The following is a 72,089-nucleotide window of genomic DNA, read 5'->3' as shown; positions in this document are numbered from 1 at the left end:
GCCAAATCTCTTCAGTGAAACGTTTCCCCTTCATCAGCCGGGTCCTGAACGTTTTACCTCCCATTGACCTCTCTGGTCTATACTGCAAGGAAAAATTCCATCTCCCCGACATTCTCTGCCTCTCCCCTTACCTGTGCTCTGACTTCTTGCAAACCAGTTATGTACGTTTGACAAAAAAAATCACCAACTCATGCAGTCATCCTTCTGCAGTGTGAGCAGTTTTTTTAAAAAACAGCTGAATAAGCGCTGTAATACTGAATCCAGATCCTTCAGCCATTCCAGCAGCTGGCACACAATTGTATATGCAGACAACTGCTGATTTCAGTGACTAAACTTGCCCGTTCAATTGCAGCCTGGTAAACGTGACAGCCTAAACTGCGATGGAGATGGGAAACTGTGCCTTCCAAATCTAAGGCAGTCTCGAAAAAGTATGTTTGATACGATATGTGACCATGATTTTGCTTCATTCAGAGTACAAGAAAGTGAAAATAAGTTGCTGGTGGGCAGGCAGTTATGGTAAGATAACGTACAGACCCGTCATGAAAACACCACACAGTAGTGCAGAGATTACCACTCCCGACCATAGCAATCACATACTGCCTCTCCATTATCCACATTGTTCTTTGGGTCGGAGAGTTCTTTTCAAAACAAACAGTTTTAGGAGAGGATATCAAGGAAGCTTGAATTCAAAATTGCTTGCAAATTTGGGTTACTTATTCCTGATCAGTTTAGTCTCTTAAAATGAATATATTCAAGAAATATGTGTCCCATCACACACTCACCCTCATCACCAGCTATAGTGTCTATGAAAGGGGTTGAAGAATAAAATCAGTATTGATTGCAGTATCCGTCTGGATTGTAAGAAGTTTAACAAGAGCAGCTGAACTCAAGCTGCACGATTGAATCCAGAGTCTTCAGCCATTCAAGCAGCTAGATTAGATTAGATTACTTACCCTTCGGTCCAACAAGTCCACATCGACCTGCCGAAGCGCAACCCACCCACACCCCTAACCTAACACTACGGGCAATTTAGCATGGCCAATTCACCTGACCTGCACATCTTTGGACTGTGGGAGGGAACGGGAGCACCCGGAGGAAACCCACGCAGACACGGGGAGAACGTGCAAACTCCACACAGTCAGTGGCCTGAGGCGGGGATTGAACCTGGGTCTCTGGCGCTGTGAGGCAGCAGTGCTCACCACTGTGCCACGTTCCGCACATCGATAATACTCAATAGCTGGCACTCAATAGTAGCTGGAGGCAAATGCTAACATAAGGATTTAATTTATCTTGCCTGACCAGTTACAGGCATGGCAAGTTTGACAATCCAAACTGCTTGGGATATGGAAAATATAGTTCTCCAGGATTGTTTGCAATAACTACAAAATATGTTTGATCTTTTATGTAATTCGTGCTTCATTTGATATTACATTCTCCAAGGCAATTCCTGGAGAACAAGCAGTTCCTGTGAAGTTATGGAGATATTTCCTTCTGCATCCAGGAACCATGTAGCAGGCCCGAGTTACCACACTCAGCTTAACCCGCAAAATATGTATTACATCCAGAAGTTGGAAAATAGTGTTCTTTCTTACACAAGACCTTTGCAGTCATAATTTTATGAATTCTGGTGGAGCCTGCTGGTTGAACTGAGAGCTGGATTATAACGCGATGGTTGGCAGTGCCAAGGGTGGCATGGTACTGACAGTAGCTAATACAGAAGTTGCTGTCTGGTCACAAACCATTATTGAAATTGCATGATCCCAGGAGCTAACAGCAATACCAGAGTGAAGGCAAGGCAACGACGTTTCCTTTGCTGCCATTAGTGATGGGTATTGCTGAGCCTGTACTAAAGAGATTTCCAGGCAAAAGCTCACTGTGGGAGTTGAGGAGCTCTATTGTTCACAACATAGACAGACATGAGTGGCTCCCAAATGGTGCCTTCATTTGCCCACCACTGACAAGATAATATAATGGTGCAGAAGGGATTGGGCTTTGCTCCTGAACTCCCCTCCACTTGGCCTGACTCATCAGAATCTTGGCAAGAGCAAGTTGACGTGGAAAATTCAGCCCTGTATGTCGAGACAGTACCAAAGGTCCTCATTGGAGACATTGGAAAATTGGTTGCCTCGTCTCCATTTGGGCCTGGAGCTCTTTAGTTGAGATATTTTGAGACGTTTCAACAAGTATAAAGTATTGAAGAAATGAATTGGTTGCATCGTATCTCCCTTTCTTTGCTCCCACACTCCAGCCTCATTACCTTGTCTTGCAAACAGCCAATGAGGGTTTTGTGGTAATTAATCACCATCTACTGTAATTGTGCCTTGAACTAGTTTTACAAAACTAGCTGTCCATGGCTTGAAATACTTACTCAATGTTTCAGATTAATAATGATGATTTTATTGTGGATGTAGATGTACGCTTAAAATGACTGAATAGCAGTTTTCTGACTATTAGCAGACCACCTGACAGTCCATAGTACAAGGTCGATGGAAAACTGTACACTCCAAAATCTATCATGAAAAAAGTAAGTTTGAAAACAATATGTGATTAATGTTTTGTTTCATTCAGAGTACAGAAAATAGAAAGCAAATTACTTTCTAGGTGCTTTTCAGGAAACATCACACAGCAGCGCAGGGAACACCATTCCAGGCAAGAGCATTTGCATTACTGTCTCTCTGTTATCTGCATTAGAATTAGGGCTTCAGAATTTTGGTTCAAAAATATTGTATTAGGAGAGGACATCAAAGACACTTTATTGTAAGTTTGCTTGCATTTTGTTATTGAAGTTTCTAAACTCTGAATATGAGTACATTCAAGAACTTGATATCCCCTTTCTGTCGCTAATCGTTATCACCAGCAACAAAGGTTTTGAAGAACAAATTCACCATCTATTGCAGTCACCCATCTGGAGTGTGACCAGTTTCACTCAAACGGCTGAATGCAGGCTGCAGTCCTGAATCCAGAATCTTCAGTCTTTCAAACAGCTGGCACACAATTGTGGGATGGAGCCAAATGCTCATTTAAATAACTTCATTTATCTTTTATGACCAATTGCAGGCATGGTAAGTGCGACAATCCAAACTGCGATGGAAATGAAACCTATAGTCCGTCAGGAACAACTGAAGAAATTAAAGAGTCAGTTTGATCCAAAGCGCAATTTAATTCCTGATTAATATTGTATTTGGAGTAAAGGTTATTGCTGGAGAACCAGCAATTCCCGTGAAGTTATGTAGATATTTCCTTCTGCATACATGCGAGAACAATGTCAGATACGCTATTCCAGGCCATAGTTAGCACATGACGGAAACTGCTGGGCTCTGCCTCCCAAGTGTGTATTTTTTCTAGAAGTTAGATTGTGGTGGTTTTTCTTAAAAACAAGCCATTTGCAGTAATAATGTTGTGAATTGTGGTGGAGCCCTGCTGCTTGGACTGAGAGCTGGACCCAGCGCTGCTGTGAATGATGGTACCACTAATGTTGACATGCTGCTGATGTGGACTGATCAAGAAGCTGTTGCGGGGTCACTATCCCAAGAAGGAACCGGCCAAATCTCAAGAGCTGATGGATCAATTGGAGCAATAGCAGAGTGGCAAACCTTTCTGTGCCACTATTAATGTTTGCAATTGCTGAGCCAATACCCATTGATGAGGAAAAGTCAATCCTGTATGTAGAACCAGAATCCAAAGCTCTTCAATGGAGAAATTGGACAGTTAGTTGCCCTTCTCTAATTGCCCTATTCTCCTTATTTGAGACTTTTCTAGACTGTGCAACACGTGTAAAGTATTGAAGAAATGGGTTTGTCACATCCTTGCTTACATTTCCATGTTCCAGCCTCACTGTCAGTGGCTTGAAATCGTGACACTCCTATTCAAGTTTCTAAAAATGTTTTTATTCTGAACGTAAATGTTTGCTTCAATTGACTTAATGGCACTTGAAGACCATTTGCAGCTCTGAAAACATCAACTGCTGAAAGTGCAAGGGAGCTGGTCTTTCTGCTTCTCCAGAAACTAAGAAGGTCATTGAAAAGTAAGCTGAACACAATGTGTGACTGTCTACTAACAGCTAGCAGATCTGGCTGCATTTGTGGAGTGAAAGCAGAGTTAATGTTTTTCGTTGAATGACTCATGTTCACAACTTCAAATCTCTCTGAAGAAGGGTCACTTGTCTCAAGGTAAACTCTGCTTTCTCTCCACAGATGCTGCAAAATATGTTGAGTTTCTCCAGCAACTTCTGTATTTCTTTCAGATTGCCAACTTCCACAGTTTGTTATTTTACATTAAAGAAATTATTGACTGGCATATAATCTTTGCTCTATCGTTAGTCTTGTAAAAAAACATTTTAGGTGAAGCTTGCAGTGAATGCTGCAGACCTGATGCTGGGACTGAAACCTGGAGGTTTTGGCCTATGCAAAGGATGGTATATTGCCAGCAGTGACCAATGAAGAGATTCTTCATTGATGAAGGGCTTTTGCCCGAAACAGCGATTTTCCTGCTCCTCAGATGCTGCCTGACCTGCTGTACTTTTCCAGCTCCATTCTAATCTAAAATGAAGAGATTCTTGCCAGGGTTACTCATCAGTTGACGGTGCAGCTTAGTTTCAAGAGATGCTACTCCAGTAAGAGGGAGGACAGATCAACACATTTCTGAGCCCTACTGTTCATACTGATCATTGCTGAGGCTGCAAAGGTGGGCACAATCAGGGAAATGATGGAGGCAGGCCTGAGAGATCATGGAGAGTCAAGATGTCAAAGAGAACTGGTCTATGTCAGCATGGCTTAGCAATGAGAAGGTGCCAGACTCCCTCCAAGCCATTTTCCAAATCCTACCCCCTCCCAGTTAAAAGCCAGTGAATAATTGAGCATGCATTAACACAAAGTCTTTCAATAATAATTTCCAGCCCTTCAATGTTCAGGCCTTCAGTTGTTCACTTCAAAGCACTGGACTGTGCAATGAGGCTAAACATATTGAAAACACATTGACTACCAAACTCTCTGCTTCCCAATACTATGACATCGGCCACCTCCCCTCATCCCTATCGATTCAAAAAGAACAAACCATGGTGTCCTGCAAACCTCTGTGAAAGTTGAAAAAAAATCAACATATATTGCAGTCATAGCTTTTGAAAGTGGCCTTTTTTAAGAGAATGTAATGTGAAAAGGAAATTCTACAGAGCAGGAGTTTCTGTAAGATTTATGGAGGAACTTCCTCTTGACAACATCTCTCGGTGTTATAGCAAACACCACCATTCCAGACCACAGCCCATCCCAATATTTCCATTACTCCTGGTGATTAGAGTGATTCCTCTTTTTTTAAAAAAAGTGCTCTATCAGCTCAATAGAGCCTTTTGATCTTCAGGGTTTATTTTCAAATGTTTGCAAGTCATTTATAGGTGTAAGCCTTTTGTTTAATTTGTGTTTCACAATGACTTGTGGCTGGGGACATTTTGACAGACCAGATTGTCAGGAGGATGGAAATCAAAGTTTGCCAGACATGAGGAAGCAAGTTTGAATATGATCTGATTTTGATGTGGTTTAATTATGCTTCATTTGGAATGCAACAATGTGAAAAGGGAATGTTGAAGAACCATTGATTCCTTTGAAATGTTTTGTGCAACGCGACGAATGCCAGTTCAGATAACAACAGCTACATTAAAGAGGCTGCTAGACTGCCTCCCATGGAATTTAATATTAATGACAGAGTTGTCTTAAACAGTAGTACCACCACCCTAAATGCTGAGACGGGAAATTGCTTGCTGATCGATAATGAGGTTCTGTTTCTGGACATTGGAGCTATTGTGAAAATAGTGAGGAATTGGGTTCCTCTCCTTCACCCCACCTCATCGCTTCTCTTTGTTTCTCTTTCCTGCTCATCCTCACTCCCCCACCCCCCATTCCACACTACCTCCAAAATCATTGCATGGTCTCCAAAGTGTGGTGACATTTGATGAAATATAGCTACATATTTGAAGAAACATGGCTATGGATTGGGACCGGCTCCTGGCCTCCTCACCTTGGTCTATCTCCCATACAATGTCGCCATTGAATGCTTCGCACTTTTTATAATTTAAGTTGGACAGAGGCCATGTGTATCCACAGAGTCAGGCGCTTTCCCTAGTAATAGTTATTTGTTTGAATCAAGCTTATAAAATGCTTTCATGGTGAATTCAATACAGGCAGCATCACATCCACACCGTTTCACTGATGTCATCAATGAATAAAATCCTAAATACTGAGGTCATTACACTGCTCTGGGTCAGAGACTTGTAATTACTCCCGGGGTTATTCTGGTCAGATCTTTCAGTAAACTCCGAACGGATGAAGGAGCAGGAAAGGAAAAGGAATAAAATTATTTTTTCAACAAAACAGCCAATACTGACTAATATTACATGAACCTTCAGTGAATTTGAATAATGAGAAATTACTATATTCGGATTCTGAATCAAACATTGATTTGCAAATTGTGCTTGCAAGGGTTACATTAGCAATAGTGTATGAAGACCTTAAGTTTTTTTTTCAGAGATAAGGCAGTTAAACTTGAATCTTTGCATTTTGGATGTTTTCCCTCTGCTCCAGTGCAGACAAGTCTTTATTTGACCTCTTTACTCCCCACCCACCAGCTCCTGCCCTCACAGCCAAAACTCTCGATGTTGGTAAGAAGTGCCAAATATTAACTTGGTGATCATGCACATATTTAAAATGATTTAACTGGTACTTTATGACCAGTTGCAGCTGCGAAAATGTTGAAACCTCAAACTGTGAATTAGGCAGAAACCTAAGTTTGTCAGAAACTAAAGGGAACAAATTGGCAAGTAAGTTTGATCTAATGTCAGATTTAAATCTGCTATGCTAGAGATCCAATAATGTGAGAGGGGAGTGCTGGCTGCTGTTGTAAGATTATATCAGGGTTGCCTCACGAAGAGATCCCATGGCAGTGTGGTGAACACCAACAGAGATGAGAACAATCACAGATAACAACTACTTGACTGGTTCAGAAATGCTTGGCTTATTTTGAGAGACCAATCTTGAATCAGCATAAAACATCCAAAGTTTTTCGATGGTCGGTTGAATTTTGCTTGTCTTTCAGTATTCAGGAATGGCAAGAAACAATGGTGACATACTAAAGAAATTGTGTTCTCTTCTTTTCAACCTGTACTGTCTCTTCCACACCCCAACCCCAGCATTCCCTCATTGTGGTGTACTGTAGACATCCTGTGGAAGTCAAAAGAACCCCATACCATCACGCCCAAGATGGTTAATGATGCATCTTGAAAACAAAGTCCCAGCAACATTTGGCAGATCATAGGACAGCATTGTCAATACACTCCAGGGGGATGGGTGGTGAAGGCATCAATAACGAATAACATTAGCAAGATTACAAGACTGGGATTCAAGATAAACTGCTTGGTCATTACCCCCTCATTAATTTCACCATTACAAGGGTAAAATCGGGAGCATTGGAATCTTCACTGCTCACCTGGTGATTGGTTTAATGCAAAAATAGTCAAGAAGCTCAATATGATCAAAGAGAGAACAGTTTGATTGACTGGCAAAAGAACTAACGGACCTAATTGCCACTTCCTTCACCATCACTGAGCTACGATGTTGGGCTACCTAGCACTTACACTCCACGGAATGGACTACAGAATCTCATTACACTTACACTGAAAGGACCTTTCCTGTCTATAATCTCTTTTTCTGATGAGAACAACGATCAGTGAAAGGTCTGTTACACCTGATTCTCACTTTGCATGGATACCTCTGTTCTTTTATTATCACTATGGCTAATAATGCGATTTATTAAAATTGTAGTTATTGACTAACTTAAGAAAACTAGTCGACCAGGCTTGGAATATTGAATCTCAAGTCTGCGATTTTTTTTTTGTTAAATTGCTTTGGACTTAATTCTGGATAAGTTTACTGATGTTAAATGACTTAATATGTGTTCTTTGATGAATTGCAGTTCTGGAAACATTGTCAGTGCAAACAGTGAGGGAAATGGGAATGCAGGTTCTTCTGGATCAAGTGAAGTAATTGCAAAGTAAGTTTAGTTGCAGGCATGACTAAGTTAGTCATTATATCAGAAGATGACAAACCATTAGGAAATACTGGTGAGCTGGTAGTTTGTGCAATGTTATACAATGATCAATGGTAACAACTCGGAGGCAATGATTTGATCAGCTCTCAAAGAGAAACCTGCCTATGTTCACTCCCAAGTCATTTTACTATGTGAGACTGCAAAACCTCTCCTGGTGAAAATTGTAGATTCCTTTTGAAGACCTCAGTTGAAGCTGCCTCCACCACTACACTATTAGGCAGAACATCACAGTTTCCGAACTATGCTATTTTTAAAAAAAAAATCCTCGTAACCATTGTTTTATTTTGCTGATCATCTTAAGTCAGTGTCCTTTTCTTCTGAAGCCTTTTTTAAAATAGAATCGGTACAGTATGGAAACAGGCCACTTGGCCCAATAAGTCCACACCAACCCTCCACAGAGTAACAAATCCAGATGCATTCTCCTACCCTTTTACTCTACTCTATCCAAATCCTTCATGATTTTGAACACGTGTAAAATGTCTTCTTCATCTTCTGTCCTCCATAAAGAGCAGCCCGAGCTTCTTCAAACTATCCACATAGTTGTCCAGTTGCTCATCTCTGGTACCATTCTTGTGTACCTTTTGTGCACCTTCTCAAATCCCTTCCTGAAGCGTGCTGCATAAATACTAGACATGAGGGAAAAGCAGGACTGTTTATAACCATTTGTCATAATTTCCTTATTTTGCATGTGACGATCCTATTTATAATGTTCAGAATCCTAATGATATCTTCAATCTGCACTTCCAACTTCATAATTTGTGTGCATACACACAATATGTATAAAATGCATTAAATATTAGCCTGGGATCATTTAAGAAAGCATCGGTCATTGTATAAAAATAGTTTAGCTTGTGTATAAAATGAACAAGGAACAATCCAGAATAATTCTGAGTTGGAGGAGGGCTGAATTCAATGGGCCAAGAGGGCATTTGAGCACAAATCTGGGCAATGTTCAGCTTCAGCTGTACAGTACAGCTTAACATTTCCACAAGCAGGAAATGGTGGCAAAAACAATACTCTAATTCCCTGCATGATGTTGCAAAGGATATGGATTATTGTTCACCCCAGTGAGAACCGTGCTAAATATAGACTGTTCAGAGGGGAAATAAAGATTAAGGGAGACTGGCAGCTAAAATTAAAAGGGAATCCAAAAGTCATCATTAGTCACAAACAGGGAAAGGGTAGCAAAAGAATGAGTGGGGCCAATGATCATAAATCACCTGTTTAAACTTCAGCGGGGCAGGGGTATTATGAAGAGGAATTTGATGTCCAGTTCATGGTGAAACAAAATGTAATTGGGACTTGGATGAGATGAAGTTTGACAGAATTTTAGAAAGGCTAAAACAAAACAAAATTGCAGATGTTGTAAATCTGAAACAAAAATGAAACTGCTGGAGAATCTCAGCAGATGTCTGGCAACATCTGTGGCGGGAAAGCAGAGTTAATGTTTTTGAGTCCTGTAACCTCTTGAGATTCTCCAGCAATTTATGCTTCAATTAGAAAGGCAGATTGTCATTGAGTGTTGGTAACTGATAACAGCTGAATTGGAGACACCTGAGGGTACAGAGAAAAGTAACATTGAAGCTGCAGTGGTAATATCCACAACACCCTAATCCTGTTCAAATACAGACATGGAATCAGAGACTGGCGAATCACAACATTTAAAATATTTTTATTCAATCCAGCAAACAGATTCATCTTAGTGGTGGGAAAGCTTCTAATGAACAGTAATCTCAGCCTCAAGCAACAATACTGGGAAATCATATGGACTAACTTTATACGCTGACTAGAAAATCTAATGTGTAACATGTTTACCTAAATCATCTGATGAAGGCATATAATTCTGAATGTTCAGTTTTATTGGATATTTAAGCCGGTTTAGAAACATAGAAAATAGGAGCAGGAGGAAACTGCCTCTTTAATTGTAGTTGTAAGTGTTTGTTTGAAATGTCTTAATTTGTCCTTGCGTTCAATTGAAGCTGTGAAACAAACATGGAGTCCAAACTCTGTCCAAATTCTGAGGAAGTTAACAATTTGAGTTCACGAGAAAAGAAAGTGACAGTCAAAAAGTAAATTTGATCCAATGTACGACCATGTTATGCTTCAGCATGTGTTCAGTCTCTTTCTGAACCTGTGCCAACCTTCAAAGGTTAGGCTATAGGATGTTGCTTGATTGGAACAACATTTTCTCAATCAATATTATGTGTAGTGAGATTAGTAATTCCCAGGTTATTCCCACATATCTCCCCATGGGATTATACCAACTCTTTCAGGTCATTTCGATTTTCATCTGGAAGGTAACTCAACAGTTTATCCCAGTTTTCCAGAAATTCCACATTGTTCAATTTAATTTGAAGAATGTCTAATTCACAATCATCTTGATGAGCTTTTGAACAAAATCCATCTCTTCAAGCCACAGAATGGTCACAGAAATAGGTGGAGCAGTAAGCCATTCAGCCCCTTAAGCATGCGCTGCTGTTCAAAATGATGATGGCTGATTATCCAACTCAGTATTATGTTCTATCATTCTTTGATCCCTTTAGTCCGAAAAAAAACTATTATGTTTTGGACTTAATCAATTTCTATGACACTGAATTCTGTCAGGGTGAAGAAAAGTTTCTTCATTTTAGTCCAAAAAGCCCGAGACAGTCTCCTTAGTCCGTGAGCCCTGGTTCGGGACTCTCCATCTGTGGAGATCATCCTTCATGGTTATCTAATTCTGGGCATAAATACTGGCTTGTGCTGCATCTTGTGATCTTCGCCTGGGTCATGTATGGGGAGGGTTGTTCTCTGTATTGCCACACTTTGACAGTGCAAGTTAACCTCTTGCTGATAGCAGGCTGGAAGCAAGTTGGCCATTTGTTGCTAAAAAAGAGTTAGGACTGAGTGCTCACTGCCCATATTCAAAAGGGAAGAATGACCTACTGAGGAGAGATATTACAGAACTTTTTGTAGCTTTAACGCTGGACACTGAGAGAAATTACTGACTCCCGTAGAACACACAGGGAATCAGCAAAGGTGACCCAAAGTGCTGATTCCTAATTACACATATTGCACTTTCCAAATGACAATAGCCCATTGGTTGAGAGGTTTTCCTTTTTTTAAAATTAAAATGTTCAGCGATGTATGACACACCTCTGGAGGAGGTGGGACAGGAATCCAAGTCTACTAAATCTAATTTAGGAAAATAAGCCTACTGACCAAGGGTGGGGAGACTATCATTCTATCATCAGAGGTCTGTTTTGCATCTCATACAGAATTGGTGCAATTGCCGTTAATTGCTTCATTGATCCCTGGGGATGTAAATAATAAGCCACTTGTCAGAGCATTGTGTGTTGCTCAGGTCCAATGAGTATAATGCTGATCGTTGAGTCGGAGGGTTCAAGATCTACCCTCGGGGTTAGAATACACTAATTGATACTGCCACGGCAGTGCAATCCTGAAATAATCCTGCACATCAGACGTGTATGAGGCATTAAACCAAAGCCACACTGCCCTCTAAAGGGACTCTTATTACTTTGAATTAAAGTGAGATTATATCTGGTGTCCCGGCCAATACTTATCGCTCAATCCCGATGAGCAGATGATCTGGTCATCATCTCCTTCCTGCTTTTCTCACGGTACACAAATTAGATATCACATTTCTAACATGTGACTACATGATCAAAAGTACTTCGGTTGTTGTATAGAGCATCTCTGATTGAAAATTGGCTTTGTCAGAACCTGCATGTATTATTACTCAGCTTGGCCGTTTATTTTTCACTCTCTTGACCCTCTGTTGTAAGAAAGCGCTCCTTTCCAACTTCCACCAAAGGAGAATGAGACAAAGCTCAGTGCTGTAACATTTCACTTTATACTAACATCTGGATCAAACTGAAATACCATTCAATGCAAATATAAAACGGACTGAACCAGTTTTAAAGGATTAAAACAAATGATATTATTCACCAAAGTAGTGTATTGAAATATTTCAATAGTTTCTCATTGCGTCAAGTACAAGCAAACAGTGGAGTCTGTTACAATCTATTTTATCTTGTCTAAAGAACAGGCTGAGGAAAAGCATTGCAAGCTCTTTAAATTCGAGATGAGGAAAGGAATACAGTGTGGAACAGTGACTAACAGCAGGAAAATTATTCTTCAGATTAGAATAGATGTGGAGTGGAATATACTAAAATGATAGAATGAGAGAAGCTAAAGTGGGATATTGTCAGCGGAATGTTTTATAAGCTTGTTAATATCGGGTCAGTCAGGATCTTATTGAATGGTGGAACAGGCTTGAAGCGCCAAGTGACATATTCTCATTTACTGTTCATACCTCGAAAAAATTTTGTTAGTTACTCGAGCGGAGGTATTAAACACATTTTAAACTGTTACATGGGCACATGCTGATATTTCCGTCTATGATTCCCTGGGATTGATAGTATGTAGTTGACAGTGGCCCCAGGGGTTCTGCACTTGTGTCAGAGATCTGGAAAGAGATGTTTAGGATACTCTGAGGTGGTATTAAGATGTTATATAAATGCGCAGCTTTTCTACTCTGCTAGGTTAGAGAGGATTTTGCTCTCTATCAAACCTGTGCATCATTTGACTTCAATCTGCTTGTCTTTGTTGCATTATTGTATGGAGTTTATTCTCTTAAGTCAATAGCCTGGGCTTTGCCCAAAGTTTGAGAGGTTTTTTCTCACAGTGGTGAGTTTCTGTATCCCATGAGGTAGATTCATTGCAATCAGGAATGGGACATATAGCAGATCAAATATAATGTTGTTAATTTTTATTACATCTTTTAACATGGATAACTATGTGCTGTTCTATGAACCACGAGATTTAAAAGCCTTTTTCAGTGGAGCCACTGCTGATTTACCCAATGCGCTATACTGGTGAACTCACTGATACTGAAACCTCGATAATCTGGGACAATGATGAAATAGAAACTGACTGGAACTGTAACTTATCAAGAAAACTAGGGATCAGCGAGAGGTTGAGGCCGAAACTCAGAATACAGAGTCACTGCAAACCCAAACACCCACTGACACAGCTTCTGGAGATGAGTTTTGATGTGGTTCTGCATTATTCAGTTCTGATCTCTGTGGTTTGTGGAAAAAAAATGATATCTGCTAGAAGACAACTGCAAAGCTCTCTTGCGATAATGTGACACAGAATCAAGGGAAATTTGGAGTTCTCTTTCATCCTTTCAAGTGGCAGCTGAATTTGGTGATCAGGTATCAGTTACTATCAAATTGCATGAAAGGTTGATAGTGATTACTTTATTTGCATTTCCCTATTTCTGAGGTTTGCCCCATTTCTTTATTAAAGGGCCAATGGGTGTGAGATCTCTTTAGTGCTGTCCATAGGAGAGCCGTGTTCCTGCCACTGTGCAACTTCATATTGACATCTGCCTTTAAAAACAATCTCAATCTATGGTCACATACTGGTGTCGGAACTAACCAGGGTTCATAATAGAATAGCTAATTCTTCAACTGCTGCAAACCAATATGGGCTAGATTTTCAAACTGTCATTATCACAAAGGTGCTTTTGGTGCCACATTCAGTATTCAGAATGACAATTAGGTTTTCTGTTAGTGCAGAATTTCTCTCTATTACTTTAAATAATAGTGTGCTGTGTGTCTGTGCATGTGGTTTGTTTCTATTTATTTCTGTTTCTCAATGGCTTTGAAATTGTTGTTGTATAGGATCAAAGGCAAAGTAATGTCTCCACAAGGACATTGTTGCTGGTTTTCCTCTGAGACCAGTGCCGAACTTTACCAGTTCATTGTAGGCCTGATACATTATAGTTAAGTTTCACCTCTGCCAGCTGGTACAACATGGGCATTTGAGTATTGATGAAAATAAAGTTTTTTTTAATTTAAGTCTTTAATATTGTAAAAGCAGGACACTCTCAAGAATTCCAATGGAAAGGGAGAAAGCATTTAATCTGTCTGGGTAATGAGTGCTGATTGGTAAAGGCATGGAGAGTGGACCAGGTGATGGTTGACAGTTAACTGCCAATGCTTGTTGTGATTCGACTAAATTGGTGATGGCCATTCTCTGCCTCATTTGGCATGACAATACCTTGACCACTGAGGCAACCTGCCAATTGAAAACATAACAAAGTTCAGTTGTCAACTGTCCATCACCATCTGACCAGGCCATTTATCCATTGGGAACATCTCGATCAATCATTGTGCACTTTCCAAAGCATCAGAACTCTTTTCTTGTTCAGTATAAAATGTTGTTTCCCTTTATGTCAAAATATTTCTGTATTTGCAAACAATCGTTTGAATTTGGGAACCTTTTGTTAACGGAGTATCCAACATCCAGCTGATATGATTAAAATGGAATCTAGTTTTCGAATTTGAAATGATTTAACCCCCTGACAAGCTCACTTTGTTCATGAAGATCCTCTTTAAATATTGTATCAGTCTGGCTGTTGAAAGACAGCTTTGGAAAGTTGTTCACTTTGGTCAATTTCTATTTAATGAATTGCTGAAACGGTGCAAAATGCATTCCATTGCATTTACAAAACTAAGATATCTTGTGAAATCAGGAGATGTGCACAGTGCAAATAAAAATCCCATTTACTGCTGGCCTGGACAAGACTGGTAAACTTAAACTTGTGCTTATAGAGAAAGGACTGAGATCTTAACTGGCTCATTATCATCTAATGTATTGAGTTTAAACTTATGTCTATCTCTAAATTCTTCAAAGCCTTGATCCACGCTGTCTCTTGTACCCCTTATATGCACACTCTGTTCTTTGGTTCTCTGATTGCTTTATATCTTTTTGTCCATAAGTAAAGCCAAGCCCCCTTAATTAGCTGTACTTTACTGATAAACTTCCTCAGATGCCCTCTGGTACTCATTATCTCTTTGAAAGCTTGCTTAAAAGCCGATTTCATGTTTTTGGTATTGGTCCTAACTCTTCTGATACATGCCAATAAACTTCTCCTGTTTGGCATTTGGTGCATCCTTTTCTAGTTTGGAAGGTCAGACTCGAATAAATATAGGGTTAAAGACAGGATTCTTGGCAGTGTGGAGGAACAGAAGGATCTGGGTGTGCAGTACATAGATCCCTCAAAATTGCCACACAAATGAATAGGTTGTTAAGAAAGCATTTGGTGTTTTGGCTTTCATTAACAGGGAGATCGAGTTTGAGAGCCGCGAGGTTTTGCGACAGCTCTACAAGCCCCTGGTGAGACCACACTTGGAATATTGTGTCCAGTTCTGGTCGCCCTACTGTAAGAAAGATGTAGAGGCTTTGGAGAGCATTCAAAGAAGGTTTACCAGAATGCTGTCTGGACTGGAGGGCTTGCCTTATGAAGAAAGGTGGAATAAGCTCAGACGTTTTTCTCTGGAGAGAAGGAGGAAAAGAGGAGACCTGATTGAGGTATACAAGATAATGAGAGGAATAGATAAAGTCAATAGCGGGACACTTTTCCCCAGGGCAGGATTGACTGGTACAAGGGGTCATATTTTAAAGATATCAGTAGAAAAGTATAGAGGAGACGTTAGAGGTAGGTTCTTTACGTAGAGAGTTGTGAATGCATGGAATGCATTGCCAGTGGTGGTGGTGGTGGAAGCAGAGTCATTCGGGACTTATAAGCGACTGCTGGACATGCCACATGTTTAGCAGTGAGTTGAGTGGTGTGTAGGTTGTTATTATATTTTACATTAGGATTAAACCTCGGCACACCATCGTGGGCCAATGCGCCTGTTCTGTGCTGTACTTTTCTATGTTCTATGTTAAAGCATCTCATAAATGTGAGTATTTAATGTCCACTTTGGCAGATTTAATTGATTCTAATTGGAATGTATCTGCCAAAGCTTTAGCAAAACTGAATCAGCAAACAGCTTCAAACTGTGCACACATCCATCATATAACATTGCTGCTCCACATTAACGTTTCAAATGCACTGCTCCATTCCAAATAGCGGACCACCCGTTCCCAGTCATAGAAATTTCTTTCTGATGGATGGAAGTGGTTGTTTCGATACTTCTGCCATTTTTATTTAACTCATCTCAAGTTACACTTTAGAATTCAACACTCAGGACAAGACTGTTTGTGTTAAGCTTTATCAATTTTGACCAGTCTGCCAGCTCTTCATGTTCTTGAATATTGGAATGGGACTGGGTTCTATCAGCCCTCTAGGGACAGGCTGCAGGTCATTAGGTGGATAATAATAAGGGAAGGAAGGAGTTTCAGTGGCTCTCATATTTCCACCTCCGTAGTATTTTATTGATCCCAAATTAGGGAAAGGATGGCCACTCAGGTGGTCAATGTAGAGTCTGTTCCCGCCAATGCTGGCAGTTTGTTAGCAGTAGGTGGGTCCTCCATTGTGTGGGAGACCTCCTGCTGCATCCTAGAGACACTCCTGCAGGATGTCCCTCCTAATGAAGTACCTTATGGCTCATAACAGGGTATCCCATCTGCATACCGGAACAGTCTCCTGTCCATGGTGGCGATCATTACGAGAACTGGAAATCAGAGTAAGTGTGTGAAAGAAGCCGTGAGGGCTAGAGTGTTCACAACATTCCCAGGACCAGGTTGGCAGGTCCTATTGAGACCATTAATAAGTAATTAAGATCCCCCAATTGGTGCATGGACACTGGGTTACTCCTACTCCTAGTAAGAGTACTGTGATTACTGCTGTTATAGTGCTATCAAGCAAATAGTGAAGTGTGGCCATGTGATAAAATCATTTACATTCAGTGCTGAATACTTGAGACTTTTTTGTGAGAAACTTTATAATTCTTCTCGATGTTCTTAATACACTTTTTGTTTCATACAATGGTGATTTTCTACATAGGATTACAGAGGAAAAACAGACCATTTGGCACAATCAGTTCATGCCAGCGCTTATGTTCCGCTCAAGATGTTTCACATCTTTCCTCATCTAAATCGCCCATTGTAATTCTCTATTCCCATCCCTTCCAAGTGCTCGCCTTGAAATACATCTAAACAATTGATTTCTACTATTCCGACTGGTCACATATTCCCCGTTCTCATCATTCTTTCAGTGAAGAGGTTTCTTCTGAATTCCCTTTTGGATTTCTTGAGGTACTGTCTTATATTGACAGTCTCTAGTTACGTTCTACCCCGTAGTGAAATGTTTTCTCTGTACCTTCTCTTTTCAAAACCTTTCATAATTTTAGAAGTGTCAGCCTTCTTTTCAAGAGAGAAGTGAACAGTGCAACAATTCTTCCTTGATATACACAGCCAGAAACTTGTGTAGCATTCTTATAAATCTTCTTTTCACTCTCTCTCATACATTCTATAATATGTCAACTCGAACTGCAGGCAATACTCTTAATTATAGTCAACCAAATTTCTATAGTGACCCTACTTTCAAATCTATCCCTTTAGAGATAAAGCTTAGAGCCTTGTTTGCATTTTTATGGCCTTTGGAACCAGTGGTGAAATTGTTAGTGACTGATGTAATTGTCTGAAATCCCTTTGTTTGTCTCCCTCACTTAGACGTGCATCTTTGAACAAATGACCTGCACATTATTCCGACCAAGATGTAACACCTTACGTTTATCTGTGTGGATCTTCATTTGCTAATTATTTGAACATACCGTAAAGTAATTAATGATCTCTAGCAACTTCTTGTAGTCCTCCGAATTGGCTACATTTCAACATTCCTTTCCAATTTGGTGCCATTGAATTGCTAATTATTTTTCTCGTAATTAGATACAATATTAATTTGCAGTTTTACTTTATTTTGTTTTGAATTTTTAGAGAGGTGCAGTAATCCACACGGTAACTATAACAACTAAATGTAGAATGACAGATAGATGAAAATTATTACACACACAGGACTAATTAATAGACTCTATTAACTTCAAGGTCAAAACAGGGAATTATTTTTTACACCAATGATATGGTGAGATTATCCGTAGTGCAATCACTTTTGTCCATTTCTTTTTTTGTTGCAGTTTATTTCCCTAGGTCTTTCTGTGCTACTGGTATGAAATTGAAAAGGCACCCATCCTCCATGTTAAACTAAATGATAATAAAAAAACAGCGTTTATATAAAATGTAACATGATTTATGAAACCATCCCTCTAGGCTTATACATATTCACAGCCATGTAGAGTTGTATAGGGAGAGGCTGAAAGAGCTGGGGCTGATTTCCCTGGAGCGTTGGAGGCTGAGGGGTGACTTTATAAAGGTTTATAAAATCATCAGAGGCATGGATACAGTGAATAGACAAGGTATTTTTCCCTGGGGTGGGTGGAGTCTCATCTAAACCTCGTGAGTATAGGTTTAGAGTGAGAGGGGAAAAAGTTGAAAGTACCTAAGGAGTAACTTTTTCATGCAGGGGATGGTGTGTATGGAATGAACTGCCACAAGAAGCAGTGGAGGCTGGTGCAATTTCAACATTTAAAAGGCATCTGAGTGTGTAGACGAATAGGAGGGTTTAGAGGGATATGGGCCAAGTACTGGAAAATGGGATTAGATTAGTTTAGGATATCTGGTCAGCATGGGCAAGTGAGACTGAAAGATCTGTTTCCAAGTTGTACATCTCTATGACTCTATGATCTACCCCTTTGCTCTTAATGTCCTAGTCGAATCTCTTTGGATTATCTTTAACATTATCTCCCAAGGTTATCTCATTTTCCCTCCTCATTTCCCTCTTTACAATGTCCCTGCACCTCTTGTACTCTTCGGGATTCACTTGATCTCATTTCTCTATATCTAATATACGTATTATTCTTAATCTGAACCAGAGCCTCAATATCTTTATTCCTCCAGTGTTCCCTCCTCTTTCCAGCCTTATCTTCACACCAACAGGAACATCACGCCTCTGAACTCTCGTTATCTCACTTCTGAAAGCCTCACTCCTGCCGGCCGTCCCTTGAGCTGCAAACAGTCTACTCCAATCAACCCTTGAAAGTTTTTGTCTCATACTATCAAAATTTGCCCTCGTCCAATTAAGAACTTTAACTTATATATAATGCCAATCCTTTCCATAAATATTTTACAACTAAGCGAATTATGACCCCGGCCCCAAAAAGCTTCCCGAGTAACCATTCAGTCCCTTGCCCTGCCTTATATCACAAGAGTAGGTCAGGTTTGCTCCTTCTGTGATAGTTACATCTGCATATTAATGAAGAAAATTGACTTTAGCACTTACCAAATTCCTCACCATACAAGCTCTTAAGACCATGGCTGTCCCACTTTATGTTTGGAAGGTTAAAATTTGCTATTATTCCAATCCGATTATTCTCACGTATAAATAAGATCTTTCGACATATTTGCTACTCAATTTCACTCTGACTACTGGGGGGACTATTACAATCGCATCAAAGTAATCATGCTTTTCTTATTTCTGAGTTCCATCCACATAGCTTCACTAGACCATCCCTCAGAAATCCCTTGCGTTAGAACAGTAGTAATGTTTCACCACAAGAAAAATTGACTCCAATCTCCTTCGAGCTCTTCCTACTTCTGCCGTACCTTTGATGATGGGAGGGGCTTTGAACATAAATTATTCAACTTACTGGTGATGATTAGTAGCTGAAAATAAAGATACTATGGGTGACTTGGGTGATGGGAAATAAAAGGTTACATTGTGTGGAAGGAAAATTTTGGATATAAACAAGCATTTTAAAAAAAACCAACTCCATTCCGTGTTTGGAGTCCTTGTTGGTTCAACCTGTGCTTTGATCTACAATGCAAAATTACAGAAAAATATTAATAGCAATTTAAAATAAAATGTTAGGATATTGGAAGAACAGCGAAGAGCTTCAAAACTTGACAGACGGCTTGTGGGAAAGGATATGGAAAGCAGCAGGGTTTCCAGAACTTCTCATCTCTGCCTTCCCTGATCGAAATCAATCTGTGATTTATAATTGTTGAGGATTGTTATTCATTAATATCGGTGTGTCAGATATATCTCAGTCTCAGAGAGGTGTGACCTGCTTCTTTGTTTTGTGATGAACTCAGGGGAACATACAATAGTAAGGGGGTAAACCCAAAGGGGTGCAGGAGCAGAGGATCCCCCGTGTGTCTGTGCACAAATCAGGGAATGTACCATGACACATGGACAGAAGAGCAAATAAACCCTACTTCATCACCCTACGCTGTAGAGAACAAACACACAGCAATTATGTTAAACTGAAATAAAACAGTCTCTTGTCTCACCTGGAATGTTGCATCTAGTTTCAGGTGCCACGTTTTTGAAAAAAATGCAAAGTTGAGATTGGGTGCTTGACTGATTCACAACACTATTCCCGGGATGATACACCTCACCAACTCTGAGAAATTGAGAATGGTCTCCTCTGCTGATAGATTCCAGACTCTGTGACCAGTTGCTGTGATTGGTTCTCAATTCCGTCTTGCGTCATATAGATCTCAATGGCTGAATATTTCAAGTACTCATGAGCTGTGCCTTGCCTGATCACAGCGCCCTCTGATTTATTATTTTTGAGGGTTGCTGTTCAGTAATATCCCTGTATCAGACAGATCTCAGTCTCATTCCCTGGGATTTGACAGGTGCGGTGTGTCAAGTAGATCCCAGGAATTGTGCTCCATGAGATTAATGTGTGAGAAAAACTCCAGTTCTGAGAATCCGCCCTTGGATTGTGCACGTGTTGTGTCTGAATACCTGACTGAACGTTGACATTTTTGGCTGATGAATGTTTCGTTGGGCGCTTTAGGTGGCGATTTCTGCATTACTAACCCAGGCTGCCCTGACATTGGGAGTACTTTTAGTTTAGACAGTGTAGAGTAAACTTTCAAACTCCGTTGTCTGCCTTTTTTCGGCTTCTGGTGGAGCCTATAACATTATCATGAGGTGACCCGAGGCCGTGACCCTTGGTGCATAAGCGGAAATGTTCTCTAATCATTCTGCCTCTGGAGTGTTCCATCAGGCATATCGTGTGAAAGATGTATTTACATTAGTGGGCTGCATGGTAGCGCAGCATTAAACTAAATGGCTGGATAAAATACAATCAAACAGAACAAGTGAAAGTATTTGGCTGGGAAAGGAGTAGGATGTGGGAAAGTGTATTATTACTGACTGGCCTTGAAGAAAGAATTAAGCAAACTCAAGGTTAGTGCATATTCATTCGAGATTTACTAAACATTTCAGAAAGCATTTTTATCCAAAAGATTGATGTAAAAGCTAACAGAAGTGAATATAATGGCTGGATGCCACATTGAGACGAGAACACATGCGCTGTGAGCTGGGAATTTTCTGTACATCAGTAACAGTCACAAGAAAGGGAATACAAAGGCTCATCAGAAAGGGTAGGCAACCATTCTGAGTAAGGAACAAATAAAAACAAAACAAACGGGCTTCAAACAACTGGGAAGCTACAAATTCTTCCAACCACAACCATCTCAAAGATATCAAAGTAAAAAGGAAAATCCATCAATAATTGTCTCAGTTACACGCTGATAAACTGAAGTAATCTCACTGTTAGAGTCAGCAACAGGACAGATTGGAGATTGGGAATTCATAGACCTTGATAAGCAGATCAGGAAAATCAAAGGGGTCCACAAGTCATTCACTTAACCTGGAAAAGAGAGAGAAAGCAATGACGCAGATATTTTTGATCAGGGACTTTCAGATACAATGTTTTTTTCAATGGCACACTTAGAGATTTCACAAAACATATTGGGCTGCTTGGCGTGAGAAAGATGTGATTATTCTCACCTTCACCAGAGTGACGGCAGCGCTGTAGAAAATACTCAGGAAGACCAAGGTGATGAACGTGGAAGCAGTTGTCCAGATGTTGCTGTTATCATCCTCATAGTCTTCAATCCAAGTGCGATCTATTGAATCTATGAATATAAAGCCGAGAGAACGCATTTAGATTGTTTATTGATCCAGGTCGATCTATCTGCATCCAAGTCATGTAATTGGAGACCATTACATCTTCATAAAGCGGTCAGGGATTTCTCAAGTGTGACTCTTATCTGTATCTATTAGTGCATTATTGACTCAGCAAGAAATTACAAATACTAACTGCACATGTTCTTTCTTCATTGTCCATGTCAGAACGTTTTAAATTATTTTTCTTTTCATCTATTATTTAAGGATATTATTATTTGAGGAATGCTTATTACGAATGATGATTTTAATTATATCATTATATTTTAAATATAGGCTGTGACAGCACTTTAGTTGAAAATTGTGGCCATCACTGAATAAATGTTCAATTGTGATTCGCATCTTTTTGTATTGGTGACCAATTGCTTGGCAAATCATGAATATAATTTTCTTCTTGTATGATTTGGGGCGACACGGTGGCGCAGTGGTTAGCACTGCTACCTTACAGCGCCAGACACCCGGGTTCAATTCCCGCCTCACTGTGTGGAGTTTGCACGTTCTCCCCGTGTCTGCGTGGGTTTCCTCCGGTGCTCCGGTTTCCTCCCACAGTCCCAAGATGTGCAGGTCAGGTGAATTGGCCATACTAAATTGCCCATAGTGTTAGGTAAAGGGTAAATGTAGGGGTATGGGTGGGTTGCGCTTCGGCGGGTCGGTGTGGACTTGTTGGGCCGAAGGGCCTGTTTCCACACTGTAATGTAATCTAATCTAATTTAATAAGTGACATCACAGTCAGGACATTGCTTCATATTTTAGTTTGTAGGATCTGTACATTTAGGAATAAGTTTTTGTACGTGTGCCCCTTAATTTATTTGATCTACTGCTTGGTGTGTTTGGTTTCCCTTTAATGTTTGTGTATGTGGTTATGAGAGTCTCTTACTTCACTCTTGCCCATGTTGGAGTCTGTGTATGAATAAACATATTCCTGTTCCTTTACTGCTGTTGTGCTCATATGTTTGTGCACCTAAAGTTTGGTCTTTTCACATTATGTAAGCATCATCATGCTAATATGCCACTTCGTTGCTGCCTATGCTTCTCTTGTAATGTCTTTGTGAGTGTTCACTTTTCATTAGTGCTATCTAAAATGTGTGATTATGTGTCTGTTTCAGATCCTACCTACACTGGGTTATTTTCATGTTTATGCTTAATAAATGTTAGCTTGCAATGTTATGTTTTGATGGATGTTTATATTTATATGATGATAATTGCTTGTGTGGCAATCTTTCCCAAACCATCTCCTGATCAGCTTGTTTGTGCTATTGTTTGTGGATACTTGCTGATCCTTGTGCCCATTATACTTATTTAATAAACGCCCCTCTATTTGTTCATCTGTGCACTTGTGTGTCTGCATGTGAGACTCTGAATTTGTGTGTGCGTGTGATATTGTATACATGCTGATCAATGTGGTTTAAAAATAACTAATTAAGCTGCCTCTGTCATCGTTTGTGATTCTGAAAATGGGAAAATAATGATATTAATGTTTATCTCTGTGCACTTGCGTGCCTGTGCGAGTTGACATGTGGGAGGACATTTTTCGGAATTTGTATCTGTGTGTTCATGTGTGTATGTCTGTCCGCATTGTGCTGTATGAATGTATATGTATTCATGCCCATTTGTGTGTTACCGTGTGTCGATGTTTCTCATGGTTATGTGTGAGTACTTCTGTTCATTTGTGCAAATGATTTTCTTTCGGTGTATGTGAGTTTTTGTATGAGCTTAGGTGAGTGTTCAAGTACCACTTGCATGTGTGGCTCTGTGCGAGGATGCGTGTGTGACATCTTATCTATATGCACATTTGAGTGTGCACATAAATATGTGTCTTTAAGTGAGAGCCCGTATATGTGTCATTATGTGTGTATTTGCGATCATCTCTCTGTATCTGTTCTTATACCAGACTGCAATTTTTATTATTCTAATTTATTGTTTTAATTTTAATGCATTGCCCATAATTAGATTTGACCTTGGTGTTGCAGGAAACATTTCCCATCGTTGTGCAGAGATAAGCATTTTATGAGCAACTCCTCTGTTGCAGTGATAGAACTTCTGTCTCTGAGAGAAAAGGCGTGAGTTCAAATCCCCACTGCCCCAGAGATAACATTTCTGAATATGTTTATTAGAAAATGTCTACTTGTGTTCTGTATGTGAAACAAAATGATATCAGGTATTCGAATACCAGAATTGATCCTATCTGCTCCAGAAAACTGAGACCAAACTATGGAATTCAAACTGGGACGATGCAAACACCAGTTTTGGATTATGGGAATCAATGTTATCATTTGTTAACAGAGCCAAGCGTGTCTAACATGCTTTAAAGATATTGTTTGCATGGAAATGTAAAATCTTTGGACATTAAGCAAGAAGCTGACTGTTGCTGTTCGCAACTGGGTTACATTACAGAGGACATCCACCATGAAAACACTGGACAGGGAGCAAGAGGACAGACCATTCATCGTTCCCCTCCCCTCTGCTCCACAACAACTTTGGTGTGAAAGTGAAGATACATTCTGTCAACTCATGCGCTGGCGCAAGATCCCTGGCAGTTCCCCAGAAACAAAGGTTACATTCAAACTGTTCGGCACTATTTATGATTGGTATGTTCCAATCAAATTTAATTTTAAAGTGTCTTAAATTTACATTTCCAATTGGTGCAATTTGACACTTTAAAACTGACATGAATTTTGTAAGAATGTCCAATTGGGGGAATCAAAAACACCAAGTTCAAAACTCGTGCCCTACCCTTGACATAAAATGGACATTGTCAGATTTTGTCACAGAGGGATTTAGGATGGATAACGTTCTTGGCGGAATCCTGCAATGAGTGAGCTTTACTCTATCTCTGACCCAGGGTGTATCTGAGCAGAGAACATTAACTGCACAAGACACTCATTCTAGACCTGTTAATAATCCACTTTAACTACACAGATGCAATGTAAGTCAGAGTGAGAAACAACTAATTCAGTATTTAACTCACTACTGGAGGGAAAAAAAAAACACTTCATTACTTCTGTTGAATTATTAAATGCAACTTTGAGATTTTTATTGACATGAATTAACAGTGTCCATCAGTGCAAGTGAAATGTTTACAAAACTCGGTTTACCGCTGGATTTATCGACTGTTCTGTTGATGATCTTCAATGGAATCGCTTCATGTCCCACCACACAGGAGTAAGAAGCACCGCTGGCCCACTCCTCCGCTGTAATGGATAACAGGCTGTAGATGAAGAAGGAGGTGTTGTCGCTCTCCGCCATCACCTCGGTGTCCTTGTAGTTACTGGGATTCACCGGCTTGTCATTGTTTGTTCACTTGATGAAGATCTCTCGGGGGGAGAAACCTCTCACTAAACAGGTGAGGGAGAGAAACCTCTGAGCGGAGATTTCTTCTGTTGGTGGCAGGAGGACCGACACTGATGGCTCCAGCGGATTAATCACTGCAGAATATTTGAGACAAATATAAATCAACCAAAAAAATCCTGAACCAATATCACAATTTCACTAAATATTAAAATACGCCTGTTTAATTGGGATTTATTCACTTTCGATTTCTAAAGGAGCAGAATAGTACGCATACAGTTCAGTAAAAAAAGGAAAGTTTAATGTGAAAGTTGTCTCCAAGTTTCCAGCCCACAACAAGGGCATTGTGTCCATTTGTCATTGCTGATGGTGACGTCACAACCCAGGCTTCTTCCCACCTTATCTGACTTAATCAGAATACAATATCATTTGGTCCATCATTTTCTGAATCACCTACTTAGCTATCCTGCCTTCAGCTGCATCATTAATGCCCCCAATGGTGTTGGTTCATTACCAATCAAAGCCTGTCATTGATGTTACTGGATCTGGATTACACATGGGATCCTTTGTGCTTTAATCTCACCGCTCACCTTTCTCCTTGTGGATGGAGTCTCTCAGCGGAGTCGGTAGATTCTGATGGTACACCACACATTCAAAAGTAACGCCACTCAGCCAGGCTTCAGTAGAAATGTCTAATTTGCTGATCACGCTGTCGGGATTCTGTCCAGGCTGCTCAGCAATCTCTGATTTCAGAGGCTTCTTTTCTTGTTTCCAGGTCACATTGACTCCAGAAGGAAGATTGGACACAACGCAGGTTAATGTCACCGTCGCCTCCAGTAAGACTTGTTCTACTGGTGGTGGGAGGATTTTAACGGTGTTAGGGTGGCACTCGGTATCTTCTATGAAACAAAAATCAAAGTCAATGAAAAATGCCCATTTCTGATACAAACAGCCAATCTTCAGATTACTCCTTCACAGGGTGAAGACACCACCTTCAAAATGGCAACTCCAACTATGCTGAAACGATGCTTACTATTGTTGATGTATTTTGATCTGTGAAACATTTGTGATTACCTATAACATACCCTGTGTAATTATTCCGAAAGAACACTGGCTTTGTAACAAGTGAAACCTGTGAAAAAAGTAAAATCATCAAAGATACCATCATGTAACCCATGGAATGACCTTTCTTTCAGAGTTTGTCTCTCACTTAAGACCATCCATTGATACTTGTGACAAGAGTAATCTGAATATAAAGAGTTCATTTCCATGTTCATAACCTTTAGGTGCAAGTGCTGCTGGTCACACTGACTGCCAAATCAAATCCCAAATTTTGGACAGATTATAATAAATAATAATTATTCTCTTTGCAGAGTTCTAAAGTGTTACAGAAGCAGTGAACAGCCATGGAAATTCTGTTCATTATATTTAACATGATTAAAAATACTTTGCGTTATTGGTGGGATGTCATTCTCTAATTTATGTCATTGTTCCTCGTGGGCTGTGTTTGGAATAGATCTGAAAACAAGACATTGAGTACAGCATTGGATATCAAGAAGGACACCCATCTCCTTAAGTCTTTCCCTCCATTCAGTTAGTTCATAACTGGTCTGTACTTTCACTTTATTTACCAAGCTGCATTTTTAAATTTCTTCATAGAGCAGGAGAGAAAATAAACAAACAAAAGCGTCTTAAATTAATCTACAAACGCGATGGAAATGTCACTAATTTTATAGACATCCACTACTCACTGTGTAAACATCGCCACCCCAAACCAGGCTAAATCAGCCTGTCTCGAGTTCCTCGTTCATTCATCCCTATTGTAGCATTCCCACCAGAATTTATTCTCCTGCCTCATCCACTAATTACAGAGAGCATCTTAAAGAAGCTCAGTGAGATCACGTTTATCCCAGTTCATCAAATGTGATAGCCACTTGGTCTGTGGTCTGATCCCATAAATGAAGTTAAAGAGCTCAGTACCAGATAAAAATCGATGTCGTACAATGTCCAATAAACAGGTCATTCCTGAGCAGGGAATGAAGCATTGAACGCATTTTGATTTATTTTCAAGTAAGGGTCACTGCATATTTTAACCACGTCAATTTAATAGAGGATCAGAATAAGGCTGTTCGGCCAATCCAGAGTTTAGATCAGAATGATGCTGGAAAAGCACAGCAGGTCAGGCAGCATCCAACGAGCAGGAAAATCGACATTTCGGGCTAAAGCCATTCTCCTGCCTTCTCCCCGTACTAAACAAGAGCCGATCTATCTCTGGCTTGAATACACACAATGGCCTGGCCTCCACAGCCCTCTGCAGCAACATGTTCCACAGACTCATCACCCTCTGGTTGAAGAAATTCCTCACCATCTCAGTTCTAAACGGTGCCCCTTTTACCCTGAGACTGTGCTCTTGGGTCCTAGTCTCGCCTACCAGTCAAACACCTATTCCACATTCACTCGACCTCAGTCTCTCAGTATTTTCTATGTTTCAATCAGATATCTCTCCAATATCCCCCTCCACCCCAAACTTATCCTTGAAGCAGCTACCAGGCAAGGATTCAGCACTCTGAATGCCTCTCCCAGCATGGTCAGGCAACAAACTATTTAACAAAGGTCACTGTCTATATATTTATCTTCAACAGAGAGGAAACATGCTTTTCTGACTTGGCAAAAGGTTGAATTATGAGCAATGCTAATGTAACACTCAAACTGAAATGAGATACGTGGCATGTTGGGAAATGAGAAGCTGTACCGTGCTGTTTACTCCGCCTGGTAAATTAGTGTGTTTGATTCACATCAGAGTTCAGAGTGATTTGTAGCTCTCTCAGTGTGTGTCTCTTACCCTGGAGTGCGGTGATGTTTTTACTTTGAGTGTTCTCTCCATGAGTGACCTGGCAGGTATAGACCGCACTGTTGTACCATTCACCATAAGGGACCATCAGCCGACTCGTCACCGAGAAGTTCCCGTTCGCCTCACACACGGGAGACGTGAAGAAGCCAGAACCCAAGGGTCGGCCATTTTTCAACCAACTCACGGAGATTGACTTCGGATGGAACTCGATGATTGAACAGACGACGGTTGCAAACTTGCTGCTTGCGATTTCTTCACTGGAGCTCACAGTTAGGAGAAGAGTTGGTGGGAGAATGTCTGGACCGTTAGGAAACACATCGCATACATTATCCGATGAATTTCATAACAAATACAATCAGTTCTCATATATCAAGGTTTCTTGTGGTTAATGGATACAAGAATCATAATTGTGCAGAGTGCTGGAGAAGCTGGGATCCACACAGAAAGACCAGCAGGACAATGTGAAAGGCTAAACTTAGAGGACACAGAAAGGGAGTCAAGGAGGCACAGAAACTATAGGCCGGTAACATCAGAAGGGAGATAGCAACGTTGGATGGTATTCGTTTTAATGACAGAGTCTGATGAACAAGGCAGACGAATTACTGGCATAAATGAAGAAATGATGCCGTTGCTATCACGGAGACATATTGAGAGCCGGGCAGGAGTGGCTATTCAATATTCCAGCATTTCGTGCCTTCAGGCGAGACAGGGAGAGATGGAAAATGATGGGGGCGGGGGTGTGCGGTACTGAATAAAGCTTCTGTCGCAATTCTGACAAGAGTATTTTAGGCTGTAAAGAGAAATGAAATCATGGATACCTCCTCAAACAAAGGCAAATGGACAGTACTCCAAAACCAAAATACAACAAACATAACTACTGGGAGAGCACGATAGACCTTACTATTGGTCCAAAATACCAAGTGCAAATACATGGGCAAATTTCAGAGACATGTAAATTAAATAGGGGAATGAGAAAAGAGGTTTTTAACTTCCTCAGCATAGGCTTGGATATTCATTTTGTCAAAAGTTTAGAGGGAGCACAATTCTAAAAATGCCCCCAGGAGAATGTTTGAACAAAGTATGTGTTTAATACAGAGAATTTTAATCCAGATCTTGCAAGAGAGGGGTGAACCGGAACTTAACTTTTAGGAATAAAGTCGACCCAGTGGGTAAAACACCAATGGTGGAGCACTTTGCAGACAGTGATCGTAAATCAGTTGGATTTCAGATTGTACTGCAAAGGAATAGAAATTGGCCCAAAGTTCTGAAAAGGGGAAGGACTGTTTTAGTAAGATCAGGTTATGACTTGACCAGAGTGGACTGGAAGCTGACACTTATTGGTAAATCTGAGTCAGAGCAGTGTGACACATTTAAGAAAGAGATAGGAAAATCACAGGGAGGGCATTTCCCAGGAAGCCACTGCGTGGTACCAAGAATGCAGCGGGCTCTGGACACCAAAGGGCATGGAGGGGGAGATAAAGAGAAACAAGGGAGGCTTCCGGTCTATACTGAAATCTCAAAACAATAGAAACTAATATGGAGTACAGAACGTGCAAGGGGGAGTTTGAAAGACAAAGGAATTAGAAGAGCAAAAGGGACCATGAGAAAATAATAGCAATCAAAATAAAGGAAAATATTTTTTAAAGTTACAGACTCATTCATAATAAAAGAATTATTCGGGAAACAGTAATGCCCATTAAGTGTTATTATTGGAGTGGAGCCGGAGGATTTGGTTGTGGTCAAAACGAATGTGTTGTGTCAGTGTTCACAAGTAAGAGGGACAGTGTGGGGACAGAAATCATGGAGGGGTGTTGTGATGTACTTTCAGAAATTAGGACACATGACGTGATGTTCTGTGTTGTCTTGCTGAATGAAAAGTGGTTATATTTCCAGGGCAGATGAAAAGTATACCAAGCGGTTGAGCGATGCAAAGGATGAAATAGTTGGGTCGCTGACAATAATTTAGAATTCCTGTCTGGCCACAGCAGTTGTGCGAAGTGAGTGTAGATCAGCCAACGTTGCACTGTTATGCAGGACGAAGGAAGGGATAAATAATGAAAACACAGATCTGTCAAGCTAGTCTCAGTGGTAAGGAAACTGTTGAGAAGTGAAATTAGTCTTCATTTGCAAGATAAATCAACAAGTTTCAGCACGGTTTTATTGAGAGGAAGTCACGTGTAACAACTTGATAGTAGTTTTCACAGAGATGGAGGACAGCAAATGTGGTTCCCTTGTTCAAAAAGGGGAGTAGGGATAACCCTAGTAACTATAGGCCGGTGAGTCTCACTTCTGTTGTGGGCAAAGTCTTAGAGAGAATTGTAAGGGATAGGATTTATGCACATCTGGATAGGAATAATGTGATCAAGGATAGTCAGCATGGTTTTGTGAAGGGCAGGTCGTGCCTCACAAACCGTCACTAGCGGTGTTCCGCAAGGATTTGTTTTGGGACCAATGCTGTTTGTCATTTTTATAAATGACCTGGAAGAGGGGTTAGAAGGTTGGGTGAGCAAGTTTGCGGATGATACGAAAGTCGGAGGAGTTGTTGACAGTGAGGAAGGATGTGGCAGGTTACAGCAGGATATAGAGAAGCTGCAGAGCTGGGCAGAAAGGTGGCAAATGGAATTCAATGTAGCTAAGTGTGAGGTGATTCACTTTGGGAAGAATTACAAAAAGATGGGGTACTGGGCTAATGGTCGGATACTTGGTAGTGTGGATGAGCAGAGGGATCTTGGTGTCCATGTACACAAATCTCTGAAAGTTGCCACACAGTTAAATAGTGCGGTGAGGAAGGCATATGGCGTACTGGCTTTTATTGGTAGAGGAATTGAGTTCCGGAGTCCTGAGGTCATGATGCAGTTGTATAAGACTCTGGTGCGGCCGCATCTGGAATATTGTGTGCAGTTTTGGTCGCCATACTATAGGAAGGATGTGGAGGCACTGGAACGGGTGCAGAGGAGGTTTACCAGGATGTTGCCTGGTATGGAAGGAAGATCGTATGAGGAAAGACTGAGACACTTGGGGCTGTTTTCATTAGAGAAAAGAAGGTTTAGGGGTGACTTGATTGAGGTGTACAAGATGATTAGGGGGTTAGATAGGGTTGACAGTGTGAACCTTTTTCCGCGTATGGAGTCGGGTATTACAAGGGGGCATAGCTTTAAATTAAGGGGGTTAGATATAGGACTGAAGTTAGGGGTAGGTTCTTCGCTCGGCGAGTCGTAAGTTCATGGAATGCCCTGCCAGTAGCAGTGGTGGACTCTCCCTCTTTATGGGCATTTAAGCGGGCATTGGATAGATATATGGAGGATAGTGGGTTAGTATAGGTTAGGTGGGCTTGGATCGGCGCAACATCGAGGGCCAAAGGGCCTGTACTGCGCTGTATTCTTCTATGTTCTATAACTCGATGTCCAAATGATAGCAATAATCAGAGTCAATGGGATCCGAGTTAATTTGACAGATTGGATCTAGAACTGGCTGAGTGATGGAGCAGGGGTTAATAGTCATCGGGTGTCTGCGTGACTGGAAATCTATGTCTCCTGGTGTTCTGTAGGGATTGGTGTTGATTTCCGTGCAATTTCTCTTGCATACCAATGATTGAGATTCAAATTTAGGAGGATTAACCAGTGAATTCACAGATGAAATGAAAACTGTCATGTTGGTAAGTCATGAGCATAATGGCTTTCGATTGCAGGAGGATATAAAAGAGTTGGTTGTATGTGAAGAGAAAAGTTGCAAATGGAAATTATTCTGAATAAATGTAAGGTGACGTAAATCGGCAGAAGAATCTGTGAGGTATGACGTTTTGAATGGTGGAACCTGGAAAGGCCTGAGGATCTTTGGTGCATGTACCCACCGATCCCCTATAGTACTGTGTCGTCTTGATAAAGAGGCTAAGAAGGTGGGAGGATATTTGCTTTTATTAGCCTAGACATTGACAATGAATAGTGGTGAGATGATACTGGAACTTAATAAAACACTGTTTAGGCCATACCGAAGCGTTGTGTGCATGTTATGGAAGGAATGTGATTACACTGAAGGCAGTATTGATGAGATTTGCCAGGGTCTTGCCTGGGTTGGAGGGTTTTAGTTATGAAACTAGTTTAGAGAGACAGGGGTTTTCCTTGGAGCAGAGGAGAATTAGGGAGAAGATTATCATGATGTCTAGAATTATTTTAGGCATAGGACAGGGTAAACTGGATGAAACCTTTCCCCTTGATGGAGAGATCAATGTCTCAGGGGCACAGGGTGAAGGTAAGGCCAGGAGGTTCCAAGTGGATCTCAGGGAAAAACAAAATCAAACAGAGGGTGGTGTTAGCCTGGAGCTCAGCACCTATAAGTCATGTAGAGACTGAGCCCCTCATTATAAGTATGAAGTATCCTTGCAAGGGCAAGTCACACAAGGCTGGCACATGAGACTGGAATAGTTAGGTGGCTGTTATTGATAGGCGTGAATTGGATGGATCAAAGGACCTTTTTCCTGTGCTGTATAAGGTGATTCTGTGAAAACGGTTATAAATAATGCCTTATTCATGTTAATCACAGATGATCTGTTTATCTCAGTTCCTACAACACGTACCTGGACATAGCATTTCTTTGCTCTTGTGTGTCCCGCTGTGTTGAACCTCACGGTAGATTTTGCTGGGGCAATCTACCGCTGACTCGGGCAGGGTTAACTGGCTGCTCAGGGTGTAGGTTCCCTTCTTGTTTCTCACTGATGGGTAAGTATTAAATCCAGTCGTGATTAGCTCCCCACCTTTCTTCCAGGTTACCTTGGTGACATCAGGGGAATAGTCCATCGCCAAACAACCAAAGATCACAGAACCGGTGTTGTGCTCCTGACAGGAGGAGACCAGGCCATAAAGCGTGGGGGGAGATGGTGTCTCTACAACAGAATGACCAATTGAGCATGTTAGTTTCTGTTAATTTGACCTTATCAGTTACTCAAATGTATCCTCAGCTGTAAACTTTTGCCAATATGCTCCCGCTGAAGTCGACAGCATAACTGGGGTTTATTTTTGTTTCCTACCAGTTGCTGATCATGATCATTGGTTCCCTCTTCAGAAACATGCCCTCGACCTTGACCATTGCCATATAATTTCGGAAGAAGAACATCCTGATCCCACCCCAGTAACTGTTTGAAGATCTCACCAACTGACACTTTCACTGGATTGCTGTGAAGAGCAGAGAAGTTTCACAAACGACAAACCAAGGAAATGCAGATTCATTGAAATTCTACAGTGTGTGCAAACAGGCCATTTGCCCCAACAGGTCCACACCCACCCTCTGAAAAGTAACGCATCCAGACCCATTCCCCGATCATATTATGCTACAGTTCACCCTGACTAATGCACCTAACCTCCCCATCACTGAACACAACATTTGCAATTCCCCTAACTTGCACATCTTTGGACTGTGGGAGGAAACGCACACAGACATGGGGAGAAAGTGCCAACTCCACACAGACAGTCACCCGAGGCTGGAATGGAACCCGAGTCCCGAGCACTGTGAGGCAGCAGCACTAACCACGGAACCAGCGTGCTGCCCCACGAGGGGCCGTGCTGCTGGAAATACCCAACAGCTGGCAGTACCCCCGGAGAGAAGTCAGAGTGAATCATAGAACATAGAACATTACAGCGCAGTACAGGCCCTTCGGCCCTCGATGTTGCACTGCCCTGTCATACTAATCTGAAGCCCATCCCACCTACACTATCCCATGTACGTTCATATGTTAGCCCAATGACGACTTAAACGTACTTAAACTTGGCGAATCAACTACCGTTGCAGGCAAAGCATTCCATACCCTTATTACTCAATGAGTAAAGAAACTACCTCTGACATCTGTCTTATACCTATCTCCCCTCACTTTAAAGATGTGTCCCCTCGTGTTTGCCGTCCCCATACTTGGAAATCAGGTCCAGTGAGCCTTCCTCACTTATCAATGCAAGGTAGAATGTTCTCTCTGGGAGGAAGGTCACTGCAGCAGCAGCACAGGCAGGAGCTGAGCACTGGGACGGGGAGGATGGCTGTCACGGCTGAACTCATGCCATTTGGCTGGAAGTTGAAACATCTCATTTACATTTCTCTGAATTCTGGAGGCCTCTGAAAAATGGAGGACCATTAAGGTTCAGAGACTTTGGAGTGTTACAGCTGAGTATTTACGTAAATATGATTTGAGAAATGAACAAGTAATCTTTAACTTTAATAACTATCAAACTGACACACAGTTCATCACCAAACCTCATGTCTCAGACTAACCACTGCACTTACTCTGTCTAGACCTAAATTCCCACTCACATTGACAAACCCTACCCTGCTATACACCCATTCATGCCCGGAACACACAACCCCTATCACACGAAACACATCCAAGGAAATCCATATTGGTAGTGCAGCTGAGCAGAGAGATCTCAGTGTCCATGTACATAGATCCCTAAAAGTTGCCAGCCAGTTTGATAGAGTTGTTAAGAAGGCATACTTTGTGTTGGCTTTCATCGATAGAGGGAATGAGTTTCAGAACCATGAGGTTAGGCTGCGGCTGTACAAAACTCTGGTGTGGCTGCACTTGGGAGTATTGTGTACTGTTCTGGTCACCACATTATAGGGAGAATGTGGAAGCTTTGGAAGAGTTCAGAGGAGGTTTACCAGGATGTTTTTTGGTATGGTGGGAAGGTTTAAAGAGGAAAGGATGAGGGTCTTGATGCTGTTTTTATTTGAGAGAAGAAGGTTGAGAGGTTACTTAATTGAGACATAAAAGATAAACAGAGAGTGGACAGTGAAAGTCTTTTTCCTTGAATAGTGATGGCTAGCAGGAGAGGACATAGATGACAGATGTCAGAGGTTGTTTCTTTACTCAGAGAGTAGTAGGGCCATGGAACGCACTGCCTGCAACAATAGTACACTCGCCAACTTTAAGGGCATTTAAAAGGTCATTGGATAAACATATGAATGTAAATGGAATCGCGTAGGATAGATAGGCTTCAGATTGGTTCCACAGGTCAGCGCAACATCGAGGGCTGAAGGGCCTGTACTGCACCGTAATGTTCTATATTCTATATTCCAGATGGACATATGATCTCAATCCCTTTCACTCATTTACACTCCTGCCGCCCTGCACCTGGCCCATGGTGAATCTGGCCCTGACTGGACCTGGCACCATCATTTTCACAATCTCGGACAAAAGCCCACTAACCAAGACGTGACCTCAGTCCTTGATCACTGACCTCCCATCTTACCCAAGTCAACCTGTGCACATTGCATCCTAGCTCCTTTCGCATCTGTCCTTTACAACCCACCATTTTGCCAGACTCCGAGCTTTGCATTTAGACAACACGTCCCCCTGTCACTTCATTACAGTGACCTTCCACCCCCGAAACATCCTGGCACTCTGCCCAGCTCTACGCTAACCAGCCTGGCACACTGCCCACCTCTGCACTAACCAGCCTGGCAAAGACAGACCTCCTGCATTTCAGCTCAAACTACCCCTCACCTACCAAGCACAATTCGACCAAATTATCCTGTGACCATTACCATTTACCTTGATGCCACCTTGCCAGACAGAGTGCATGCAAGCTTACCCAGCAGCCAGCCAACACCTCACAGCCTACCAGCCCAAACTCTCCCACATGCCCAATCTAGCCCCTCACTTGCTCACCACCTTCCAACTTTGAGCCTACTCCACCATAAAGTCAGTGAGTCATAAAGTCATACAGCACAGAAACAGTTCCTTTGGTCCAGCTCATCCATGCTGACCAGAGTTCCCAAATTAAACTAATTCCACTTGCCTGCCTTTGGCCCATATCCCTCCAGACCTATCCAGTTCCTGGAGCTGTTCAAATGTCTTCTAAATGTTGGACCTATCTCTGCATTTACCACTTCCTCTGGCAGTTCATTCCAATGTTTTGGACAGGTACAACATGAAGCTCCAACTCCTGCACTCAGTGCTCTGACCAATGAAGGTACATGTGCCAAACGCCTTCAACACACTAGCTACTTGAGACAACGCTTTCAAGAATCTATGAGTCTGAACCCTCAGGGTCCTCAGTGTTTAATATCACTACCCAGTGCCTTACCATGAACTCTGTAAGACTCTATGAGTCTGGACCCTCAGGGCCCTGTGTTCAACATCACTATGCAGTGCCCTACCATTAACTCTGTATGTTGTGACCTGATTTGTCTTCTCAAAAAGCAACACGTCGTATTCATTTAAATTACACTCCATCTGCCACTCCTCAGCCCATTGGCCCAGCTAATCAAGATCTCATTGTACGTTTGGATAACTTTCACTGCCAATTATACCACCAATGTTGGTGTTACGTGCAAACTTACAAACCATGCCCCATTCAATGTTTTCATGGCTTTCAACCAATATTGTACCCTGTTTGCCTTTCTCCCACACATCCGGAGCATTTTTTTAAGGATTGAAGGAATCTATCTCCTTATTGAAATCATTTAATGTTTTGTCCTGAATCAATTTCTGTGGTGGAGAATTCCAAAGTTTCACCATTCTTTTGCTGAACAGTAAACAATCAGGTTCAATGTTGTTTGTGTGTTGGGAAGACTGGTGAGCAGCAAGATTAATGATGATCCCATGAATGGAATAGCCTTCTAGAGGGGCCTTCTTCAGCTTCCAGTTTGCATGCTGACATGTCCCTTCAGCAGCATGTTCCAAAACCGTGATCCTTGAGGATAAGGGCGCACATGCGTGTAAATGCTTCACCTGAAAGCTCTCCTCCAAATTAGACTTCAACTTGACTCTCAACTATTTCTCTGCCGTTTCCTCTTCCTCAATCACAGCCATGGGACTCACTTCCTAACAGCGCTGTGAATGTGCTAATACCACACAAACTTCAGCAATTCAAATAGGCTGATGATAACTGGTTTCTCAAGGCGATATAAAAAGTCTGACACTTCCACACCTGTCTAGAGATTCAAACAACCACTGGAAGAATTGAAAATTATTTGAGGCACTTGTGTGTCTACACAAGATGACATGGTTTCCTTTTGTGTGATTTGACTGTGTTTTCACTGAATGAACAGAGCTATTTCTTAATCATGTAATAGGAATGAAGCTTCCCTCATTTTTAGCAAGGCAATCACACATTATATTTCTTTATTCCAGGGAAGTATAGTGTTAAATTAAAGAAATATGATGATTGGGATGTTTCAATTGGAAATTGTCAGAGATTGAAAGTTTACTTTCATGAGCATTTAATTCCAGCCTCATTGTGTCACAGTACTCACTGGAATGTGTTTCAGAAATGGTGTCTCCCTTTGTTACGGGCAGGCGAATCAGTAAATCTGGGATAGTTTTTGCTTGTTAATCAAAGGTGTTAAAGAGTTTTAGCCAAAGGGAGACCTGTGGATTTAGCTCACAGATGCTCCATGATCTAAGTAAGTGGTGGAACAGCTCGAGGGGCTGAGTGCCCTCCTCTTGCTCCTACCTTCCTATCATTGTGTCATTCATTAAGCTAGCACTGGCGGTGAACACTTTTTATTAAAATATTTCAACAAATTAATTGTTTCACACATGCTTTTAAAAAAAAAAACCTTCAGTTGATTATTTGGAACGGGATCATTGACATTCTCTATCTGAGTGATCAAAATAACTTCCACCCAATTACAGCAGCCACTGCGCTCTGGAGTGTGTTGTTACTTCATCATATTTCTTGTGAAACTACAGCTCGAGATCAGGGCGCTCAAATTCAATGATTCTCTGATGTTTAATATCTCTGAACATTCGCAATTTGTTCAAATGCATCTTTTCTCTGAAGAACGTGCTTCATCGAACACAACTTTTTTCAATGAAACAACAAACTTTAAATGCTAGAAAACCAAAATAAAGACAGAAACTTCTGAAGAAACTCAGCAGGTCTAGCAGCTCCTGGGGAGAGAAGGCAAGGTTAACCTTTCGCATCCAGAGACCCCATCCCCGCCCTTCACCAAATTGTTTTCATGTTTTTGGCACAAGAGCTCACACCTGTTGAGATAAACAGTGATTACGTTGGCTTGACTCCTGTTGGAAAAAGAATTCTTAGCAGAGATACTGGATGGTCTGAGATAGCAATTGAAGACCAACTGAAAAGCTTTCACCATCTGCAGCAAGTGTTGGATTCAGCGGAACTCCCACCGTACTGAACAATCAAATTCAGCTCCAGCACTGGTTTAATATAAAGTAAAACAGCCGAAGCATAATCTCATCAAATATGCTGCGAAAATGATCTATTCTGGATTAGTTATAAATGATATTGTTAGAACAGCAAGTCAAAAGCTGGGATTTCTTTGAGCACTTACTCCATTAACACCATCTAGCGATGCCCAAAAGCTTGTGAACAAATATTGATCTGGAAAAAGCTGCTAACCACCAAACTTCTGTTTAATATCTAAGAGACACAAGTCAGGACAGCGATTGAATAGATTTCATTGGCCTCTGTGAGTGGAATTCCAACAAACACCCAGACATGTCAATCTGCTTTCTTGCACTGAAGTAACCTGATAAGAGATTGTGTTACATACCTCTCTAACAGGTTGTAAGTGAACACAGGCCACCTGGCACAGAATCAGGGACTCTACTACAACATCACAACAGACCTGAACACAATGAGCTTGACACTATCACGGAGAACACAGCCCACATGTTTTGACAGTACATAAACCATGTTAGTTATTATCACCTTCCATCAACCAGGGATTGCTCCAGAATGTTTGTACAATGAAAGTAACATTTCAACATTTATCGAAGAATGCTTTGACAGCACCTCCAAATTGTTCAAACTCTATGAGAACTACAGAGGAATAAATCTAGGAATTACATTGCCATCAATTCACTGTCACTGGATTCCAACCTAGAACTCCCTTCCTCTTTCCCCTGTGAATGTTGCTGCACCAGACGGTCTACTTAGTTTGGAAAAGATTAAAATGTTTTGAAGTGTAATATGACCGTTTCCAGTGACATTAAAAGCTGATAATAGATTTTCAAATAATAAGATGCAAAAAAATTCTGATTCTACATTGTGCCTCGAAACATGTCCTGCATAACTGAGGCACAAAGAAAATATACAGCATATTTCCCTCTGCCTCTTTCAATCAAATATCTCTTGTTGCCAACAACCAATTTCAAAACTCTTGCTGTTGTTCCTGAAACGTTCATTCTGATTGGAACAACTTAGTCAGGGCTCTCAATTCTGAGGCACCTAATCGAATATTGTATTTCTGGCAGATAAAAGTGGTTTTGAAGCTCAAGATAAAATTGAACTGTCTGAGATTCAGGTATCCGAACTGGACAATTTACAAATGGTCAGGACCATTGACAAGTTAGTCAGACATAGCACTGAAATAAACTGCACAACAGACTTAATCCTAGAGGATAGATTGCTCAACTCCTCACGTCAAATATATTCACTGTAATTGAACATTCATCAGAGGAACTAACCAGAGGATTAATGTGAACAAGAATGTGTTCACAATGAACATAAATAACCACTGAGTTAATAAACTTAATAAGTCATTGTATTTAACAAAATTATTGAAGTGGGAAATATCGCCAATTAAAGCACAGATCCGGAGGAAATGGATTATTCTCTAAATTGTTTTTACATATTCTTAAAACGTTCCTTGAACTGTGGAGATTTTGCATGCACTGCATAAAGTCAATACTGCATTCCAGTGTGGAAAGCATTTCTGTTGAAGGAATTAGGGCAAGGTCATTTTTTTGTTAACTCCTTTAATGAACGAAAATGTTTAAAAAGGTATGAATTGAAAACATGCTTCTGTCTGGAGTTGCCCGCTTTAGCGGATGTCTAAGTAAATGTGGGCACTGCTGCCTCACAGATCCAGGTACCCAGGCTCGGTTCCAGCCTCGGGTGACTGCCTATGTGGAGTTTACACAATCTCCCCTGTGTCTGTGTGGATTTCCTCCCACAATCCAAAGATGTGCATCTCAGGTGAACTGGTCATGCTGTATCGTCCATCGTGTTAGGTGCATTAGTCAGGGGTAAATATAGGGAAGGGGAATGGGTCTGGGTGGGTTACTCTTCAGAGGGTCGGTGTGGACTTGTTGGGCCAAATGGCACGATACATACTGCAGGAAATCTAATCTAAATGATTGTTACACTTAACTAATGTGAGCAGATTCCTTCCGATCGCAACATTGCAATACATCGGTCAAGTATATTAATTAAAATAAATATTACTCTATTTTCAGTGTCTGAATAAACCATGTGCTCTGTTATCTTCTAGTTCATGTCTTCTGCAAATTTGTGAACACTGCATCCGTCTGAACACATCGATGTAAAATGAATTCTCTTCGTTTGCAGCAAGCACTCCCATGGTTTTAAGAGTAGGGTTCCTACAGTATAGAAACAGGCCATTTGGCCCAACAATTCCACACTGACCCTCTGAACAATAAGTAGTCCAGCCAGACTCATTCCCCCTAATTTATATTTACCCCTGACTAATGCACCCTAACCTACACATCCCTGAACACTATGTGCAATTTAGCACAGCCAATCACCTGACCTGCACATCTTTTGGACTGTGGTAGGAAACCAGAGCGCCCGAAGGAAACCCACGCAGACACAGGGAGAATGTGCAAACTCCACACAGGCAGTCACCCGAGGGTGGGATCGAATTTGGGACCCTGGCACTGTGAGGCAGCAGTGCCAACCACTGAGCCACCATGCTGCCCTGCGAGGTCATGAATGGATTATTTTAATTAATTCGAAATTTGGCCTTGGTCACATAATTCACTATAGCAGTTGCTCCGAAAGAATGACTCTTCAGTTGATATTTTGTTGTAAAATGTAACTATTTATTTAAAATGCACAGATTGGGAACACCTAAAGCACTGTGCAGATTAAATAATTCAGCTAATGTTTTATTTTATCCAGTAAATCCAGTTTAATCAGGGACATAACAATGAATTAACTCAAGTTACGTGTGAAACTGATCAAAGCAGTGAAACTGACCTGTTCTTCATAGAATTGAACAGAATTTCCAAATGGTCTTTGCCAATAATCTTTTCCAGCCAGAAAAAATATGTATGTAGTGTACAGCGGAATTGAAAGGTGTTTGTTGATCAATTATAACACAGTCATGGCATTTTTGCTCAAGAGCAAGAACTATTAGAACATTAGACTTTTGGAATTCTATTTATATTTCTCTATGACTTGTAAACTGTTAAAAGACACACCTTGTGATTGAACTAGATAGTGGAGTTATGAATTTGGATTGTAAAGCATGGATTAGATTAATCCTTAATTATTACTTTTAAGTAAAAATGGCGCCCGAAGGTATCTGTTTTCCCTTCATTTCTAAAATCTTTGCGATTTGCCTTTCACTTAATATTAGGCTTTATGAAATTTCACCTCGCATGCTGATTGCATTGAATGAGGAACCTGGAGCGGTTCACTGTCACCAACCATGTTAACATTGCAAAAACAATGTAGAAACCAGAAACGGTTTCCCAAATATAACATATTTAATGTTACCCAAGCACAGTCCCTCCTCAACAGATCAATGATCACCAGATCACAACACGGTGTGTTTGCTGCAGAACTAGCTCTGCAAACATTTTCAACAGAACCAAGAACATGATGTAACCTCACAAAAAAAACAAATTGAAGTCTAACAAAGCTGCACAGAATCCAGCAAACTAATGATTAAATTGAATAGAAATAGCAAGTCATAACAGCAGCCTTGTTTGTGAGGGGACTTTACACTTAAAGCTGTAACGTTTCTGGCAACAGTTCAATTTATTTCCAACCTGTACACCCTTCTTGATCGTGACAATCTTGTGCAGCGCACAGTAGAGCGGTTGAAGGCATATATTGATTAATCACTTCATGATCAAAACAAAATTACTGAATGGACAAATATTACCACATTATAATTTTAAGTTAGTTTCAATTACATAATCTGATCAATTCGGCAGTTTCAGATTTTAGTCCCAAATTTTATTTTGAATGAGGCTACTCAAAACAAAATTCAGTTAGTTTACAATTAGAACTGAGTTTTTTTTTAAAGTCAATGCATTAAAAACTCGTTTTTTTTTCATTTCTCACACTTCCGGGTTTCTGCCTTAAGTTGTTTTTCAGACCGTTACAAATGGATGTAATGTTTTCAATCAAGCAGAGAAAAATGTGTCATATAATTTTAACAAATGCAGAAATGATTCATGAAAAACCAAAGAACTTCACAAATATTGGTAATGAAAAGTAATCCAGAGAGTCAATCTCCTCACCAGAGAGAAAACACCGATTACAGAAAGCATGAAAACGCTGATCAATTTCACAAACTGAATAAGATCCAATCAACTCAATTCAACAGAATCAAGGAAAATAAAATCAGAATCCAATCAACTCAGAACAACAGATTTGAATGAAACATAATCAGAATCCAAACAATTCAATTCAACAGAATCAAATAAACAATTTCAAAAGCCAATCAACACAATTCAACAAAACCAAATAAAACCAAAGTCAGAATCCAATCAACACAGTTCAAACCGAATCAACTAAAACAAAGCCAAAATCCAATCAACTCAATTCAACAGAATCAAGTAAAACAAACTCAGAATCTCATCAACAGAATGCAATATAGCACCGCAAGAAAATTTTATGACAGTTTCTAACCTGCTTGTCATCAACAAAATTAACAAAATAAATGAGAAAATATAATCAGGGTAAGAACATATATTCACGAAGTGAATAATGATATTTTAGCATATTTTAATCATGTTTAGTAATATCTCGAACATCTTTGAATTCTTAGCGTTTGTTGTTGATAATAAAACTCACAGTCAGGGTGTCACTGACATTAACCATTATTTATAGCTGACTGATTAAGAGACATTAGGTGTTTCAAGTAACCCAGCCACACAGAATGCCCATCTGATCAAAAAAAGCGATTCACCGAGTAACTGACTCCATTATCCCCACTGTAACTATTTGCTGAGCCTTAACTGAAGTCTGTAATCAGTGTGAACAAAAATCAATCCGAACGAAGCCAAACTCAGCACAGAATCTGAGTTTCATTTAATTCAGAAATTAGTCACATGAATAGAAAGTTTTTAAAAAGTCACTAAGAAAGTTCAAGGGTCTTACCTGAAGTCACTATCACCATGGTCCTTTGGCCCCAGTAGCCAAGATAGTCACAGTGTTACATTCTCTGGACTGGGTCACACAATAACTAGCTCTGCATAAAACAAATCAAAAATCTACCATCATTTTAAATTTTCAGAACCACAGGCAAAATAAAGTCACGATAAATCTTCATCACATAATTGCACTAGTGAATTCTGAACATTCTTGATTAATGTTAATACTGTTTTATACTTCACAGAGTAACACATGAGCTGATTCTCAAAATCCCCAACTGGTGTATCGATAATTACCCAACACTTTTACAAATTAAATAGTGATACTGGCATTAAACCGCACAGAACTAATACTGACTGCAAGTTAAGACGGTTTGTAGAAGTAATCACTGACTAGTTTCAAACAATGGAGGCTGAATAGGTTTTTGTATTGATCATAATTGCAGTGTCACCCCAGCTATATCACTATGAGACACGTTGTGTCAAATACTATGACAGACTGTAAACTGTAAAATGCAGAGAATTTCTTCACTTCCTGGAAAGCAGTGATTCAGACTCCTCTAAAAATGATTCAGTGTGTTATTCCAGCTTTTACGATTCATTGTATTTTGAAAGCTTGGAATACTTTTCCAAGTTTGGTCTGCAATTAACTTGACAATCAACACGAAGAAGGTAGAAAACATTATACATTTGTACAAACTAGCACTACTGGATTGCGTTTAAATCGCATCTCACCTTATTTCTCACTCCTGCAATGGTAGAAATCACCAATTTGAGATAAACACTTGTCAATGGTTTTTGTATGAGGATGTCGCTGTGCACAACACTGTGACCCACTGTAGTATCACAATGATGTAGACCAGTACACTCATTCTCTGTTGTTTAGTCGAGGTCTCAATTTTCATTTGAAAGAGCCATTTAGTTCTGATCATGTTTAGAATTAATGCCATATTTGACATAACAATTAGCAGTGATTTCCTGAGCTGTCAGATATATTAAAACTAACATTTTTTCAGAGCATTTAATTGATGGAAATGTTAGCAGTACATATGACATGCCCAAAACATTGTCCCATTGTGTCACCAGTTTGCTAGTTTAAATGGTACATTTCCTCTTTGATAGTTTTGTAAGAGGCAGCCTGAGGTCTGCTTCAGATTGCAGTTGGTATAATTGCATTTAAAACTCGTACTGACTGTCAGTTTATGATGGAATTAACAAAATGTTCCCTCGAGCTGTTTTTGAACGGGTCCAGCCCTGGTTCCTCTCGCTGTGGTATCTTGCACAGTAATAGATGGCGGTGTCTTCGATCTTCACGTTCTCCATATCCAACGCGAAAATGTTGTTTGAAGTGTCTTTGGACGCAGTAAATCGACCCTTAATCGCTGGTGCATAGTAATTGCTGGATGAATCATAGTGGCTAACCAGCCACTCCAGACCCTGTCCGGGAACCTGTCGGACCCAGCTCATGTAGTAGCTGCCAAGATTGAACCCGCTGGTTTTACAGGTCAGTTTCAGGCTGCCTGCGAGACGGCCAGTCTCCGCCTCTGGCTGGGTCAAAACAACCTCCGACTGGACACCTTTAAAAAGAAAACAAATAAACCATGAGCATTAATGTTGGTGAAATGATGGCTGAGACTTTTACATTCCTGCCGTAGACTAACATTGAGACAATCACAAAGAGAGACTTGAACAACAAACACTCACATGATAAGAAAGTCAGTAACAAACTGAGAAAAAGTGTCGACATAATCATTCTGATAACTTGTGGGAAACGGTTCTGTCAAGATCTTTCGAAACAGAGCCGACCCAGGAGTATTGAATTACGGTCTAGTGCTCAGGATTTATACGGGCATCGGAAGGGGCAGGCTTACAGCTTCCGCATGTTGGTGACCTGCTGGAGGTTGAGACTGGATCCTAGTATCAGCTTGCACAGCCCGAACACGTGGGATCATGTCTTTACATGAGGTTCAGCTTAAACATGGACACATACACATCTTGGGATATTTGTTTTGCTGAATAGCTTCTTTGGAAGTGAATTTGAGTAGCTTCAGGTCTGTTTCACATGATAGTTGCATTTATTTTGTTTTTTAAAAAAACAAATTCAACTGGAAGTTAGCTCCCTTTATTTCTACATTCATTCACAAGCAGATAAAACTGAAATTAAAGTTCAAACATATTACTCGCTAATAAAACATTTGAGCGTTTCTTCCCTGGATACTGCAAGTCTCTGTCGCACTCAAAAATAACATGTAAATTCATAATAAACATTTCAAAATTCAATTTAGGCAACTGAATACAGAGCGTGTCCAAAGTGATTATATTTAGAATATTCAATTAGAAGTTAACTCCCTTTAATCCTACATTCCACCACAAGCAGATAAAGCTAAACAGAACTTCAATAATATCATTAGCCAACAAAATGAATGACTTTATTTTTGCTGTCACTCAAAGTCTCTCTCACATTACAAAATAACATATCATTTCTAATCTACGATTCTAAATTCAGTTTCGGCAACCTAATATGGAGCATGTCTAAAGTGATTATGTTCAGAATGTGAGTGTATGTCACTAAACAGTTTGGACCCGGAGATTAGAAGCGCCTCCTTACATTGCAGAATGTCTCTCCTTGCATCTTTTTTTTCAAATTGCTCCGACACTAAAATGCACAGTAAAGGAAAGCTGTGTGCCTGAGAAACAAAATGTGAGTTCGCAGTGATACATAACACCGAGGTAAACATTTGAAATAGCATCTAATGAACTAGAACAAGACAGTCCATAAGTTTTTTTAAAAATCCTCAACATCTAAACCATTGCATGTAACAGTCTGGGTACATCAGGAATGATTGGCTAAATTAGAGAGTATTACAGTAATAATTACCACGAATGTAGGTTATAAACAGTACATTTCTCTGCTCACTGATAGCTCTGACAGGGTAGTTAAATCATAAAAATCAGCAAAAATTCGCTGTTTCAGTACACCAGTGTTAACCATGTAGAAAGAGCCCACTCAGTTTTAATGAGATGCATGAATCAGGGAATGGTGAAACAAGTGATGTGAGTTTGAACCAATTCAATTTTGTTAATTTACTTTGAGATGATAACAAATGTTATCGCAATGTGGGATTTTGGATCCATTAACTTCATATTCAGGATCTTTAAAGATACTCAATAAACAGACTGAACTAACCAGAACGTCACTGCATTCAATGTTCTCTTTTCTATAGTCATACAGTGAATGCTGTATTCAGTGACTTTCCTTTTAAAGGGAGAAATGCTAAGTGAAATGCATCCATTGTGAGTAAATGGGAAAATATAATTTGTTTGGTAGGATTTTACTTTAGTTGATTCATTTTCCCTTTAATCGGCCAGATACAATAGTTGGCAGCAATTAAGCTGACTACAGAAAAGGTCCTTGAGTTCCAAGTTTCATTTACTGGAAGCAGGTGGAGTTTCTGTAGTGGATCAAATATATTTTGTCTCACTATTGACCATTTGGTGGAAAGCCAACTGCAAACTATAACCACCGCCTCCGCAGAAACAAATCGATTCAGCAGCAATGCTGGAGAAAAGTTTATTTTCAGTTGTGTAACTTGGAGAACTAGTCCCTCCTCTCATTGAAGGAAATATTCGCAGAGTCTCAGACACAACCTTAACATCAACAGTTCATTCAAGGATCGCTACAACACTGTTCAGTATTGAGAAAAATTGATCAATAGTCATAGAGTCATGTAGTGATACAGCATGGTTACAGACCCTTCGGTCCAACCAGTCCATGTCAGTCCTAATTCCAAACTAAACTAATCCCACCTGTGTGCACTTGGCCCATATCCATCCAAACATTTGATATTCATTTACTTATCCAAATGTCTTCTAAAGGTTGTAAGTATCCACCGCCAGACCATCCCACACACAAACCATTCTCTGTGTAAAAGGTTGTCTCTGATACCTTGTTTAAAATTTTTCTCCTCTCATTGGAAAAACGTGTTGAAATCCCCCACCAGAGGGAAAATACATCAATGTCTGGGTCAAAAATTGAAAACAATCCCAGCTCCAAACATCTACAAAATATCACTGTGGATCTTCCTCGAGTCCAAAAAAGGTTGTCCCCTTTGATCAATGATTTATAAAATTTACTCGCGTATCTCCTGTGATAGACGTTTCAAACAACTTCTTAAGTGCAAATGGTTCACATCAATCGGATTAAAGTAACATTTCGTGCACTACCCCACACACACAAAAAAACAAGTTTGTTGACGCGAATTGCTCTGAGAAAGTCTACGATGGATTCTTTTATCAAACAAAATTATTTCCAATGTTGTGAGCGCTCGTCTATCTTCTGTACAATGGTCTGAATCTTAAGTTGCGTCTGACTGCAGATGAAACTGGCTGATCTGGGTAAAAGTACAGTTTGTGCCTTTCACATTGTGACTGTATATTGCTGACTTTAGTTGAATAAAGAGATTTGTCCCAGGCATCGTCTGGCACCATTAATTAGACCATTAATTTCCACATCGCTAGCTGTAGGGTCAGGTGGAGTTTATTGATATGTGATATTTTTGAAACTAAAGCTTCGTAATTTCCCAGTATAATCATGTCAATTAGAGCCATTGACCTTTCCACTCATGGCTTTATAAACTTATATGAGGTCACCCCCCCCCCCCCCCCCCCCCACCCCGAACTCTCACCTTCCAGTGAAAAAAGTTCCAGTCTATCTGGATTTCCAACGGTAACTCTGTTCCCTTACATTCTGCTGTGAAAGATCCTCCTGCCACCCCAGGTCCACAGAGAGCGTCCCTTGTTACTAATTCAAAGAAATGAAAGGAACTTCTCCCACCATATTGTTCAATTTTAGTTTATTCAAACACCATCAAAAATAAATGTTCGTGTCATTGCTGATTTTTGGGAGAATGCTGTGTACACCGTAACTGCTGAAATACCTGGAGTACCGTCCTGAATCTGGTTCGCAGGTTCATCTGTTGCTCACAAACGCAAACAGACATCAGGGAATAGTGAACATCGCCCACCCCCACCCATCCACCCTTCCCCTCTGTACTTTGCACTTTGTGAAATCCGTGTTGTCAATAATCAGTTAACAGAAAGATTTTTTTTAAACTTTCTAAATTCATGTTGCTGATCTTGGCTAATTAAAGGTATGTTGCTGTCAGCATTTCTGGGGAACATGTCTGCATTTTTTCATGTCAGTTTACAATGATATTAAGTCAAGAATAGTCAAAATATCCTGAGGAACAGGGTTTAGAAATGGGCCTATTAGCTCCCCAGGGCTGTACCAACTGTTTGAATATTGATACAGTTCTGCCCCTACTTTTTCCCCATAAGCCAGGATTTACAGCATTGGAGATCATATCTATGTTGATAATGGGTCAGACCCTACACAATGTTCCCAATGTTTACAGTGCTATCACCTGCAGGGTTATGGACAACATGCGAGAAAGTGGGTGTTGGCTGGAAAGCTCTGTCTTCACGTGATACAGGTGCGATGGGCGAAGTGATCTCTCTCTGTCATGAAAACTTCCTACTACTCGAAATCCATCTTTCCTACTTTGTCTCCAGGATGTTGCCTGGAATGGAGAATAGGTTGAGAGTGCTAGGCCTTTTCTCATTGGAAAGGCAAAGGAAGAGGGGTGACTTGATAGAGGTTTATAAGATGATCAGGGAAATAGATAGCGTACACAGTCAGAGACTTTTTCCCCGGGTACAACAGAGTGTTACAAGGGGACATAAATTTAAGGTGAAGGGTGGAAGTTATAGGGGGGATGTCGGGGTAGGTTCTATACCCAGAGAGTGGTTGGGGGCATGGAATGTGCTGCCTGTGGGAGTGGCAGAGTCAGAATCATTGGTGACCTTTAAGCGGCAATTGGATAGGTACATGTATAGGTGCTTAAGCTAGGACAAATGTTTGGCACAACATCGTGGGCCAAAGGGCCTGTTCTGTGCTGTATTGTTCTATGTTCTATGTCTCGTTCAGAGGCTCTACTTCACATGATTCATACCGGAAATATTCCAAGCATTAGTTTCAATGAGATCAATACACTCCACCTGATAGTCTGGCTAGGGATGTGGAAATTAATGGTCTAATTAATGGTGCCAGACCATGCCTGGGACAACATCACGTTGCTAAAGTCAGCAATATACATTAACAATGTGAAAGGCAGAAGCTGTACTTTTACCCAGATCAGCCAGTTTCATCTGCAGTCAGACACAACTTAAAATTCAGACCATTGTACAGAAGATAGACGAGCCCTCACAACATTGGAAATGATTTTGTTTGATTAAACAGTCCATCATAGACTTGCTGAGAGCAACTCGTGAATATTGCTTGATTTCTGTTTGTGTGGGGTAACACATGAAATGTTACTGTTTTCCGACTGATGTGAACCATTTGCACTTCAAGTTATTTGAAAACGTCCTTCATGACAGATATGTTAGTAAATTTTAGAAATCATTCATCAAAGGGACATTTTTTTTTTGGATTCCAGGAAGCTCCATAGTGATATTTTGTAAATGTTTGGAGCTGTGATTGCTTTAACTTTTGAACTAAGACATTGGCATACAGTGCACAACTTCACAATTTGCTGTAACATGAAACTCGCAACCACTGTGAACCTGGAAGGCGATGGTTCAGAATTTAACAAGGACTTCGGAAGGTTCGTGGAATGGACCAACGAATGATTCATGAAATTCAACAAAGGCATTTCTGAAATGATTAATTTAGCTAGGAAGAATGTCGAGACACAAATTCACATCTCTGTTTGCATTTCAATGTAATATAGATTAATTTTCTATTATATCCTAAAGTACTTGTGTCTTTGTTCATATTTAATACACTCTAACTTGTTCCGGTGTTAAGATAGTTTCTTTATTTATTTCACTCAAGACTGCATGCTGTATGTTTGCCTCAGTATTGACCAAACTCGGTTTGGTGCCAGCTTATATCACTTGAGCTGCTTTTACAGGAAGTGAATCTCTCCACCTGTTATGTCAAAATAATCTGTTCATACTTAAATCTAAATAAATCCTGTTAATATCATCCCAAATTCAGGCTCGGTTATTTTGTCTTTATTCATTGGAAATGAACAGAATATGACTGGCCTGTTCTTGGTGGAGTGGGAGAGGGAGTTAAAGTGGTCAGCCACGGGGGCGTGGGGTTGGTTGGCACGGGTGTCCCAGAGATGTTCTCTGAAATGATCCACAAGTTAGTGTCCTGTCTCCCTGATGTAGAGGAGACCACATCAGGTGGAACAGACACAGTGGATGACATTTGTGGATGAGATAAATTTCTCCGGGATGTGGTAGGATCATTTGGGGCCTTGTCGTGGGTGAGGGGGAGGTGTGGGGCAGGTTTTACACTTCCTGTGGTGGCAAGGGCAGGTGACAGGGGAGGGGAGTGGGCTGGTGGAGGGGCACGGACCTGACGAGGGAGTCACGGAGGGAATGGTGTCTCCGGAATGCAGATAGGGGTAGGGAGGGAAATATACCCCAAGTGATGGGGTCTGTTTACAGGTAGAGGAAGCAGCAGAGGATGATATGATGTATGCGAGGTTGGTGCGGTGGAAGATGAGGACCAGGAGGGCTCCCTGTTGCGATTGGAGGGATGGGGTTCAAAGGCATCGTCGACCACATGGGAGGGGAAATTGCAGTCTTTGAAAAAGGAGGTTATCTGGGATGTTTTATTGTCGAACTGGGAGCAGGTGCGGTGGAGGCAGAGGAATTGACAATAAGGGATGGCACTTTTACAGGAGGTTGGGTGGGAGGAGTGTAGCCCAGGTAGCTGTGAGAGTCAGTGGGCTTGTAGTAAATGTTTAGTCGGTCACTGGAGATAGAGGTGGAGAGGTCTAGAAAAGCGAGGGAGGTGTGTGAGATGGTCCCTGTGAAGTTTAGGTCAGGGTGGAAGGTCTTATTAAAGTTGATGAACTGTTCAACCCCCGAGTGGTAGCATGAGGTGGCATTGATACAGTCATCAATGTAGCGGTGGTAAAGGTGGGCAATGGTACCAGTGTAGCTGTGGAAGATTGACTGTTCCACAGATCTGACGAAGAGGCAGGCATAGCTGGGGTCCATACAGGTGTCCATGGTGACCCCTTTGGTTTGGAGGAAGTGGGAGGATTGAAAGGAAATGTAGTTGAGGTTGAGCATGTACTGCTTGGGTTGGCGTGACTGGAAGAAACGGAGGGCTTCGAGGCCGACATCATGGCGTTTGGATGTGTAGAGGGCCTGGACATTCTGTTCTCTCTGGGGCTTATCAATAGCTTGCAATTATTATGGAACTGCAAGTGCAATGGCTGGGAACTCGGAGAAACCAATGTTTCAGTCTTCTGCTTGAAGCACATTTTGACCAGAACATTTAAACACCACAAAGCTCACTGTAGGAAATGCCAGGGCTGCAATTTTTAATAATATTTGAAACTTTGTTAAAAATAGTGATGTTTAGTCATAGTTTCTGAAATAATCAAGAAAATAATTAACCGTTAGAACAAGCTCTTTCAAAGAGAGAGGATTTGCAAAGTTTGAAACCATACAGTGCTGTGGTTTATTTGAATTCAATGTCGGTCAGAGTTAAATACAGCCAAGGTGATCTCTCCATATTGATTCTGTTAATCGGACACATCAACATACCTGTCTGTACAAAACTGTATTATATTTTTAGTTGATCAAAATTTAGGAAACAGATCAAACAGAATGTATTCGGCTGGGAAGGTGATGGATACAGAAGACAGAATCAAAAACTGGGAATATTAATTCTGAAGAGAGAGTAACAAGTAGTACAAGATCAAAGACATGACAAGGCGCAAGTCGATATATCCCAGACGTTAGTGAATCGAATGATCTTGTAAGATGGTCGAGAGATTCATCCAATGACGTCCTGGAATCAGACCGTGAAACAGAGATCGAATGGTCGATTTGCAAATGTCACTTCAATGTGATTGCTTCACACTCTGTGTCCTGATATAGGCCACATTGGCAGATGTTTCCGCCAGATTGCATCCCCTGAGTTTATTTTCTGATCAAAAGTGAGATGTGTGGCTTGCTGCTGGCACATAGAAACAGGAAGTTGTGTGCCAGCTGAGAATGATACATCAGGCGCTACTTTCCGTATTATCAGCACAAAGTCTTCCTGCCTATGAGGGTGAACGCACACTGACAGTGTCAAGAACAAACAGATTGTTGTTGGTCTCAACATTGTATTCAATTCCATTCCCATTTCCCAGAATGAAACAGAAGAGACACAATATTATTTCAGCTAGAGCAAATATGTGGGCGGCACGGTGGCACAGTGGCACAGTGGTTAGCACTGCTGCCTCACAGCGCCAGAGACCCGGGTTCAATTCCTGCCTCATGCACATTCTTCCCGTGTCTGCGTGAGTTTCCTCCGGGTGCTCCGGTTTCCTCCCACAGTCCAAAGATGTGCAGGTTAGGTGAATTGGCCCGCAGTGTTAGGTAAGGGGTAAATGTAAATGTACGGGTTGGGGTATGGGTGGGTTGCGCTTCGGCGGGTCGGTGTGGACTTGTTGGGCTGAAGGGCCTGTTTCCACACTGTAATGTAATCTAATTATCTGTCAGAGAGATAAATGTCAATGTCTAGTTTCACTCCTAAACCTATGTTTAAAAGTAGAAAGCTTGAGGGAACTTAATAAGTAAATCTAAGAGACAGCATTAATTAAAAGTTGGAATTGTAAGGTTTAAGCAATTAAGTTCAGCATGGCTTTGGTGGAAGTGATGTCATATCGGAAGTGGTTGATTCTGTTTTCCGGTGAGTCAATGAGATGTTAATGAGATGTGACATCGGGTGCAAAAAGTAGATTTAATGCTTCTTGACTTCAATCAGGGTTTTGACCAGATCTTGCATCTTTAATATGGTAAGGGTTCATGGGTTCTGGTGCAGTTTGGCAAATGCATCGAAAGTTTATTTGTTGGCAGAAGGTAATGGTCGAAGATAGTCATTGTGGAGACATCTTGTGTCCAGTGGCTTACTATATGACTTCGTGCTGGATCCTTTGATGTTTGCAGCGTATATGAACGATCTAGTCAAGAATGTTGCAATTTTGATCAGTAAATTCAAAGATGAGGTGAAAAATGTTTGGTTTTGCAATTAGTGAGGAGGAAAGCCAGTGTGACATCGATGAGCTTGCCTGTCGGAGAGAAGAATTGAAAACAGAACATTATATTCTAAAGTCTGTGAAGTAAAGTATTTTCGAGACTAACAATTTAAGCGAATATACGATGCATTGTTGGAATCTACACAATACAAAGGATAAGCGATCTTCTGTTGTGAATATCCACATTATGGAGTGGGGGTTGGAGTTATAGTCTGGAGATATTGTGGCTAGACCATTCATTCAGGAAACAGGGGTCTGAGCCCACAGGGCTGCCACATCAAGTCGTGAATTAAAGTTGATAATTAAACAACTCATTGAAGGAATAAGCTCCACAGATATTCCCTTGATCTGCTTTGAACAGCACAACACATTAGCGCAAAAGTTAAGGCTGAAGCATTCACAGCAGTCTTCAGCCAGATGTGCCAATTGTCTGATCCACCTCGGCATCTTCCATAGATCACCAATATCACAGATACCTGTCAGCAGGGAATTCGCTTCTCTCCATGAAAAATCAAGACACCTTTGGGCGGGGGAGGGGGTGCAGCGGTTACTGCAAATGCTATGGAGCCTGACAAAATTCTGGCACTAATACTGATGACTTGTGCGAGCCAAGCAATCCCGGTACAGCTAAAACACTGGCATGGACAATGTGGAAAATAGGCCAGGCACGTCCTGTGCACAGAAAATAGGTCAGACCACCCTGGCGAATTACTGCCCCATCAGTCCATGCTCAATCATGAGTTAGATGTAAGAAGGTGCTATCAAGCAGCACTAGCTCAGCAATAACCTGCGTAAATGTGGGTTACGCAAGGCCGACTCAGCTCATGTCTGAATTACAGACTTGATTTAAACATGGACAAAGAACTGAATTCCAGAAATGAGGGGAGAGTGACAGCCCTTGACATTAAGGTCACATTCGACAGAGTGTGATATTATGGAGCCTAGCAAAACTGGGTATCATGTGACAACCTCCCTGCTGCCTGCAGTCATACACATTGAAAGATGGCTCTGCTTATTAGAGGGCAGTCGTCTCAGCCAACGCAAATCTCTGTTGGAGTTCCTGAAGAAAGTGTCCTTGGCCCAATCATGTTCAGCTGCTTCGGCAATGACCTTCCCTCCATCAGAAGGTCAGAAGTGAAATCTGCATTAATCTAACACTTTTTTGTGACTCCTCAGTCCACATTCAAATGCAACAAAATCTGGACAATTTCCAGACTTGAGCTGACAAGTGGCACATAGCATTCACACCACAAAGCTGCGAGACAATGACCATTGACAATAAGAGACAACCTAACCAAAACCCCTTGACATTCAATAGTGTTACCACCACTGAATCCCTCACCATCAGTGAGCAGGCCAGAGGCTAGGAATACTGCAGCAAGTAACTCACCCTCCTGACTCGCAAAGCCAATTGACTGTCTAAGAGACAGAGGTCAGGAGGCTAATAGCACAGCTCGCCCCTTGACTGGATAGGAACAGCTTCAACTGCACTCAAGAAGCTTGGCATTGTCCAGGACAAAGCATCCCACTTGATCAGCAGCACATCCACAAGCGTCCATTGCCTCCAAATCTGATTCTTAGTACCTGCCATACGCACTATCTAAAATACTACACTGCAGTAACTTAGCCACTTCCTGAGACAGTACCTTCCCACTACCACTTGCAACTCGAAGGACAGGCGCAGCAGATACAAGGGAACAGCACCACTGTAAGCTCCTCTCTAAAACACTCGGCATCCTGACATGGAAATATGTCACCGATCCTTTACTGTAATTGGGTCAAAATCTGGAATTCCCTTCCTCAGGCCATTTTGGAACATGTTATTTCAGAAAGGCAGCTTACTGCCATCTGCTGAAGGACAACTCCGGACAACTAAAAGCAACCACTATGTTCCAGGTGTCAATAAAAAAACTCATTGAAGCCAACATGATGTTTGATAAAGTGGTTGAGGAGGCATTATGAGTATGTAATAAGCAATCAAAAGGTTTGGAGTAAAGTTCCAGAAACAGTCCCTACCATGGTAGCTTCAATTAATAAAAGAGTATGAAATGAAAATTCTGGAATAATGAACGATAATCACAGACCTAGCAAATGTTTGAAGCATGTTACATGGTTCAGAATTGTCCATCAGAGGAGGCCGTCTGCCCTTCCTACCTGGCCTGCCCTACCCATTCAACAATAAGGTGATGGTTCTTTCCTGTGCCGAACCTGACTAACAAACCCATCAGGAGAAAGTGAGGACTGCAGGTGCTGGAGATCAGAGTTGACGGTGTAGTGCTGGAAAATCATAGCAGGTCAGGCAGCATCCGAGGAGCAGGAAAGTCAACGTTCCAAGCATAACCCCTTCATCAGGTACCCTAATGAAGGCCTCATGCCCGAAACGTCGATTCTCTTGCTCCTCGGACGCTGCCTGACCTGATGTACTTTTCCAGAACTACAGCCTCAACTGAGAAGCCATTTGCCTGTAATAAAGCTTCTTAAGAAACATCAACCATAATTAGCCGAGCAAGATGGCAGGCCTTCAAAAAGGTACCACCTTCTTGGGATATGTGACTAACTTTTTCATAAGTCAGTGAAGAATTCAAAAAATGCAAATTATGGTGAGTCAGACTCTTCAGACAGAGTCCGGTACACAGTTTAGATTGATGATTGGCTGCAAAGTCTCCTGTGGTGTTGCTGTGAACAGCAAGAGAGTTCTTGCCAGTATTGCACTCCAATATTTGTTCATGAGGTAAAGTGTCAGATTTATTGCATTTCTGTTTGTGACCGCTTTCTGTGCATTCCCAATATTAGGATCACAGCGGTGATATCATGACACCAATATTCCCAAACTCCAGTTTGATGCTGAATGGACGGGGCTTGGAATACCATCGTTTGCCCAGGGTGAAATTTGAATTCTAAGAAAGCCTAGAATGGGAAAGAAAGCCAAATGGTGACCATGTAACCCGAGTCAATGGAAAAAATACAAAAACAGCTGGTTCACGAATGACAAGGCATCTGTCACCTTTCCATGGTCTGGCCGACATGAGATTCCAGACCCACTGTGTTCTGAAGTGGCTTTAGCAAGCTATTCAATGGGCAGTTGGGGATAGGGACTCATTGCTGACCCTAACCAGAAAGTAATACATGCAACAAAACCTCACAACAACTATATCAATTAAATGTAATTGTTGCGCAGTTCCTGATGTCTTTTCAAGTATTTCACGTGAATATTCTAAAATGCACTTTGAGTGATATTGCACCGTCTAAACGGACTACAATATAAATTAGTGGGACATTCAGAGTAGGAGAAAGTGAGGACTGCAGATGCTGGAGATCAGAGCTGAAAATGTGTTGCTGGAAAAGCGCAGCAGGTCAGGCAGCATCCAAGGAGCAGGAGAATCGACATTTCGGGCATAAGCAACACATGTTCAGCAGCGACATTCAGAGTAGATGCAGTTCAACATTGAATTTAATTGCAGAATTTTCAGCACTGAATTTTTAACCTAAATAAAAGTTTTAAATTGTGTTTTTCATCCAGAAATAAATAAAATCTGTTGCAATTCGTCTTCATAAATTTGTGTTCACTTCTGAAAATGGTCAACATTCTTAAAATAAACTTGTTTCGATTTGAATCTTACCAACAAATCACTACTTTCATCTGGCTTTGCTGTCACCATCACTTCCTTGAAACCAATTAAGCATTTATGTAAATAACCACAGAAATAGAATTCTCAGAATAAATTACGAAACAACAAAACCCCAATTTATATTTCGCCACAAGCACAGCACACGAATTGTGGAAAAAATGCAAATAACTCAATGGATTCCAATACTAATTGATGTTAGGACTTTTTAATACATAAGTTGTATGATTGTTGAATGACAGAGGTATCAATTGTCATGTTTAGTCAAAAAAAACTATAATTAAGAGATACATTGGCACAGCTAATATCTCTGTCTCTCTTTTTCTCTTTTCCCCTCCTGCCTCTCTCCATTTTTCTTTATATCTGATGCCTTGTTTTGCCTCTCCACAATCGGACAACGTTTTCCTTAATTACATGAAGCCAACACCTCACCAACTTTGTTATACAAGTAGATTATCATCTACAGGCACAGACATACATACACACATAAGCAAATCATCTATGAACAACCATTTAGTGTTTCATGGATGAGTGCTGGGAGAGCTTTAATATACAATGTGTGTATTCCATGCAACATATGCCGACAGTGAGTTTGATATGGTAGTTTAAATGTAGTTTTCATCTGTCTTTAACCGTTTCTGTGACAGCCGTGGTTGTGTTTGACAAATATTCAACAGAACTGGAGGCCTATAAATGCAGTCACTGCATTAGAGGCAGAATGCAATGCCATCAAATAGGGAGAAAGGCGATCCCTGTCTTTTTTCATGATGAAGAGGCATTGAAGCAGCTGGGCTTCAAACATGAAATGGAGGTTAATTTAAATGAGGCCGAGATAATTCTGAAAAGACTAACTTAGAGCAAAGGTCAATGATAGGGAACCAGAAGCAGCCTGTTCAGCCAATGGGGTTTGGTCTTCCAAACAATGACATCATGGCTGAACTGATAATCCTCAGCTCCACTTTCCAGCGTTTTAACTGTCAGCATTACTTCAATTACCAAATCCAAATCTGTCCATTTCAGCCTCCAAAATACTGAATGATGCAACCTCGACAGTCTTCTGTGGTAAAGAATTCTACAAATTCTCTACATTCTGGGACACAACATTCTCTTCTGCCCGAAATTTGTGACCTCTAATTCAGAGATTCTACAACCTGGTCCGAAACTCTCCCATAAGGGGAAACAACATTTCTGCATTTACACCATCAAGATTCCTGAAAATAATAGATGTTTCAGAATGTCAGTACTGAATCTTCTATGTTGTAATGAGTGTAGGCCCAAACGACTCAATCTCTCCTCCCAAGACAGTCCCTCCATCTTCAGGATCAGCCGACTAAACCTCATGTGGATTGTCTCTCTGCCCAGTGTACATTTTCTTTGTGATATGAGTCCCAAGAACAGGTCACAGTATTCCAGCTGTGGTAAGAATAGAGTTTCTTTTCAGTTTTAACAAACATTATCGTCATACAGATATCCAGCACAGAAACAGACCCTTTGGTCCAACTGCACAGACTAGATATCCCAATCTGACTGAGTACCATTTGCCAAACATTTGGCCAATCTTCCTCTAAATGTTACCTGTTCATACACTCATCCAGGTGCCTTTTAAATGCAGTAATTGAACCCGCCTCCACCACCACCGCTGGCAGCTTTCTCCATACATACACATGAAAAGGTTACCCCACAGGTTCTTTTCAAACGTTTCTCCTCTCACGTTAAACCGCTGTCCTCTCGTTTTGGACTCTCCCGCTCGAGGAAAAAGGCCTTGGCTATTCACCATATCAATGCCCCGCATGATTTTATAAGTCTTGTTCAAGCCACTCCTTAGCCTCCTTTTCTCTCACTGCAGGGAAAAGAAAAGCCCCAGCCTATTCAGCTTCAGCTTATACCTTAAACACTCCAGTTCCAGCATCATTCTTGGAAATCTTTTCTACACCCTCTCAAGTTTCACAAAATCCTTCATAGAAATGGTGAGCCAGATTTGTCTATAATAATTCTAAATGTGGCCTCACAAATGTTCTGCACAGCTGAGACATGACATCTTGACTCCTACACTTAACATTATGACCAATGAATGAAAGCATGCCAAACACCTTTTCCCCACCCTGTTTCCCTGCAACTCCACTTTCAAGGAATGATGCATCTGCACCCTTGGTTTCTTTGCTCAGCAACATTCCTCAAGGCCCAGCCATTAATTTTATAAGTCCTGTGCGGGTTTGCCTTACGAAAATGCAACACCTACATTTATTTAATGAAGCTTGGGTTCATGAAAGGCAAGTCATCTTTAACTGATTTATTGGAATTCTTTGAGGATATAACGAGCGTGGTAGACATTGGGGAACTGGTGAACATGGTGTATCTGGATTTCCAAAAGGCATTCAGCAAGGTGCTGCACAAAAGGCTGCTGCATAAGATAAAGATGCACAGTGTTACAGGCAATGCATTAGCATGGACAGAAGAATGGTTAACTAACAGAATGCAAAGATTGAGGATAAATGGGTGTTTGTCTGGTTGACAATCAGTGGCTAGTGATGTGTCTCAGGAATCAGTGTTGAGAATGCAACTGTTGACAATTGTTGGGACTGCAATTGTTTACAATTCAGATATATTGCTTCGAGTTAGAGAACCAAGTGTAGTGTGTTGTAGTTCGCAGAAGCCACTTAAATGAGTGATAGAGCAAAGTGTGCAGAAGGATATAGACAGGGTAAGTGACTGGGAAGGGTCTGGCAGATGGAGTACAATGTTAGTAAACGTGAGATCATCCATTTTGGTAGGAATAATAACAAAGTGGACTACTTTAAAATGGTGAAAAATTACAGAATGCTGCTGTGCAGGGGGACCTGGGTGTTCCTGTGCATGAAACACAAAGGTATGGTTTTCGAGGCCTAATTAGGAAGTTAATTAGGAAGACAAATGGAATAATGTTCTTCATTGCCAGTGGATAGAGTTTAAAATTAGGGCTTTCTGCTGCAGCTGTATAGGATGCTGGTGTGATCACGCCTGGAGTACTTTGTACATTTTTCATTGCCTTACATGAGATGGCAGTGGGGTGGGGTTTGCTGAGGAGGTTGACTACGTTGTTTCTGGAAATGAGGGGGTTGGCTTATGAGGAGAGATTGAGCAGACTGGGATTATACTCATTGGAATTCAGAAGAATGGGGGAGGGGATTGTAAAATTATAATTGCGATAGATAAGACAGAAGCAGGGAAGCTCAAAGTTTGTGTAAAGATTTGTAGCTTAGTCGCTCGTTGTTGTGGTTCTGTTCGCCGAGCTGGGAATTTGTGTTGCAAACGTTTCATCCTCTGTCTCGGTGACATCCTCAGGGCTTGGGGGCCTCCTGTGAAGCGTTTCTGTGATGTTTCCTCCGGCATTTATAGTGATTTGTATCTGCCGCTTCCCGTTGTCAATTCCAGCTGTCCGCTGCAGTGGCCAGTATATTGGGTCCAGGTCGATGTGCTTATTGATTGAATCTGTGGATGAGTGCCATGCCTCTAGGAATTCCCTGGCTGTTCTCTGTTTGGTTTGTCCTATAATAGTAGTGTTGTCCCAGTCGAACTCATGTTGCTTGTCATCTGCGTGTGTGGCTACTAAAGATAGCTGGTCAAGCCAACGTCTTCACTCAAAGGGTTGTGAATCTCTGGAATCCCCAGTGAGCAGCTGAGGCTAAGCTGTTGAATGTTTTAAAGATGAAGATAGATTTGTGAACAGTAAAGGAATGAAGGTTATAGTGAGCAATGTGTAAGTGGAGTCTCAGTCCATTGAAAGATGATCCACGATATTATTGAAAGGCAGAGCTGACTCATGGAGTCAGATGGCCTACTCCTGATTGTATTTCTTATGTTCGGATGTTGTTATGTTCTAACAGGCCTCCAATTCAAAAAGTAATGCTCTCTAACTACGAAATAAAAATTGAAAGAACTGTGGATGCTGTGTAACAGAAACAAAAGCAGAAAGTGCTGGAAATGCTCAGAAGGTCTGGCAGCATCTCTGGTGTGAAAGGTTCACCAGTGTATGGTTCCCTTGCTTTTCCATACAACTTTCTTCAATAATGCTGCCACGTATGTCACTCTCCAGTCTTCTGGCATCTCATCTATGATTATCAACAATACAAATATCTCAGCAAGGGGTCCAGGAATCTCTTCCCTAGCTTCCCACAAAGTTCTGGGAAATACCTAATCAGGTCTCCGGGAGTTATTTCCATTTTTCTACTGTAAGACCTCAGACACCCCCTTTTCTGCAAAATGAACTCATTTTAAGATCACATTATTTATTTCCCAAGTTTCTTAGCTTCCATGCTCCTGTCTACTGCAAATATTGATGCAAAATATTTCCTTAGTGTCTCTGCCATCTCCTGTGGTTACATGCAGGAAAGCCATGTTGATCTTTAAGGCCTGTATTCTCTCCTTAGTTATTCTTTTAAACTTAAAATAATTTTAGAATCTTTTTGGATTCTCCTTAATTCTATTTGCCAAAGCAATTTTATGTCCCCTTTTTCCCCTCATGATTTCCTGTTTACGTATACTTCAACTGCCCTTATATCCTTCTCAGGATCACTCAATCCCAGCTGTCTATATCTGATGAATGCCCCCTGCTTTTCCTGGACAGGAGTTGCAATTTCCCTCATCATTGAGCTTTTCCCATGCCTTGCCCTCACACAAACAGAAACATACCATTACTGAACTCTCATTATCTCATTCTTAAAGGCCTCCCACTTGTCAGCCGTCCCTTTACCAGTGAATAACCTCCCCCAACCAACATCTCAAAGTCTAATACCATCGAAACTGGCTACACTCTAATTTGAAACTTTCATTTTTAAATCAATGTTATCCTTTCTCATCATTATTATTAAACCAATAGAATTATGATCACTTTCCCTGAAGCCTACCCCTATGGACACCTCAGTCACTGGCCCTGCCTTGGTTCCCAACAGAAGGTCAAGTATTGCGAACTTTCAAGTAGGTGCATCCACATATTGAATAACAACGTTTTCTTGTACACACTTAACCAACTGCTCCAAATTCCAAGATCTTAACACTACCCCAAACTCTGTTTGGAAAGTTAAAATTCCCTACCATTATCCTTTTTTCTTACAGATAGCATAATCGCTTGTAAATGTCCCACTGACTATTAGGAGGCCCATTTTACAATCCCAGCAAGGTCATCACCTCTTTCTTATTTTTAAGTTTCATCCTTATAACTTCACTGGGTAGTCTCCAAGAAATATCCTCTCTACATTCAGCTGTAATGTTCTTTCTGACCAAAAACACCACTCCATCTCCTCTCTTGCTCCTCTGTCTATACATTCTATAGCATCTCTATCCTGGAACATTAAGCTGCCAGTCCTGTTCATCCCTCAGCCACATTTCTGTAATGGTAATGATATCCTTGTCCCACATTCCCATCTATGCCCTATGTTCACCTGTCTCACATGTCAGGCCTCTTGCATCAAAGTAAATGCAGTTTAACAGTCTTACCTCGCTCTTGCCAAACTGTTGTCTGCCTTGAACCCTAGATTTGCTCACCTCATCTCACCTCAAACATTTCTCTTTTCTCACTATCTTGTTGGTTCTCAGCATCCCCCTTACTAGTTTAAAACCTTCAGCATACCGCTAGCAAATTTCCCCACAAGAATATCGGTCCCCTTCCAATTCAGCTCCCTCTTATACAGGTCATTTTATCCCTGAAGAGATCCCAATGATTGAAAAGTGGGAATCCTAACCCCTGCAGCAGCTCCTCAGCTACACATTAGCTGCTCTGTCTGACTGTTCCTAATCTCAATATTCCTTTAGTTTTTAAACAAACCCCAACATGAATTTTGCCATCTTTATTGACAGTTGAAATTAAAAGCTAACTTTTTGTGGATCGGAGATGCGGACTCCCTGTAGATTTCTGAATTCAATCTCTATCTTGCCTATTAAAATGCATAACTTCACTGTTTATGTCTGTTCTCATTTATTTAATCCACATTACATTATTATGCAATGCTCCTTGTTCACTCTCTTGTCCTATCTGTATCCCTCCGCAAACTTCTTTTTGTGTTATACTCATCACTTGTGTCTGCTCCAATATTGAGTCATTCGCAAACCTGCCTACAATATACTCACTTGCCTCATCTAAGTCATCAAAATACTTTGTAATTTTTTTTTTGTCCCCAGAACAGATTTATGTGGTACTCCACAGATTGACATTCTGTAAAATAAAACTCTTAATCAAACTTTTCTGATTGGGATTTCAAAGATCCTCTCTCCGTGTTAATACAGTACCTCCAAAGCCAAGGCTCCTTTCTTATTCAGTAATCTTATGCATGGGTGCTATCAAACACCTTCAGAAAATCAACACATATTACAATCACGGTTTCCTCCATTTTCTCCAAGAATTCCGATACTTTTATCAGGCAAGATTTCCATTTTATAAAGCCATTCTCAGTTTTCTGCTGTAACATCCTTTTTTAAAGACTCCACCATTTTTTTCAATAAATGATGTTAAACTAAGTAGCCTCAGTCAATCTTTTGTGTGCCTTAACTTTTTATGAGTGAAGGTGTTGGGTGAAGGAACTACTATCAGCCCTCACTTCCAACTGCTGGAGAAGCACTGTCATCTACTGTGAAAAATTCAACAAAATGTATCTATGTTCATTTACTGAGAAAGCAATTCCACAAATGTTCGAACTCATCTCCTTCTGCTGGCGGTCCCAGATTTTACAAAGCAATTCATTGAAAGTAGACAAGGCTAATTAGCATCAAACCAAGATCAATATTTGTGCAAAAATATCTCAATTCCTGGTCACGTATTTTTGTTCATCTCTTTTTAGCACATTAGCTTCGACAATGTGGAGTCTGTGTGGGTGGGGCTGTGAAATACCAAGGGTCAAAAACATTAGTGGGTGTCATACAGTGACCCGAAGACTGCAGTGGTCATGTTGGAATAGTATTAAACAGAAAATTCGACGATGCCCTCCACAGCATTTTCTCCATTTCCCGCTCCTCCGCCCTTGAGCCCCGCCCCTCCAACCGCTACTAGGACAGAACCCCACTGGTCCTCAACCTACCACTCCACCAACCTCCATATACATCAGATCATCCGTTGTCATTTCCGCCACGTCCAAACGGACCCCACCACCAGGGATATATTTCCCTCCCCTCCCCTATCAGCGTTCCGAAAACACCACTCCCTCCGTGACTCCCTCGTCGGGTCTACTCCCCCCACCAACCCAACCTCCACTCCTGGCACCTTCCCCTGCAACTGCAAGAAATGCAAAACTTGCGCCCACACCTCCCCCATTACTTCCCTCCAAGGCCCCAAGGGATCCTTCCATATCCGTCACAAATTCACCTGCTCCTCCATACACATCATTTACTGCATCCGCTGCACCCGATGTGGCCTCCTCTATATTGGGGAGACAAGCCGCCTACTTGCCGAATGTTTCAAAGAACACCTCTGGGACACGTGAACCAACCAACCCAACCACCCCGTGGCTCAACACTTCAACTCCCCCTCCCACTCCACCAAGGACATGCAGCTCCTTCAACCACAACCACAAGGGATGAACTCAGATTTCGCCAGTTTCCTCATTTGCCCTCCCCCCACCTGGTCTCAGTCCCAACCCTCGAACTCAGCACCGCCTTCCTAACCTGCAATCTTCTTCCTGACCTCTCCGCTCCACCCTCACTCCAGCCTATCACCCTCACCTTGACCTCCTTCCACCTATCGCATTTCCAACGACCCTCCCCAAGTCCCTCCTCCCTACCTTTTATCTTAGCCTGCTGGACACACTTTCCTCATTCCTGAAGAAGGGCTTATGCCCGAAACGTCGATTCTCCTGCTCCTTGGATGCTGCCTGACCTGCTGCGCTTTTCCAGCAACACATTTTCAGCTCCAGCATCTGCAGTCCTCACTTTCTCCTTAAACAGGAAATTAGCCAAGCTAATGATATGGAGACATCTGTGATCATGGGTGATTTTAATCTGCATCCAAATTGGACAAATCAAATTAGCCACAATGTCTACTAGGGGGAATTCCTGGCCTATAAATGGGATGGTTTCCTTAACCAACATGTGGATGAACCAAGCAGAGAGCAGGCCATCTTAGACTGGGTACAGTGTAATGAGAAGGGAATCATTGCCAATCTAGCTGCGTGAGACTCCTTGGGGAAGAGTGACCATGACATGATAGAACTTTTTTTATCAGATGAAGAGCGAGCTAGCTGATTTGGATACTAGGGTGCTGAATTTTAATAAAGGAAACTATGAAGGTATATAAGGCATGAGTTGGCGTTGACCGATTAGTGACAGTTGCTTTAAGGTATGACGGCATTGGCAAATATTCAACGAAATCATGGGGGAACTGCAACAACTATTTATTCCTGTCTGGTACAAAAGCAAAATGGGTAACTGGGCCAATCCATGGCTTATAAAGGAAATGAGATAGCATCCAATTGAAGGAAGAAGCATAGAGATTGGCCAAGAAAAATAATAGGTCTGATGTTTGAAAGCAGTTTCGAATTCAGCAAAGAAGGACCAAGGGATTGATTAAGATGTGGAAAACACAGTACAAAAGGAAGTAAGCTGCAGGGAACATGAAGACTGACACTACAAGGTTCTACACTACGTGAACAGAAAAAGATTGGTGAAGACAAATATAGGTCCCTACAGATAGAAATGGGGAAATGTATAACAGAGGACAAAGGAACAGCTGAGCAACTGAATACATACTTTAGTTCTGTCTTCACAAAAAAAGGACAGTTGTACAGGTGGTTGGTGAGGCTGCAGTTGGAGCATGTGTTCAGTATTGGTCACCTTGCTCGAGGAAGGATGTTATTAAACTAGAAAGAGTGCAGAAGAAATTTATCAGGATGTTGCTCGCACTCAGTGGTCTGAGTTATAAGGAGAGGCTGAACAAGCTAGAACTTCTTTTCTTGGCAGTCTAGGGGACTGAGAGGGGATCTTACAGAACTGTACAAAATTATGAGAGGCATACACTCAGTCTTTTTTGCCAGGGTTGGGGAATCGAGGATTAGATGGCATTAGTTTAAGGTTAGCGGGGAAAAGTACAAAAGGGAACCTGAGGGGCAATTTGTTTACACAGAGGCTGGTATGCATATGCAATGAGCTGCCAACGGTAGTAGTTGAGGTGGGTACGTTAACAACATTTAACGGCATTTTGACAAATACATGGATAGGAAAGAGTTAGAAGGATGTGGACCAGAGCAGTGAAATGGGGTTAGCATGGGTGGACATTTGGTCAGTATGGACCACTTTGGGCCAAACTAAATGTATCTGTGCTTTAGGACTCTCTGACTCGAAGATACAAATCAAGTACCAGAAATCCTGGAGAATGCAAGATTTAGTGAGAGGGAAGAACTGAGGGAGGTCAATATTAGTAGAGAAATGGTGCTGGGAAATTGAGGGGATTGAACCCGATAAATCCTCAGGGCCTGATAAATCTGCATCACAGAGCACTTAAGGAAATGGTTCTAGAAATAGTGGATGCTTTGGTTGTCAGGATTCTTTATATTTTGGTACAGTCCCTGCAGATTGGAGGGCAGCTACTGCCAGTCCAACACTCAGAAAGAGAGATACAAAGAAAGGGAATTCAAGACCAGTAAGCTTCAGATCAGTCGTGGGGAAAATTCTCAAATCCTTTATCCTTTATGACAGAGCATTGAGAAAGCCGTGCCAAAATCAAACAGAGTTAGCATGGATTTATGAAGGGGAAATCATGCTTGTCAAATCTATTGCAATTGTGTGAAGATGTAACTATCAGAGTTGACAAAGGAGGACTGGTCAATATGGTATATTTGTACTTGCATAAAGCGTTTGACAATGCCCCATTTAAGAGGTCACTGTACAGGATTAAATCACACAGGATTGGGATAAGTGTATTGAGATAAATAGAAAACTGATTGGCAGAGAAGGAACAGAGGAGGGCTGAAGGGACCTGTGTCAAATAGGCAGACAGTAACTAGTGGGGTGCAACAGGGACTCCAGCTATTAACAATATATATTAATGATTTGGATGGAGGAATAAAATGTAACATCTCAATGTTTGCCGATGATACCAAGTTGGGTGGGAGGGTGAACTGTGACGAGGATGCAGAGACCCTATGGCATGGTCTGGACAGATTGGGTGAGCGGGCAAATCAATGGCAAATGCCGTTTATTTTAGATAAATGTCAGGTTATTCACTTTGGAAACAAAAGGAAGGTGGTAGATTACTACCTGACTGGCTGCAAATTGAGAGAGGGGAGTGTGCTGCAGGGCCCACATGTCCTTGTGCACCAGTCGCTGAAGGTACGCATGCAGGTGCAGCAGACATTAAAGAAGGCAAATGCTATATTGACCTTCATTGAGAGATGTTTCGAGTACAGGAGTAGGGTTGCATTGTTATAGTTGTACAGGGCTTGGTGAGGCCACATCACAAACACTGTGTGCAGTTTTGGTCTCCTTTTCTGAGGAAGGATGCTCTTTCTCTGGAGGGAGTACAACGAAGGTTTACCTGAATGATTCCGAGGATGGTGGAACTAATATATGAGGACAGGTTGTCTAGTTTAGGATTGTTTTCGCTGGAGTTTAAACGAATGGGAGGGGATCTCATTTTAGTAGGACGAGAAAGGGTAGATATAGGGAGGATGCTCCTGATGGTGGGTGTGTCCAGAATCAGGGGACACAGACTGAGGATTCGGGGTGGATCATGTAGGATGGAAATGAGGAGACATTTCTTCACCTAAAGAGTGATGAGCCTGTGGAATTCATTACCACAGGAACTTGTTAATGCCAAAGCATTGAATGTATTGAAGACGCGGCTACATGTAGCATTTAGAGCAAATAGGATCAAAGGTAATGGGGAGTAAATAGGACGAGGCTATTGAGCTGGATGATGATGAATTGCAGAGCAGGCTTAAAGGGCTGAGTGGCCTTCTCCTGCTCCTATCTTCAATGTTTAAGAGGATAATACCCTGAGAAAACCGTGGACATTATTAGTGCTTTCCCATTTACCTCAAAATATCACTCATCACCCCACCAGAAAAATAATGTGCAGACGTAACCTCTCAAATTTCAATGACACAGCTCCTCCCAAGTGTCAAGTTGTGATGTTTGAGGTGCAGCTTTGTTCATTCTTAACACAAGATGTCATTTTGTTCTGTGATTGCTTGTGTGTCTTTGTATTTCTGTGTGTGTATGTGTGTGTGTGTGTGTGCATATGTATTTGTGCGTGTGTCTGTGTGTGTGCGTATGTCTGTGCATATCCATATCTATGTGTCTGTCCCTGTGTAGGTGTGTGTGTGTGTCGCGCGCCCGCGGATGTACATTTCTGTGTCCGTGGCAGCATTTTGAAGCACCTCATATTTCCTTGAAATACTTTCTTTGTCGGAGGCCACCAGAAGGCTCCAGTAGCTGGAAGGTGCTGTAATGTATTTCAGATTGCGTGCCTCCATGCAATGTAAATTTGCTACTTGATGAAGATACTAATTCATAACAGACAGCTTTTATCACCAATTTCTCACGAACACTTACAGAGTGTCATTTTATGCCTTTAGATTTTGCGTCTTAGGTGATGTCTGGTCACCCTGAAAGCTCATGGCAAACCAATGGAAATCTTCCCATTCATTTCTTTCAGCCAATAGGGACTCTCTCCATGTATAGTCGATGTTCAGGGCTGTCATATCATACTTCAGCATTTCTGAAGCGGACCCTTTGGTCCATCACTAGCTGCCTGGCTGTAGGAATCTCACCATGAAGGAAGTAAATTCACACGTCATATGCTTCCATTCTGTTGACATGTCCAAGACGCACTTGTTGGATGATTTAGGAACTCTCCATTTGAGAGGACACAGAATTCAAGAGTTTGTCATGTCACCTCCAAATCTCAGCATTCCAACTGGGATAACCTCGCCTATATCTCAATTAAACCCAACAACCCCTGCAAGTCTCCATACAACAGCCTTTTCACTCCTCCATCTGCATGTTCCAGGACCACAAAACTTCTTGCAAGTGCATCAGTACCTCTCAGCTTACTTCAGACCAGACCAGACATCCGAGGGAAAAGGAGGTGAGGACGGCAGATCAGAGTCAAAAAGTGTGGCGCTGGAAAAGCACAGCAGGTCAGGCAGTATATCCAAGGAGTAGGAGAGTCAACGTTTCGGGCATGAGCCTTTCAAGGAGTTTCCTGCCCAAAACTTCTCGGTCAGAAGTGAAGATTATTGTTGGGATAAGGTCTGCTGTTGGAATTGGGCAGAAAAAATCAATAACTGAGTTATTATTTTAATAGAGGGCAATAATTCAACATCCTTGTGGATGGATTATCTCATGTTCTAAAAAAAAATACAATGAACATCATTGCTATGTGAATCATGAAAAAATTGGAAAACAGTAACGGAGAGATAACAAGGTCATAAATTCACCAGTTGAAAGAGGAGAAGAAATCAAAGAGTACAGAAAAGCAAGTTGAAGCAGAATTATCAGGGACCACATTTGATTGAATGGCTCAGACAAAACAAGAACAGATGGAGAACTAATGGATATTTTTAGTTTAGAGAAATTAACTCAGTTACAACAGAAAGATGAAAAACTGAAACAATTGCATTGAAAAGCAAACACAGAAAAATAATCTGAGTGCATTCCCAAATGTGACTAACTTAAACATGATGTCTTGATGAGACATTCCGGTAGATGGGAAAGTGGGAGAAATTCATTACCAGGGACTTATAGAAAGGAGGTGTGGCAGGTAGCACATCAGCCACCTGTGGGTCATTGTGGGAGTGAGAAGACCTCCCGGCAAAATACAAAAACATTTTTACTGTCCTGGACTTCATTTAGATGGAGATGAAAATTGCCAGAAATGTCATAGATGTCATGTAACCGGAAAACTTCAGGCAATAATAAAACCGGCAACTTTAATGTCCATCCCTGCATTTGAGGAACCTTTTACAAGGGTCTTACTTGATTAAATATGACTCCTACACAAACCAAAAAGTGGGAATCAGTATTTGTTAACAATGATGGATGAGTCAATTTGATATCCACAGGCCATTCTATTTGTGCAATACCACTGCTAGAAAGGTTGTAGAAGAGTTACCCCAATGTTGAACTCGATAAAGACCACCCACAGAGACACAATCAGATCAAGGGTCAAATTTTACATCAAATGTATGCATGGAAGGTATGGGTAGCTTATCCACTGCTTATCAACAAGCATGGTAAGGGAGTGTTCGAAAGGTGGCGTTAAACTTTAAAGACCATTAGTGAGCTTAGAGAAGACCATATCGAGAGCTTATTGTCAAGACAATCCAAACGACTGGAGAAAGGAGTTCCATTTGTACATCAATGAGTTTTGGGGCATGAGCTGAGAGGATCACTGAAAATAAATAAGGAGAAATTATAGAACATAGAACATAGAAGAATACAGCGCAGTACAGGCCCTTTGGCCCTCGATGTTGCGCCGATCCAAGCCCACCTAACCTATACTAACCCACTATCCTCCATATGCCTATCCAATGCCCGCTTAAATGCCCATAAAGAGGGAGAGTCCACCACTGCTACTGGCAGGGCATTCCATGAACTTACGACTCGCTGAGTGAAGAACCTACCCCTAACTTCAGTCCTATATCTACCCCCCCTTAATTTAAAGCTATGCCCCCTTGTAATACCCGACTCCATACGCGGGAAAAGGTTCACACTGTCAACCCTATCTAACCCCCTAATCATCTTGTACACCTAAATCAAGTCACCCCTAAACCTCCTTTACTCTAATGAAAACAGCCCCAAGTGTCTCAGTCTTTCCTCATACGATCTTCCTTCCATACCAGGCAACATCCTGGTAAACCTCCTCTGCACCCGTTCCAGTGCCTCCACATCCTTCCTATAGTATGGCGACCAAAACTGCACACAATATTCCAGATGCGGCCGCACCAGAGTCTTATACAACTGCATCATGACCTCAGGACTCCGGAACTCAATTCCTCTACCAATAAAAGCCAGTACGCCATATGCCTTCCTCACCGCACTATTTACCTGGGTGGCAACTTTCAGAGATCTGTGTACATGGACACCAAGATCCCTCTGCTCATCCACACTACCAAGTATCTGACCATTAGCCCAGTACCCCATCTTTTTGTTATTCTTCCCAAAGTGAATCACCTCGCACTTAGCTACATTGAATTCCATTTGCCACCTTTCTGCCCAGCTCTGCAGCTTCTCTATATCCTGCTGTAACCTGCCACATCCTTCCTCACTGTCAACAACTCCTCCGACTTTCGTTTCATCCGCAAACTTGCTCACCCAACCTTCTAACCCCTCTTCCAGGTCATTTATAAAAATGACAAACAGCAATGGTCCCAAAACAGATCCTTGCGGAACACCGCTAGTGACGGCACTCCATGAAGAAACTTTGCCATCAACGACTACCCTCTGTCTTCTTCCATCCAGCCAATTCCTAATCCAAACCTCCAACTCACCCTCAATGCCATATCTCCGTATTTTCTGCAGTAGCCTACCATGGGGAACCTTATCAAACGCTTTACTAAAATCCATATATACCACATCTACCGCTTTCCCCTCATCAACCTCCTTCGTCACCTTTTCAAAGAATTCAATAAGGTTTGTGAGGCACGACCTGCCCTTCACAAAACCATGCTGACTATCCTTGATCACATTATTCCTATCCAGATGTGCATAAATCCTATCCCTTACAATTCTCTCTAAGACTTTGCCCACAACAGAAGTGAGACTCACCGGCCTATAGTTACTAGGGTTATCCCTACTCCCCTTTTTGAACAAGGGAACCACATTTGCTATCCTCCAGTCTTCTGGCACTACTCCTGTAGACAAAGAGGACATAAAAATCAAGGTCAATGGCTCTGCAATCTCCTCCCTTGCTTCCCAGAGAATCCTAGGATAAATGCCATCAGGCCCAGGGGACTTATCTATTTTCACCTTTTCCAGGATTTCCAACACCTCTTCTCTACATACCTCAAAGCCATCCATTCTACTTATTTGTGACTCAGTATTCACATCGGCGACAATGCCCTGTTCCTGAGTAAATACTAAAGAAAAGTATTCATTCAGTGTCTCCCCAATCTCTTCCGCCTCCACACGCAACTTCCCACTACTATCCTTGACTGGACCTATTCCTACCCTAGTCATTCTTTTATTCCTAACATACCTATAGAAAGCCTTAGGGTTTTCCCTAATCCTACCG

General features: G+C 41.3%; 1 protein-coding gene and 1 gene segment (V, D, J or C); both read right to left on the bottom strand.

Moving 5' to 3' along the window:
- Nucleotides 1-24,937: 24,937 nt before the first annotated feature.
- LOC148146441 (Ig heavy chain C region-like) lies at nucleotides 24,938-28,377 on the bottom strand. The segment is given in 3 exon segments: nucleotides 24,938-25,353; nucleotides 25,807-26,115; nucleotides 28,059-28,377. Coding segments are annotated over 3 exon segments (534 nt in total).
- A 475-nt stretch (nucleotides 28,378-28,852) lies between these two features.
- LOC148146440 (immunoglobulin gamma-1 heavy chain-like) lies at nucleotides 28,853-44,959 on the bottom strand. Its single transcript, XM_087998639.1, has 5 exons — nucleotides 44,860-44,959; nucleotides 44,417-44,732; nucleotides 43,163-43,206; nucleotides 32,641-32,946; nucleotides 28,853-28,857 (listed from the first exon to the last, which is right to left on the bottom strand). Exons 1-5 carry the CDS (start codon nucleotides 44,906-44,908, stop codon nucleotides 28,853-28,855), a joined length of 720 nt encoding a protein of 239 aa, XP_087854765.1. The 5' UTR covers nucleotides 44,909-44,959.
- Between the last annotated feature and the right edge of the window lie 27,130 nt (nucleotides 44,960-72,089).

Source organism: Chiloscyllium plagiosum, unplaced genomic scaffold (assembly GCF_037043375.1).
Source record: "Chiloscyllium plagiosum isolate Xiang-an unplaced genomic scaffold, Cpla_swu_hap1 HiC_scaffold_21, whole genome shotgun sequence".
Lineage (NCBI taxonomy): Eukaryota > Metazoa > Chordata > Chondrichthyes > Orectolobiformes > Hemiscylliidae > Chiloscyllium > Chiloscyllium plagiosum.
The sequence above is the reverse complement of the archived record's forward strand: the minus strand, read 5'-3'. Positions and strand labels throughout refer to the sequence as shown.

Excerpts from the sequence above, each read along its gene's own strand:
- LOC148146440 (XM_087998639.1), bottom strand. The coding sequence starts at position 44,908 with ATGATTATGTCGACACTTTTTCTCAGTTTGTTACTGACTTTCTTATCA. Across the intron at positions 44,733-44,859 it reads GTTACTGACTTTCTTATCAT|GTGTCCAGTCGGAGGTTGTT; the intron begins GTGAGTGTTTGT and ends TTCTTTTTAAAG. Across the intron at positions 43,207-44,416 it reads GCAAGATACCACAGCGAGAG|TCTTGGCTACTGGGGCCAAA; the intron begins GAACCAGGGCTG and ends ACACTGTGACTA.